General features: G+C 36.1%; 3 protein-coding genes across 3 annotated transcripts; all 3 read left to right on the top strand.

Moving 5' to 3' along the window:
• The first annotated feature begins 15,756 nt into the window (after positions 1-15,756).
• LOC132545193 (neuropeptide FF receptor 2-like) lies at positions 15,757-16,887 on the top strand. Its single transcript, XM_060208869.1, has one exon. The coding sequence runs from the start codon at positions 15,757-15,759 to the stop codon at positions 16,885-16,887; it is 1,131 nt and encodes a 376-aa protein (XP_060064852.1).
• Positions 16,888-30,330: 13,443 nt separating this feature from the next.
• On the top strand, positions 30,331-32,026 carry LOC132545170 (cholecystokinin receptor type A-like). Its single transcript, XM_060208846.1, has one exon. The coding sequence runs from the start codon at positions 30,447-30,449 to the stop codon at positions 31,566-31,568; it is 1,122 nt and encodes a 373-aa protein (XP_060064829.1). The 5' UTR covers positions 30,331-30,446; the 3' UTR covers positions 31,569-32,026.
• Positions 32,027-49,858: 17,832 nt separating this feature from the next.
• LOC132545160 (nucleoside diphosphate-linked moiety X motif 6-like) lies at positions 49,859-55,398 on the top strand. The gene is made up of 6 exons (XM_060208837.1): positions 49,859-50,042; positions 51,224-51,430; positions 52,240-52,298; positions 52,570-52,621; positions 53,108-53,155; positions 54,838-55,398. The coding sequence occupies exons 1-6, from the start codon at positions 49,859-49,861 to the stop codon at positions 55,161-55,163; spliced, it is 876 nt and encodes a 291-aa protein (XP_060064820.1). The 3' UTR covers positions 55,164-55,398.
• Positions 55,399-67,906: the final 12,508 nt, after the last annotated feature.

Here is a 67,906-nt window from a genome sequence, read left to right as displayed (position 1 = left end):
AAGAAGCAGGCTTACTTTCGTCTGCTTGTGTCGCCAAGAAGAAGAAATCACGTATTCACACCATTATTTCTCAACGTTTTCGTATTTGTAACCATTTTCTTACCATGCCGTGCCGAAAAGTTTGTGTGAAACTATAGACACGGAAACACATACACGTAAAACTTTACCGAGAAATATTGTACTTAAGTATTCGTATTAGATCTTACTCAATAAAAGAGAAATATGAGACACAAAAACCTGAACTGTCACCCGAGTTACATTGCAGGCGTTGTTTACGTAACATGTAGAAGTAATTTTGTCAACAAAGAAAATTAACTACATTGTACACATAATGTGCATGTAAAATGTGAATAACATTAACTGCCATCCCATGCTAAGGATTCTAACCATGTTTGAAATAAAAGTAATTTCATGACATTTTCCATATCAACTATAGTAAAATGTGTCCCTTGCCCGGGGAGAATGGGGGCTTCAATACAATGTGGTAAAGTGTCTTTACACTCTTCCATCCATACATATGATCCTACCAGAGACGTATATAACATACGATATATACGTCTCTGATCCTACCTAGGGTGCTTGTTGAGAAGATTTTTTTTTCTAGTTCTCATATGCGGCTATTGAGGACATACCGCGTCGCGCATGCGCAGATTTCTCGCTCGAGGTGAACGATTTTTTTTCTATAGATTGATTATATACTGGCATTTCATAAAAAGAATGATATATCGTTTTGTAGATAAAGATTCCAAAATGTTTGCCTCTGATAAGTAAATTTAACATTTCTTCGTTAAAAATGCGTATATATATTCTTAATTTTTAGATGGAAATTTGTTGCGTCATATTTTAGTTGAAAATTTTTAACAAAACGATTCTTTTGACAACTTCAATGTGAAATAATAGCAATATTATGTATAAATCTCCAAATGTATGTCTCTGACTGTCAGGTGTAATAAATTTCCAACACATTGATACAACTTTGACAAACTTGAATTAAAAATTAGTTGTGTAATTTATTTGATGAAAAGGCACATAAATTCAGCTCATGGAAATTTTCGAAGTCCCATCGCTGTACAGGTAAACAAACATGACATCATTTTACGTGTATCATGTTCAGTTCAAGTTTATTCCGGGGGCCTTACAGCCCATAGGTTTACATGAATATTATACATACATACATAAACTTGTTATAATTGACATATATGGAGAGTGGCCTCCCTTGACGAGTATGCTTAATAATGTATAATAACCATGTACAACTTCACATTAATAGATATCCAGAATGCACATTCATACACACACACCCTCACATAAACGTTCACATACATAGTAAGCACACATGCTTTAGTGAAAACACTCCAGTACTCACTCGCTTACGTGCGAATCCGCGCATACCCTTATCTTTCAGAATTATCAACTAAGTCAATCAATGAAAGAAAAAATGTTGTGTATGAAAAAGTTAACGTTCTACAAATCAAATCTAATTAATAATGTTTTGTTTACAATATGCCTATAATACTTCAGATCGCCGTTTAAACCAGGTTATTTAACTCCGTTACATTGTTTATACTTAAAAGCTGAATTAATTTGAACACACTAGGTCTGCGAAAATAATGTGATTTCAAATATTTAGATTGGAGATCAACATGAAAGGGACATTTTAAGATAAAATGAAATTCGTCTTCAATATCCCTATTATTACATAATGTGCAGCCCCTATTTTCTCTGGCTTCATCCCTATATCTACACCTTTCAATATTGAGCTGATGTGATGACAATCTTATTTTTGATATACATATCTTGTATCGATAATCAATAGGTTTCCATAAATAATACTGCAGCCCAATATTGTCTATCAAATGTTGATATAAATAACCTTTCGGAGAATTTCGAATATCGCTCAACAATTCTTGAATATGAATTTCTTGAAACTTACTCTCTATTAACTTGTATACTGGTTTTCTGTCAAGACTGCTGTTCCATAAGTACCCTTATCCTAATTTATCTAGTTCTAAATTGATATTTACAATCCATCCATCGTTATCTAATAATCTTTGCTCATAGCATGCTTTCAACACACAATTATCTGTATCTTTGATTTTAGTCCAGTATTTCATTATTTTCAATTTTCTGACAATATACATTGGTAATCTACCTAATTCAGAATAAACTAAATCATGATATGTACATTTCGCAGCGCCTAAAATCTTTTTACAAAAATGGGAATGTACTTTTTCAACATTAGTAACTTTATGGAATCTCCAAACTTCCCTTGCATATGTTAATACACTACTAACATAAGTATCAAAAACTGAGCATAACGTTTCAACATTAAAGTTATGATTTTTCATTTTGTTTATCAGTCTAAAATACGACGTTCTCCCCTTTTCCGCGGCATGTTGCTGCGTATTGTTAAATTTACCATCAAAATTGAAAAGCATACCCAGAAAGTTAAATTTGTTCACAACTTCAATTTCAACATCGTTGTTAAACTATTTTTCATCATCTTTAATGCGCCCACCATTTCGAAAAAATACTTGTTTTGTTTTAAGTACATTAAGTTTAAGTTTCCATTTATCATTATAACCAAGCAGTGTATCTAGCATTGATTGCAACCCGCTTGGGGATTCAGCTATGAGAACTGAGTCATCAGCGTACATCAATACAAATATAGATATCATACCTAACTCAACAGATGGACAACTTTGGTTAATGAAATTCATTTTACACTCGTTTACAAAAAGACTATACAAAATTGGTGATAAAATTTCCCCTTGAAAGAGGCCGGTTCTGTTAGGATGATAATCTGAAATATGACCTTTATATTTGACAAAAGATTTGACATTATCGTACAATGATTTTATGATATTTAATAACTTCCCTTGAATTCCTTATTTTATTAGCTTACTCCATAGACTACTTCTATCGATGAGGTCAAAGGCTTTTTTATAATCTACAAAACAGCAATATAATCTTCGTTTTTAAAAAAAAAGTTTTCTTGATCAATGACTGGAGCGCAAATATTGCATCTACAGTTGAACAACCCTCCTTAATACCAAATTGAGCGTCAGAAATAATGTTATTGTCTTTGTCCCACTTAAGAAGTCTTCTATTAAGAACAGATGTAAACAATTTGCCCATGTAACTAACCAAAATTATACCTCTATATTTACCAATGTCGTTAACGTTGCCATTTTTGTAGATTGGTACTATACAACCAGTGGCCACATTTCTGGGGAAAATCCAGAATCAAATAATTTTCCAAAGAGTCTTGCAATGCAAGGAAGCAAAACTTCCTCAAAGTCTAAGAAAAGTTCATTAAAAATCCAATCTTCGCTACAACTTTTATCTCGTTTCAGCTTAAGGCTGGCAATATGTACTTCGTCTTCTGTGAATGGCTTATCTAGTTCTTCGAATACAGCAGATTCAACGTTTTCCAATAACATACTTGGATTGTCAATATTATTAACATTACCATCTCCCAAGTTTTTGAAATGTTCTACAAAATCTTTCAAGTTTAGATTTGACTTCGGTACACTGCTTCGACCCTTTAAAAAAATATTTATGAAATTTTTTGGATTAGAAGTTCGCAGATATTCTATCATGTCACCTTCCCGATGCTTGTATTGCCTTTTTTTCTTATCTCGATTCTAGTTTCTTATACAAAGATTTTTTTTCTGATGAGAATAGTGTGATTTTCAACAGACTGATTTTATTAAAATCAGACAATTTTTTTGTTAGTCCATATATCTACGTTTACACTGTTCAGAGAACCATGGTTTGTCGTCTATTTTGTTTTTATTCTTAGATGTATTATAATCAAAATTATCTGTCACCTTTTTCACATAGCAATTTGGTAAAACTGCTTCATGTAGAATGTCACAAAAATACGTGATGCATTTATCAACATCTTCTCTAGTATTAAAAGGTACGTTACAGGCATCCTTAAGGTTTTCTAATACAGTATTCAGACCATTCAATATTTCATTCGTATTTTCCAGATTCCATCTTACATTTGTACACGGTGTCCCTATGCACGGCATATCAACACAGTTATCATTCAAGCAACTACATTCAAGAGTAAAAGATAATGGTGAATGATCAGACAACGTATTAAACACACCAGACGAAAAAGTTTGCACACATAAAAAATATTCACAATCTACCAGTAAATAATCAATAAGACTTGTACCGTTATTGCTATAAAAAGTAAACTTTCCTTCTTTGTCACCAAAATGACGCCCGTTAACAATGCGCATGCCGGTTGATTTACATAAAATAAAAAGCTTCCTTCCGTAAGTATTTACATTTTTGTCCATGTTCTCACGCTCAAGAATTTCTACATCATCATATTCAAAACTATTTCCCTTTCGGGACCTGTTTAGACCATCGTTAACTATGTAATCGGGCCTCGTGCCTGTGCGAGCATTGAGGTCGCCGGTGACGTACGTACTTCCGTTTCTTTTATATCGACTGATAGAATTTTCAAGATCCTGGAAAAGATCAATTTCACGATTATGATAAAACACACTGTTTTCTGGGGGGAAAGTAACAGAAGCATAGGAACATGGGCTCTAATGTAACATTTAGTTTTAACCAGAATATACAGTCGTGAATGTTTTCAACAAGATGAATGTTTGAGATTAATTCAGTTTTATAAAATATAACCACACCACCTCCTTTGCCTTTTGTTCTTGGGAAAACTTTAGCACGATAACCGGGTAAGTTAATCTCGTCGTCGCTCAATATCCAACATTCAGATGAGTCATTAAGACGAACTGTTATTTATATATAGTAAATAATTATATTGTTTTCTGATCAAAGTACGTTTGATAGATTCGAAATGAACGATTTCAGATGTAATTAACGAAATGAATAATAAAATATAAACGAAATTTCCATATAGCGGCAAAGCTATAATCAAAACATAGTACACAGTATGTGAATATCAGAGATCACGAATTTATTTTAATGTGTCGGTTATTTTTTCCTTTTTGTCTTCATTTAGTTATCTTTAAGCTGATCACTCTATACATTCCGTTCGTGTATATATATAATGCAATTTTAAAGGCATATGTACAGTTTACGACTGACATTTGTAACCATTGGTGTGAATACATAATGACCGATTCATTTAAAGTAAATAAAACAATAATGACGAAACGTGAGCATTGTTGAAGAAGTGTACTGTGTATATACTATATTGAAGTTTACACTTACATGTCCGATAAATTTAATGAGAAGTGTACGATACAATCACAATTATAACTAAGACATTCATTCTTGATTTCGTTTTATCTGGGTTCAGAATGCTTTCAGATACTTTCGGGAAAAGAGGTACGACGAGATGTCCATATAATAAAATAATAGATATAAGAGCTATTTCAGAAAAAGGTATACGGATGTGATTACGTACAAGTCACGTCTAATTGCTTTGCTGCCCGTTTGCTGTCTTGTTTTTAATTGTCTCAGTCAACATCCATGTTTCTATAACTAATTTGTATAACCATTTCCGTGTCAATAACTATCGGACGAAGTGATCCGTAGGTAATGGCCGTAATGACAATTGATGTACTGAGCAATGTTATACAGAACATCTTCCCATTCGAAATTTATTTCATATCTCACTTTAATGATCGTACAGTCAAGAGCGCACAGATTTGTATGTATACCTATCTAAATGTGTAGGGAGATACTGAGTAACTTCGTGCACAGCTCATATTTTAGACGTTTGTCTACGCCACCCCTAAATGGCCTATGTACCACTCGTCATCATTAAGCTTACCCGTGTCCTAGACATCGATACTAATTGCTATACTACCCCGACAGTTAACTTTCACACCCTGGCGTGTTACACGTGGTAATTTCCACATTTTATTATTGGTACATTGTTTCCTTTATGTAAGTAAACCACGAATTATCAAGTGCTTCCTTTTCCTTCCCAATTAAACCTGATCAAACAAAGATACAAAGACTTAGTTAAAAGATTTAATTTTGTTGGCGTGTTAGTACCACATTTAGTACAATGTATATCATTACACTGGACTTGCAAAAATCATCACCCCGGACTTGTTGCTTGAAAATTAAGAACATGGATAGAAGCATAGCAACAGTAGAGAAAAATGTCTTTTCAACAATGCTGTGGTTGATCAATTTCTAATCATTGTTCTCCTTTTCCTTGGTGTAATCGGTTGATTTAAGATATAGTTAACTGTAAATGTTGTAGATCCCTTCCGATCCGAATCCTTGAATACGAGTTTTCATTTGTTAATCTTCAAATTTTGATTTCTACAATAATAATCAATTGTTGTTTTCAAATGTATTTTCAAATTCTAGATCTTCTCGCAGTTTTCTTTGTTTTAACCAAACCCAGGGGTGATTTTATCATACGACCTTGACCAAATCAGATGATTTCTTCGTATATTGACTATAGTAATGTGTGAAATCATATGGGGCATAGAGTCGGACGATGAGAAATATGCTCATTCCCCGAACACCAACTCTGCCAACTTGAAAGGAAGGTGTTTATATAGGGAATCCTTTGAAGCTAAAGTTATAGTCGGTTTCAACTAAGAATATCAACTTATTTTGTAAATAGGATACTTACATAGCAATAATGAAATAGATAAAAAGTTTCTGTTTGTTTTATATAATTGTAACACAATTTTTAGAATATAAGAGTATTATAAAATATCTATTAAATATTAATATTTAATATCATTATTCATTAGTTAATGATTAAATAAGGAAAGATAATGTTAAATAAATAAAATTCATCAAGTCACATTGATATACTAATGTCAGCAATTAAATTGAATTTATATTTATACATGCAATAGTTAATCAATATGCACATTTTAGTACTAAATAATAAACAGTAATCCCCTAAATGAAGCTGAATTAGCATTGACTAGTTTACATATGACAATACATTATCCACTTAATCTATATTTCAAGTCCTTTTGCAACCTTTGATAGTCAATTACTACATAATTCTCTACTAGAAAACACAAAACACTCTATCCAAGATGGAGAAGCTCGGATGCTGAATCAGCATAGGTCATCAGGTCGATCGTCCCAGTCTGATAACGATCCTTCAAGGTGGCCAGGCGTCTATCAGTGTTCGCGTATTTCTTCTTCCGGGGTTGAATGGTGCCTCCTGCACCTCTCTGAACCCAGTTGATGTCATTCATGCTCTGTCCTTAAGTGTCTGGATGGTGGTGTAGATGTTGGGGTGGGAATGCAGCACCTTCTTCAGTTTCCCGTTCCAAGCTTCAAGATGGTTGGTAGTCCGGGGTCCCTCTGTTGAGAAGTTCCTCCAGGTGGTTCGATCTCGCTCTATCCATTGCTCTGTGACGTAATCTGTGAATGACAACAAGGGATGTGGGATGTCAGCATCATCAGCTTCCTCAAGGGTTTGTTACCAGATGTCCCCAATGAGGTTTAAAGGGATGAGTGGCAGAACAGCAGCTCGGCGTAATGTAGTTTGACGTCATCATTGTCACGGTACATGGATGCTGTAAATCTGGTGACAGGTGTAGAATGTGCCACCACAGAAGGATGTGTCAGATGCTGCAAGTTCGGCCAGGTTCTCTGATGCAGCGAATGCGATCATCCTGTTGTTCTGTTCACCGTCGTCAAAGATGAGAAATGGTTCGCCTGTAGATGTTTCTGTCCTTCTTCCATCCATGGTGATGTCGGCCAAAGTCTTTGGTAGTGGAGGAGTCTGCTTGCGGCGAGAACGGTAGAGAGATGATTTGGCTGTGTAGAATGTTGGCAGTCCTGGACCACGGGATGAAAGTGTCATCCCAGTCGTTGTCTCGGAGTTGGTTGAGCTCCTCCTCAAAGATGGACGGAATGGGTTGGACAGATTCTACGCATTTACTGGTAATATGGTTCATGATCTGTACTGGCTGGGTCTGAGGTGTTAGCTGGTATGTTGTCTACTGTCGAGAGGGATGCTGAACATCTCCAGAATGTCCTGTTGCCGTTCCTTCGAATCTGTCTGTAGATGAATCCATTATGCTAAAGGTTCTGTCCGCCTCTTCTGTTGGCGATGAACTTAACGTTGATCTGAGCGTTAGCCATCCTGTACTTGTATCAAACCACACAGATAATAATATCACTCAAATTAAGCACACTTTACACTACGCTGAAAAAGATAAACTAACGTGTGTGACAAAAGTCAAGTAATAAATCAAGCAATGAGATATTGATCCTTCAAAGTGCAGATTGAAATATGATAATTCTCCAAAATGTACTTAGCTTTTATACATTTTCCATTGAACAGCTTGGGATCGGAACAGTTTTATATTTGATTCCTTTATTTTACAGTTATTAACATTTTTCTGAACAGTTATCAATACCTGATTACATTATTTACGTGTTAAAGTTACCTGTACAACAATTCTGCACCAGACTATAACTCACTACCATTACAACTGACCTCCTATATAAACATGTTGTCGTAGGCAGAGTTGGTGTTCAAGGAAGTCCCCACAGCTGCACGTGTCTCCAAGTAAAACGGTGTCTACTAAGCCAGTATTAGTGACTTGCTAAAATCACTCATTCATGACTGGCACCATTCTTCATGTGGGCTCACGTGACTACGATTCCATAAACGCTTAGGGGACGTAACCCATCAGCCCCTTATGCTCAGCCAGTATCAATATGTGCATATCTCGTAAAGCCGTCATCTTATACCAATAATTCTTACCAACCAAGTTTTAAATATGCTCATATAGTAGTTTTCCTACATGAACTATAAAGTAAGCTTCACTTCCTCCTTAAGGGAAAATGCGAGACCTCAGAATTCAAGAAATTCACATTTTTTGTTTAGCACCTAAAAGCCCTTCCATCCATGCAGATCATTTGATTCTACCATATCTGGGTGCTGAAAAGACGATTTTTATTAAAATCATAATGGGTTGCATTGGCGAGTAACGGTGTAAGGGAGCTAACTCTCGGCGAACAACTTGGAAGGATTTGCATTTCATACATATTTTATATCTATGAAGATGTTTGATTTTCTTGTTGTTAATTGAAAAAAAAAAAAATTCAACATAACACCGTTAACTAGTGAATGTAGGATAGTTGTGTCCAGTTTGGACATCTGTCCGTCAAAATGTCAAACAACTGGTATAGGAGCCAGAGAAAACACAGTTAATGAAATTCAACAAATATATTATTTGTATTAAGTAAAAGTGTATGACGTAGCACCACTCGAGACAATTCAAGATTAATGTACATTCTAGCTCTGCTGTAACCATTTTAATACTAACAAACACAGGACAGACAACCTCTGGTCGCCTCACTGGTTAATGTGACAAAACATTTAAAATGCAAACTAAGATAAAAGCACGGAATTACATTATATATCCCTGATACAATTTAGAAACAGGAAGAACTTTGTGTGTGAGATTTCACGCCCTCTATTGTTTGAAAGTTTTTACTCGGAAAACGATGTCGGCGTTGCCAGTGTGCCAGGACACAACGTTTTACACGGAAAACGATGTCGGTGTTGTCAGTGTGCCAGGACACAACGTTTAACACGAAAAACGATGTCGGCGTTGTCAGTGTGCCAGGACACAACGTTTTACACGGGAAACGATGTCGGTGTTGTCAGTATCCCAGGACACAACGTTTTTACACGGAAAGCGATGTCGGCGTTGTCAGTGTGCCAGGACACAACGTTTAACACGAAAAACGATGTCGGCGTTGTCAGTGTGCCAGGACACAACGTTTTACACGGAAAACGATGTCGGCGTTGTCAGTGTGCCAGGACACAACGTTTTACACGGGAAACGATGTCGGTGTTGTCAGTGTGCCAGGACACAACGTTTTACACGGAAAACGATGTCGGTGTTGTCAGTGTGCCAGGACACAACGTTTTACACGGAAAACGATGTCGGTGTTGTCAGTGTGCCAGGACACAACGTTTTACACGGAAAACGATGTCGGTGTTGTCAGTGTGGCACAACATTTTACACGGAAAACGATGTCGGTGTTGTCAGTGTGCCAGGACACAACGTTTTACACGGAAAACGATGTCGGTGTTGTCAGTGTGCCAGGACACAACGTTTTACACGGAAAACGATGTCGGTGTTGTCAGAGTGCCAGGACACAACGTTTTACACGGAAAACGATGTCGGTGTTGTCAGTGTGCCAGGACACAACGTTTTACACGGAAAACGATGTCGGTGTTGTCAGTGTGCCAGGACACAACGTTTTACACGGAAAACGATGTCGGTGTTGTCAGTGTGCCAGGACACAACGTTTTACACGGAAAACGATGTCGGCGTTGTCAGTGTGCCAGGACACAAAATCATGGATGTGATCTTTATTCCAGTGGCTTGTGTCTAGGACATGATCCCTTAACAGAATAATATGACATGAACGAGATGAGTGTGATCATTTTTCAATGAGGTAAAATGAATAATATATTTCAATTTTATAAGAATTTAACGATACTCTGATATGATTCCTCCGCACTTTTACACATTTTCATTCAAACATATCAACGCATCTTCACTACCATCATTGCAATAAGATTCAGGTGTGTCACAGATACCTACACGGAACAAATCACTCTTCAGGCCACTGCAGTTATGTCTAATTCGCGCAAGGAGAACAGAGAGAAATCTATTGCCAACAGTCAATTATCTCGGTAAGACACGTGGTACAGGTGATATTTTCTTATTGAAAATAGCAGATGATGAGACACTCTTAACAGAATTGTCAAGTCTGTTCCATAAATCAATTGTAGATGGGATGCACGACTTTTTTTAAGATTATCTAGTCTACACCGTGGTGTTTGATAGTTATCGAGATTACGTAAATCACGATGGAGATCGTCTCTTCGTAAAGGAAGCAGATCACGAAGATAGTCTGGAACTAATCCGTTATGCATCTTATAAAATGTAGAAAGTTTAGCTTTCTCTCTTTTGGACTTTAAAGGTAACCATCCAGTTTCAAAGTACAGTGCTTCACAAGAGGCGACCGACGACAGACCAGACACAACCCTGGCTGCTTCTAATTGCACCCTCTCCAAGGCACCCGACAGTTCGACAGAACAACCATCCCAGACACAAGAAGAATATTCAAGAGTCGGTCTAATGAACGATATATATAAAGTATTCAATGTGTCCTTACTAACTTTGTATTCCAACTGTTTAAATGCTGAGACCTTATAAGAAGCTGTTTTAATAATTAGATGTATATGGTCATACCATTTGCAGTTCCCTCTCAGGGTAATCCCAAGATGACAATGAGAATGTGTGAAGGGAAGCGGTTCATTGCTATAAGTAAGGTTAGGTTTTATGTCAAGAGGATTAGATGAGAAAAGAATCACTTCCGTTTTGGCAGGATTAAACTGCATCAGCCACTTGTCAGAACAGTCCTGTAAACGTTGAATGTCGGGGTTTAGGTAAAGCTCAATTTCATTCAGGTCTGCAGAAGAATATTGAAGAGAAGAATCAACGGCAAATAGCCTAGTAAATGTTTTCATAGGATCAGCAAGATCATTAATATAGAACAAAAACAACAGCGGACCAAGAACCGATCCCTGTGGTACCCCAGCTGATGCATGTTTAAGAGAGGAAGTATTATTGCCATACATGACAGATTGTTGACGATAAGATAGATAGCTTGAGAACCAAGAGAGTAGGTTACCATCAATGCCATATTGACGAAGTTTAAATAGGAGTCCATCATGTCACACTTTATCGAATGCCTTGGAGAGGTCGCAAAATACAACAAAAGAATATTCTTTTCTGTCTATAGCAGAAACAATATTATGATATAACTCGATCAGTTGGTAAACTGTCGAATGACCTGGTATGAATCCAGATTGATATTTATAGAAAACATTGTTATCTCTTGCTAAATTGAAAACATGTTTAAAAACACACCTTTCCATTACTTTGGAAACACAACTTAATAAAGAAATAGGGCGATAATTAACCGGAAGGTGACGATCGCCTTTCTTAAAAAGGGGTAACACATGTGCTATTTTCCATTCTGTCGGAAAAGAATGCTCACGGATAGAGCGATTAAATAATAATGATAAAGGAATCGACAATGTTCTTTTTCAGTAACAATAATATCAGTTAAAGTATTGACACACTTGCTAAGAAAAGGGGGTAAATTTGCACCAGTAACATCAATGTTTGATATGGAAGAAAAGTGGTCATTAAGTACTTCGGCTTTTTCTTGGTCGTCGTATGCAACCTTATGATTACCATTCTCAAAATACTGAAGTGGAGGAAGCATTTTTTGCGGAGAAGACATAAAACTTTTAAGTATTTTCCAAAAGTAACGGGGATTAGCATTTCTTGATTCATCAACGTGTGACTCAAGATTACAGTAAAAACGTGCTTTGGCTTCCTTTTTCATATTATTTACGGTATTTCTGGCTTTCTGATAATTCTCCCAATCACTAGAATTAGTACTAGTAATTCTAACTAATTAATTGTATGCCAATTAACCCTGCTAAGCAAATTAATCATTTTATCAAAATCAGCTTTTTTATCATTCCAAACTTGCCTCTTATAGGCACACTTACAATTGTACGAAAAGGACATAGATAAATAGGTAGCTTTATGGTCGCTAATAGTGCTGTCAACCCCAAACACACCGCTAGTGAGACACTTAATATTATCAGAAACGAAAATAGGATCTAGTAGTGTCGCTGATGTAGTAGTAACACGGGTAGGTTCCAAAATAATATTTCTGAGGTCATACCTAAAGGCTATTGTTTAGAGTTTGGACGATTAAGGTAAACATTGAAATCACCAAGAAGAACTATATCATTAGTGTAGTCACACACTGATTCTATAGACCACTCTAAGTTACGATCAAAGTCATGTGAGGAATTAGGCGGTCTATAAAGTAGACCAAACAGAATACTTCTGCTATGAAAATGCATTTGAGTCCAGATACATTCGGCATTTGCAGGTTCAAAATCTGGCTTTCTGGTAGCTTTTATAGCATCAGAAAAATATATAAGTACACCACCACCACGGGCATTTCTATCTTTACGGAAGAATAGGGAGTAACCAGGAATAACTAAATGTTCGTCCAAAACTAGGTTATCGATGTGTGTTTCTGTAAAACACAAAATATCGAAGTCGGTAATGATATTGTCTAGATGACATAATTTGTTTCTAATACTTCTGATATTTAAGTGAAGAACACTGAGCAGGAACATGATAAGAATAAACTGTAAAAGTTAGATTCAATAAATACATTATTTATCGTTCTCCGTATTACTCTTATGGCAGGAAACAACTTGACATTTATCAAAATAGCAAGTAATATTAATATTGTAGTGATACCAAAAGAATTTTTTAATGAAGTAGTGGATAAATAACATCTACAGTGGAACAATCCGATCGAAGCCCTGTACAGTTCAACCCATAATCTATCAAATAACAAAGGTGTTCATGTACACGGCATCGACCGACGGGCAACCAGAACGGAACTGTAGATTGGTACGGGCAAGGGGGTCATTCAGGAAAAGAATGGGATTGAGGGAGGGGAAAATGTAAGGGGAGGAAAGAAATGGAAAGAAAGTATATAATACAAAATGTAGCAAAAAATGCATGATCATGTGATGTATGAAAATATACACTGATGAATAAGTGTGTTGGAATTGAACTGAAATATATACAAATATGCAGTGTCACCCGTCTTAACAGGTATATGATTAGAGACCATTGTGTAAAATGATAGTCAAATGATCAGATAATACAATAACGAATAGAAAGTAAAATAAAGGATTATCAATATATGTTTGGATCGTGTAGGTGATTTTCCGGACACAGACAGCTTCCATAATAAACTGATCCCTTTCCAGTACTTTCAACTTCCAAAATGTTCCTCACTTCTCGTGCCACGATTGCTTTCTCCTTATTCGTCCATCCGTACTTAGGTATACATTCCACATTACCGTTTGAATCCGGGAAGACCAGCGACACAAGCAATAATTAAGTATTTGAATATATTTCCTTATTATCTACATATATTTTAAAGACAGCTACTGATCACAGAGCTTACATAGAAATTGACAATATATGAGGCAGGTCACTGACAAGTCGGGTGACAATATAATTGAGCGAGACAAATTTGTATCAGAATGGCGTTTTGGGCAAAATTAATGAACTAAATGATGCATAGGTACAAATATGTGTGCATAAATGATATAATTATATCTTGTAAATAATGAAAGCAAAACAAGTCTATAGTCCCCTACCGGTGGTAGCAACCCCAGTCCTTCAGGCGATAATCAGAAACTAACCCAATCCCCCTCTACAAAACTCTAACCCCGGGGTGGGTTTTCCGGTAGGGGATTATTAGGATAAAAGATTGTCAATTAGGCGAACGGTACAAACATTTCATGAATGCTGCTAATGTAAATACAGACTGTTTCGAAGATAGGATTAACTTTTACCACTTTATAATTATGGAGTGGAATCAGACGCAGTGAAGTTTAATACCTAAGTGTCAGTATCGGAAGCTTTGTGTACTTTAGAAGCTTGGCAACACAATGTATAACTAAAACAAAAATTAGCGATATGACGTTCGATAAATAGATACATAGAACTATGTACTAATTATGGATATGTATGTCAGAGGAAAATCTTACTACAACAAATACATTATACTAGACGTAATAGAACGAAATGCCACATTTTACTTTTACACATATCCAGGGTAATGGTTTCTTTGTTACTGATCTACCATAAGATAAGTTTTAATAACCGGATATTAAATATTTATTCTCACTTCATTCTCCACACGCCTCTTCAATGTTTACTTATCACAAAGTCGCGTTTTAATATTTCATTCGTGATATCTAGCGACTTTTCAGTACGAAGGCCTTACCACGAGTTTTTAGTAGCCTGGGTTTCCGAATGTTTGATGTTGTTTTGAGGAGAAATCACGTGCTTTACTGAAAATTGTGACCTAAGTGTCACACAATTCTCGGAACAATAATTAAGCAATCTTTTCAAGATATTACAAATCACCAGAACGTGAAAAATAACGCAAGTCTGAATAAGTGCGTTCTCTAACTAACTGACCTCTTTACCGGTCATACTTCCGGTATAAACTAGCTTATATGACAGTCACTAAAACACGATCGATACATTTTGAAACAGATGATTTCCGGGCCTGTGTGACTTTCAGGAAATGACATCACGGTTGTAACTGACAATGTGTATATAGATATATATTTGTTGACGAAATGAATCAGTCCGGTTGTTTTTTTCTCAGAATTCGGCACTGTTATATGAGTGTAAATTTCAAAGTATGGAGGTGATATTCAATGGATATGCACATTGCAAAGTTTGAAAAGACGACTGTGAGTTCAGTACAATATAATTGGCAGACTCCAGACGTTCAGTTACAGGGATACCACAAGTAATTGTTGATAAACATTTTTGTTGACTGCCGATGATATCATTCCATCTTGTTTTGTTCTACTTCCGTCGAAGAATTCCAGACAGCGTCAGCGTTTCCGTCAGGGAAAATGAGATTGGTTTCAATCTTATAACAAAATATGTTGGATATTCTGACCTAATCAACATGTCTGTCGGTTTTTACACTTCTTTATAGCAACAGAATTTGTGAATACTATTCAAAAGAGCTTAGTGGAGTATCATCAACACTCAATGCGTATGAACTATATATTCAAGGTTTGCCTTGGCTGTATTCATTCAAAACCATTATCAGAAATCGTCCGGTATCAATCAAGTGACAATGTATGCTTCTGTGTTCAACAACAGTGCCAGCCACGAAGCAAAGCTGGAGAGACTAAACACCCAATTCGCTTTGTCTCTTATTGTGATTGATGTGGTTCTGGGATTTTACTTTTTATTTGGAGTTCTAGGAAACGCCATTGTTATATACATCTACAGTTTCCGTCTAAGAGTGAAACTAGACGACAAGTTTTTTATTCTTGTACTTGCTGTTATGGACGTCATTGTTTGTGTCACAGGTCCAACGTTCTGTCTTATGAGGAACATTTTCCCAGTCTACATGGATATGGACCTGGTCTGCAAGATGTCCTGGTTTTTCACACGTAACTTGAATGGAGCGTCTGGACTTTTAATCCTGGTGATTGGTCTTCAACGTTTCCTAAAAGTGTGTCGACCGTTTGGCCGACAGATGACGAAGAAGTACAAGATCATAGCTCTCATACTAACTATATGTGTCACCATCGTCATCCACACACCGTTGTTTATATTCTACGGAATAACGGAAGTTCCTTTTGTTGACAAAGGCATAACTGGGAGACGGTGTGGGCTTATTCACGGACATAGTGAAATGATTGATTTTTATGGGAAAGTATACTTGTATATTATGTTTGCAAGCGCACTATTGACAATGGTGGGGATATGCAGTTTATATACAGCAACTGGTAAAAAGATTTACGAGCATATAAAACGCCTAGAAGATATGCCTACAACACACCCTTCTTTTGATACTAATTCAACACACGACATAGCGATGAAGTCGGAAAATGATCCAGAATCTATACAAACGGCGCGGCGGAAATCGTCCAAGGACAACAACATCCGTGACCTAAATCGCCGAAGATCTACAACAGTTTCCGTTCGCTCCAAAAAGACGCCCTTTGCCGTACACAGATATTCCATCATGTTTCTGATCATATCTCTGTTGTGTGTACTGACCTATGTCCCTGCCCTGGCCATCAATTTGGCCGTGGATGTGGACTCCGTGGAATTCTGGACGGAATTTTCCGATACGGAGAGAAGAGTATACTTACTGGTGTTTCAGATGTATCTTTTAAACCATGTCGTTAACCCTATTGTTTACACTTGCTTTGATACAAAATTTCGGCTCAAGGTTAAGGAATTATTTTGTTAGCTATTAGTATCGGTGAGATATATTCACCCTAGACCACAAAACCTTTGCCATAAAAAACAATTGTAATATTATTACATAGCCAGTCAGGCATTTTTGTATAATAGCTATATTTGGCGCGTTTTTTTTCGATATATTTGGCTTTCCTTACAGTAAGTTCTTGTAGTACAAACAATGTATAATGTATGTTGTAATATTACAATCAGACTCGGTACCTTGTAGTACATACAATGTATAATGTATGTTGTAATATTACAATCAGACTCGGTACCTTGTAGTACATACAATGTATAATGTATGTTGTAATATTACAATCACACAGACTCGGTACCTTGTAGTACAAACAATGTATAATGTATGTTGTAATATTACAATCAGACTCGGTACCTTGTAGTACATACAATGTATAATGTATGTTGTAATATTACAATCAGACTCGGTACCTTGTAGTACAAACAATGTATAATGTATGTTGTAATATTACAATCAGACTCGCTACCTTGTAGAACAAACAATGTATAATGTATGTTGTAATATTGCAATCAGACTCGGTACCTTGTAGTACATACAATGTATAATGTATGTTGTAATATTACAATCAGACTCGGTACCTTGTAGTACAAACAATGTATAATGTATGTTGTAATATTACAATCAGACTCGGTACCTTGTAGTACAAACAATGTATAATGTATGTTGTAATATTACAATCAGACTCGGTACCTTGTAGAACAAACAATGTATAATGTATGTTGTAATATTACAATCAGACTCGGTACCTTGTAGTACATACAATGTATGATGTATGTTGTAATAGTACAATCAGACTCGGTACCTTGTAGTACATACAATGTATAATGTATGTTGTAATATTACAATCAGACTCGGTACCTTGTAGTACAAACAATGTATAATGTATGTTGTAATATTACAATCAGACTCGGTACCTTGTAGTACATACAATGTATAATGTATGTTGTAATATTACAATCAGACTCGGTACCTTGTAGTACAAACAATGTATAATGTATGTTGTAATATTACAATCAGACTCGGTACCTTGTAGTACATACAATGTATAATGTATGTTGTAATATTACAATCAGACTCGGTACCTTGTAGTACAAACAATGTATAATGTATGTTGTAATATTACAATCAGACTCGGTACCTTGTAGTACAAACAATGTATAATGTATGTTGTAATATTACAATCAGACTCGGTACCTTGTAGTACATACAATGTATAATGTATGTTGTAATATTACAATCACACAGACTCGGTACCTTGTAGTACATACAATGTATAATGTATGTTGTAATATTACAATCACACAGACTCGGTACCTTGTAGTACATACAATGTATAATGTATGTTGTAATATTACAATCAGACTCGGTACCTTGTAGTACATACAATGTATAATGTATGTTGTAATATTACAATCACACAGACTCGGTACCTTGTAGTACAAACAATGTATAATGTATGTTGTAATATTACAATCACACAGACTCGGTACCTTGTAGTACATACAATGTATAATGTATGTTGTAATATTACAATCACACAGACTCGGTACCTTGTAGTACAAACAATGTATAATGTATGTTGTAATATTACAATCAGACTCGGTACCTTGTAGTACAAACAATGTATAATGTATGTTGTAATATTACAATCAGACTCGGTACCTTGTAGTACAAACAATGTATAATGTATGTTGTAATATTACAATCAATGTATAATGTATGTTGTAATATTACAATCACACAGACTTGTAGTACAAACAATGTATAATGTATGTTGTAATATTACAATCAGACTCGGTAACTTGTAGTACAAACAATGTATAATGTATGTTGTAATATTACAATCAGACTCGGTACCTTGTAGTACAAACAATGTATAATGTATGTTGTAATATTACAATCAGACTCGGTACCTTGTAGTACATACAATGTATAATGTATGTTGTAATATTACAATCACACAGACTCGGTACCTTGTAGTACATAGAATGTATAATGTATGTTGTAATATTACAATCAGACTCGGTACCTTGTAGTACATACAATGTATAATGTATGTTGTAATATTACAATCAGACTCGGTACCTTGTAGTACAAACAATGTATAATGTATGTTGTAATATTACAATCAGACTCGGTACCTTGTAGTACAAACAATGTATAATGTATGTTGTAATATTACAATCAGACTCGGTACCTTGTAGTACATACAATGTATAATGTATGTTGTAATATTACAATCACACAGACTCGGTACCTTGTAGTACATACAATGTATAATGTATGTTGTAATATTACAATCAGACTCGGTACCTTGTAGTACATACAATGTATAATGTATGTTGTAATATTACAATCACACAGACTCGGTACCTTGTAGTACAAACAATGTATAATGTATGTTGTAATATTACAATAAGACTCGGTACCTTGTAGTACATACAATGTATAATATATGTTGTAATATTACAATCACACATACTCGGTACCTTGTAGTACATACAATGTATAATGTATGTTGTAATATTACAATCACACAGACTCGGTACCTTGTAGTACAAACAATGTATAATGTATGTTGTAATATTACAATCAGACTCGGTACCTTGTAGTACAAACAATGTATAATGTATGTTGTAATATTACAATCACACAGACTCGGTACCTTGTAGTACATACAATGTATAATGTATGTTGTAATATTACAATCACACAGACTCGGTACCTTGTAGTACAAACAATGTATAATGTATGTTGTAATATTACAATCACACAGACTCGGTACCTTGTAGTACATACAATGTATAATGTATGTTGTAATATTACAATCATGCCAAATTGCTATCATTCTATTCTTTTTTGTAGTATATAGATTACTTTGACTAGGGAAAAAATGCTACATGTTTTTTGATGATTTTTATTTTCCATATGAAAGTCATGATTTTTCTTCAATCTATCTTTTTTTCGCGACTTTATTCTAGTATCGAAAATAACTGCAAATAGAACCATAGATATAAAGATGTTTTTTTAAGACTACCTAAATATATCTTTCATATATCTGAGAAAGTTACCGTGGTTAGAGAAAAATAATCAAGGTGGGGATTTTGGCTATCGGGAAAAGGTAATAAGTTGCCAACACTGGGCAAGACTCGTGTTTGCGAACATAATCACCTTTCCCCTCGGGTTAATACCCTTCTATCTCACCTTCGACAAGGTTTATCAATCCACCGTGTCCCACTTTGTCAATTTCCAGGCCAACTGACAGAGAAGCCTTTCTATTTCTGATGATGATTGGGTTACTATGATAAACCTTGAACAAATTGTGTTTTATAAAACAACTGTTATCTAGCTGACACTATTGTATTAAAGTTCTAGTTTCTTAATGCAATCATGAAGTGTTTATTATATATCTGATAACTGTATCTACATGCCTTACTAAGAATTGATTCACATGCCGGTTTGTCCTGCTGTGTTTATGTCCTTGGGTAAGATATTCATGCAACGGGACTCCCTCATGTTGTTCAATGAGCCAGTAACCAGCAAACAAACTAGTGACTTATATGTTTTGATATTATCGACCTTTCAGTAAAGAATTAAGTATATAAAACTTTTCACGTGAGAATACGAATGGAAACCATTTTCACATCCACATCCCAAAATTTATAAGAATCGTATCTGCTGCTGACCATTGTCATTTCGTTACTATTGTTGTTAGATATAAAATCTTAGAATAAGTTTCCATTTTGTCATGCCGTTTTATAATCATGACGTAACGTCATTGTCCATATTCCGAAAATCGATATCTGACTATAACATAGGTGAATTCACTGGATAACAGGCAGATTATGTTGCAAATATAATTGTCATTATTTGTAACAATGAAATGACGGCGATTCTGAGCAATCTTCTCCCTACCATCATAAACCATTCTCATACCTTTGCATAGAATTTTACAATTCGAACACTACCTAATAGCAAAATTTCATCAGTGGAATAAAACATAGTATTTCAGGACCTGTGTGACCCCAGGTCATCAATTCCTAAACTTATCGGTTTCATCATTACGAAATTCTCACGAAATGTTATCAAAGCAGACGTCCAACATAACATTAAATGCTTCTTCAAGAAGATAAGTTATTGGATGTTTTGGATATTATTTGATGTTTTTGGACGTTTTCGATGTTTTCGATATTTGTGGATGTTTTGGATGTTTTTGTTGATGTTTTTGAATGTAATTGGATATTTTTGGATGTTATTGGATGTTTTTGGATGTAATTGGATGTTATTGAATATTTGGGGATATCTTTGATTTTATTGGGTTTTATTGGATGTTTTTGGATATTTTTGGGTGTTTTGGATGTTTTGGGATGTAACTTGATGATCTGGATGTTTGAACGTTTTTGGAGGTACCATAGCTCACATTGCTTCATGACTTCAACAGCACGGTAAGGTAACCTTGTGGTTATGTCTACCGGTTACTGTCTGTCTAATTTATTTTAACAAGATGCTGTTGCAAGAGCTAAACGTTAAAAATGTATAAAAGTATCATATTGTTATATGCTCCTATGGGACTTTTATCATCATCACCAACTGCCTTTAAATCAATTCTATCTATAGATATAATGAGACTGTACATGATTTGGACAAGTTCGAAGGAGTAAAATACACTCCTCATTTCGTAATACAGCATCTTAATACAGAAAAAAACTTGTTGTTGAAGGAACCCCCCCTTTTTGCATAATTGTTGTTTTCTTACTATATGACAGGGAATCCACAGGTTTAATTTGTAATAAAAAAAATCAAATAAGAAGATATTTATGACGTCATCGACTGTGTTATAGGTTACGAAATTTTACTTCGATTTTATTACAGTTATATGATTTTGACCTCTACAGATCTGGCGACCCTCTATGAAGTAGGAAAATTGATTTTTATTGATTATTTGTCCTTGAATATCATACGGTAGTAAGATTTAAAAAGAATCATTAAATTATATTCTTCCCCTGAAGTATTCCACATACAAAGATGTAATATACACTACAATAGATATACAATTTATACCAATATTATTGAACATGATAGACAATATGTTGTCCGAAATCTGGAAGCGGTACGCACCACGATGATGTCAACGGCCATATAACTTTCTATAGTGTCACATCACGGGCACTTGGCCAATCTCTGCCACAGTCACACGATATCGCAATGCACTCTGGGAGAGATTGACACTTTGCTTGCCGATAAATTAAATATATATATATATATATACATATATATATATATTAGATAAAGGTACGTATCACACCAATCGGCGTATGTCCTAACGTCCCTAACATGAAAACTTCTGTTTGTATATCGTAAACGTCACCCTAAAAATTCCGGGGGTTACAATCACTACTGAACTATCTGTGCTTCAGATCTGTAATGATTGTAACCCGTGAATTCGTCGATGCTGAAAGGAATTTATTACATTCTCACTAATGAAACGAAGAGAAATATCTCATCGATTTTTCACTAACACATTTTATTATTTTTCACGCGTTTTGTAGACTTGCACCAAAAAAAGAGAACATTATCATATACCGAACTGTGACCTTTTGTTAACTACTTTTAATACCAATAATATAAAGTTATGAGTGTTAATGATGAAATGACCTGCTTTTTGTTCACTGCCGACTCTGTTCACAACGACCCATATACATTGTGTAAAACAATTGCAGACGGAGGAATGGCTCTTGGAAGTTCGCAGGCGGGTACATCCACCACTATTGTAGCCAGGCGCTTGGGATGTCATGTTAGCACTATCACCAGGCTTGCTGGACGCTTCCAACATACGGGATCTGTATCTGATCGTCCCCGGACGGGGAGACCAAGGGTGACAACTCGGGCCCAAAATCGCTAAATCCGGGTAACTTACCTTCGTAACTGGACCCAGTCTGAGTTAGAAGATGCCCAGTGTCCGCTGAGACCGTTCGACGTCGCCTGCGTAAACATGGCATTAACTGCCAATGTCCTTAGGTAGGGCCTATTCTCACTCAGCGCAATCGACGTCTTCAATGGGTAAGACAGCATCAACGATGGCGTTTTGTTGACTGGCGACGAGTTCTCTTCTCAGACGAGTTTTGATTCCATCTTTCCCATGATGACGGTCGATAGTGTGTGTGGCGTCGACGTAACGAACGTTACGCCGATTGTTGTGTCCTGCAGGCTAACAGATGGGATGGCGGCAGCGTGATTGTGTAGGGAGCCTTTGGTTACTACAATCGGGCACTTCTACACGTCCTCCATCTACGTGTAAAAGGAGTGGTGTACAGGGATGACGTCCTTAGGCCTTACGTCGTTTTCTTGTCTGCTGCACAACCGCAACTACAGTTTTACCAGCAGGACAACGCCAGGGTTATCTTGCACAGAATAATGTGAATGTCCTTCCTTGACCGTCTCTTTCATCAGATATGGCACCAACAGAACATGTGTGGGATGAAATTGGGAAAAGAATCGCTGCTGATGGAGCTCCGTTGACATAGCTGGAGAAGATACTCCTCCAGGAATGGAACAATTTGCCCCGGGCTATCAACATGATGCAGACATAAGCGATAAATAGATGAGGATGAGAAGGTGGGTTGCTAAGGAAGTTCCTTCTTTTTAGATTCGTTGCTATCCGGAGCTAACGGTAACAGTGTCTGAAGGAAACACCCCCACCCCTCCTTTCCACGATGCGTTTCTTTTATTTTAACGGTAGTCTCTTGGGTTTACTAAGACCGAATTTAAAAAGTGACAAACGTTTCTTGTTTTGTTTCGTCAACGGCTCACAACTTTGTAATTTGTTTTGAATGCACTCACAAATACAATTAGACCTCTGTTGCAGGTTTACCTCAACACAAATACTGCAAGTCTCTAAAAGTCTTGAGAAACGACGACAATTTTCGAATGTTTGAAAAATGTTTCGACAGATGGCTACCTAACATTTGCGAAGCGTCTCTAGGATTTTTCATCAACACGATGTTTCTGTGCTCTTCGTTTTGGAAAATAAATTTTGTACGATGTACATCAGGCTGATGTCATTTTGTTGACTCTCGTTCGTAAATAACGACGTCACGCTTGCTTCCACTTCCGTCATCAGATCGTCAAACACTATCAAGTGCTTGAGGTAAGCGTTCAAACGATCTAGATTAGGTAAACCTTCATAGCTGTCGACGCCTTTTATGAACGCGAAGAAAGTCTGATATTCCTCGTAACACCACACGATGCGATTGGGCTTGGGAGTCATCATTTTCCGGCAACTAAAAGAATGTATCCAAGGTAAAAAAAAAAAGACTGACGGGTACGGGTGGCATTAAAAAAGATTATGTTTTTCTTCAATCGGTACACTTTTTCCCGGTGAAATGTCAGGGAGATGCGTATCGTCGTTTGGAAATTTTCTTTGAGGCTTATCACGTGATGCAAGCTTTCTTTACATGTGTACTGTCTTATAATATTTCCTCGTGAAAAATTGAAAACAAATCGAACAAACGTGATCGTTCGGCATGATGTAAATACGATGTAAATATATTTTCGATTCCCCTTATATATGTTTTTCTCGGGTAGAAATCGTTGGCATCGATCCAGGAATCGGTTTTTGGCCAGCCTAACCACCGAACTAATGCTTCTTTCTTTCCTTTAACTTTTTCGTTCTTCTATCTCCCAGACCGTGTCTTTATCTTTATTTACTTTCTGCAGTTCTTGACCGTAGAAAGAATCCTGTATTTGCTTGTTGTCGAAGTCTCTGACGTTATACACGGGGATATTTCCACGGTAATACCTGTGAGAAACTACGGATATTTCTTCGGTCCAATCTGTTACCGTCCACGACGCAACTGGTGTTTCTTATTACTCAGTTTCACTTGACCTTCTTTATTAAATTTTAACTGCCTTTTCTTGAAATGCTTCTCATCCTTTCTTTTGAGAGAAATGAGGTGTTCTTGGAGCCTCGTATGTTTTCTACTGTTGTAGTTTCGAATGAGATCCAGTAACACGTCGCTAAACCTGTATTACTGATTCGAGTGGAAGTACCTATACATGATATTTTCCACTTTATCTATGAAAGATTCGGCAAAAGCAGCTTGTGAGCACTGTAACTCGCTACATCTTTGACGCCAAGGGTTTACAAAAACGATGAAACGAGTTCTGGTTTTCTTTCAGCAAATATTTCTTTGCAAGTTTCCAAAATGGTGTTTGCATTCTTGTTTTTAAGAGGCTTTAATCAAACATACTGGGAAAAATGATCGATGACGACGAGTAAAAAGCACACATCGTCGTTATGCTCCTTGATGTTTGAAAAATAAAAACATCAATGACGTCATCAAATCCATCCCGTCAGTCGAATTACATAGGAAGGGCGTATCTGTAATATAGCAAACAGAGCAGGGGAGACAATTAGTGTCAGGGGCGATAACTCGGTGTGTAATGACATCACACCTAGCCGTGAGGAATAATTGTGGATGAGGAGCCGTAGATTTAGTGAAAGTTCCGCCATCTTGATTCGTCGAACTTTATAATATCTCCTTATGTCAAATATCATGTTTTGCTGTTTAAGCCAGTACGTCTACAGTAATAAATCTCCTTACCACTCAGTTGGCATATTATCAAAGGTTGTGTAGCGTTACAAAAGCTTAAAACAAAAACATTACTAGAACCTATTATGACTGGTACAGGGTGTGTAACAATATTGAATTACATATTGTAAATCGTATTCCGGATATGACACACTTATGTTTCCGGTTAATGGCCTCGTGGTGTGGTCATTTCAGCTCTGCTGGGCACATCTCTCTAAGATGTCTTAAGAATCAATCTAATGATTGAAACAGGGTGTGGTACAGAAATTAAATGGCAAGGGAGTACCCAAAACCAGAAAGTTCAAATAACACAAGAACGTGAACAGCTTCAATAATTACAGCACACTTAAAGCAGAGTAAGGACATCTCACGCATATTATCAACAGGGACAGGGAAAAGCATGGACTACATCCTAACCTATGTCGGAAACAGGCATTGATGAAATAACAATCATGTTCATACTATAGACGATGATATGTAAATAAGTATAAAAGATATATGTGAGGTTTGGACGATGTATTGATGGTCCCTCATCAATTCTTAGTTGACGTTTTCTGTCTAGGATAATTCGCTTTCAGTACTTATATATCTATACAAGATCAGAAAGTTACATACATTTTACTTCATCTTACTATTTTTACATGATAGACCTACTGTGATATCTTTGATAGGTGTTATTGTGGCACTAGATATACATTGATAACAGTGTAGGTGTTATTGTGACACTAGATATACCTTGATAACAGTGTAGGTGTTATTGTGATACTGGGTATACCTTGATAACAGTGTAAGTGTTATTATGACACTAGATATACCTTGATTAGAGTGTAGGTGTTATTGTGACACTAGGTATACCTTGATAACAGTGTAGGTGTTATTGTGACACTAGGTATACCTTGATAACAGTGTATGTGTTATTTTGACACTAGGTATACATTGATAACAGTGTAAGTGTTATTGTGACACTAGGTATACCTTGATAACAGTGTAGGTGTTATTGTGACACTAGGTATACCTTGATAACAATGTAGGTGTTATTGTGACACTAGGTATACCTTGATAACAGTGTAGGTGTTATTGTGACATTAGGTATACCTTGATAACAGTGTAGGTGTTATTATGACACTAGGTATACCTTGATAACAGTGTAGGTGTTATTGTGACACTAGGTATACCTTGATAACAGTGTAGGTGTAATTGTGACACTAGACATACCTTGATTAGAGTGTAGGTGTTTTTGGGACACTAGGTATACCTTGATAACAGTGTAGGTGTTATTGTGACACTAGGTATACCTTGATAACAGTGTAGGTGTTATTGTGACACTATGTATACCTTGATAACAGTGTAGGTGTTATTGTGACACTAGGTATACCTTGATAACAGTGTAGGTGTAATTGTGACACTAGACAAACCATGATAACAGTGTAGGTGTTATTGTGACACTAGGTATACCTTGATAACAGTGTAGGTGTTATTGTGATACTGGGACACTTTGATAACAGTGTATGTGTTATTGTGACACTAGACATACCTTGATAACAGTGCAGGTGTTATTGTGACACTAGGTATACCTTGATAACAGTGTAGGTGTTATTATGACACTATACATACCTTGATAACAGTGTAGGTGTTATTGTGACACTAGGTATACCTTGATAACAGTGTAGGTGTTATTGTGACACTAGACATACCTTGATAACAGTGCAGGTGTAATTGTGACACTAGACATACCTTGATAACAGTGTAGGTGTTATTATGACAATAGACATACCTTGATAACAGTGTAGGTGTTATTGTTACACTAGACATACCTTGATTAGAGTGTAGGTGTTTTTGGGACACTAGGTATACCTTGATAACAGTGTAGGTGTTATTGTGACACTAGGTATACCTTGATAACAGTGTAGGTGTTATTGTGACACTAGACATACCTTGATAAAAGTGTAAGTGTTATTGTGACACTAGACATACCTTGATAACAGTGTAGGTGTTATTGTGACACTAGACATACCTTGATAACAGTGTAGGTGTTATTGTGACACTAAACATATCTTGATAACAGTGTAGGTGTTCTTGTGACACTAGGTATACCTTGATAATAGTGTAGGTGTTATTGTGACACTAGACATATCTTGATAACAGCGTAGGTGTTATTATGACACTAGACATACCTTGATAACAGTGTAGGTGTTATTGTGACACTAGGTATACCTTGATAACAGTGTAGGTGTTATTGTGACACTAGGTATACCTTGATAACAGTGTAGGTGTTATTGTGACACTAGGTATACCTTGATAACAGTGTAGGTGTTATTATGACACTAGGTATACCTTGATAACAGTGTAGGTGTAATTGTGACACTAGACATACCTTGATAACAGTGTAGGTGTTATTGTGACACTATGTATACCTTGATAACAATGAATGTGTTATTGTTATTGTTTGGATGGTACAATATAAGTACTTCCTTGTTCCTCCTAACTTGAGGTATAAGTGTAGCTATGCCTATTGGGAATTTGTTATACAAATTTTATTAAGTGGAAAAGGAAAGTCATGATAGTGATAAATAACCGCCTTCGACTAAGTGTGTGTGAAGATATGTTGCTCTTCCTTAAGAAACGCAATTCTTTATTCATTGAAAGAGCGGATGACAGGTACCCGAGCTGTTCTGAAAACAAAAAAAACGACACGTAAATAAATAAAGAACTGGTGTGATCGATTTAAGTTTTCAAACCAGGAACTTAAAAAAATATCATGTTCTTTTCAAATCGATATGGTTTTAATATCTCTTTGTTAAAAGAGTCCATTGGATCGACTGAAAAACACTTATAAAGGAAGAGAAATATTAACATACACATCTACTGGTAGGTTTGTGGGCGTTTCCTGCTTGCATCCTACATACAGGCATTGTTTTCCCAGTGTTTACTTTATAAATATACACACAATGTGAAACAAACAACAACTAAACCAAACAAAAGAAAACGAGCGTTTGAAACAATTGATACGATTATAACAGAAATACCAAATCTTAACCATACAGTGATAACATAAGGGGAGAACCCCCTTGATGTCAGTCTGAATTTGCCTTTATTTGCTGTATATGTTATCATTGTTACTCTGCCGGGTATTATTTTACATCTACATGTAGCACATAAGTCTTCAAATGATTTAGCAAAAAGACAGTAGACAAAACACATGAAACACTCCAATGATGATAGACAGGGGTCGAAAACGACAATTTCAAAACTGGTTATTTTCACTGCAGTGAAAATATCACTTTTTATCGTAAAACCTTATATTTCACTGCGAAAAACATCCAATTAAAAAATGTTTATTTCTGTGTATTCTGACCCTCTTATCAATGTCGATTGATAACAAGGACCCGCATTATCCCCCGCACTCAGCTGTTGGTGTAAAACCTAAATATCATATTTATATACTGGTGTAACAGTTCGTGACATCACTTAATCATCATCGGTACCGGATTTAATACAGAGAAAACATAAGTGGTAGAGATCTCCTCAACTTCATCTACATGTATCTTATATATCAACCTTAGCGTAAGAGTTTATATCTTGATGTAGATCTGGTGTGTTTGACTGTTGATATTTGAATAGACCTTGGTATTGTCCAGGAACAAATTTATGCAATATTCTATAAACTTTAGAGTAATAAAAAATGTCACCAGAAATCGAACAATTTGATGGATACAGAAAAACGATGAAAAATAAGATGTCTTCAAAAAGGAAAAGGCTCTACTGAGGCACTAATACATACAGAAAGTTTTGTGGAGTTGAGTGGAATTATTTCTAAGTTGTAGCCCGGAAAGGAAAATTAATACGAATTTTGTGGGGTTTTTTCATGCTTCCATGTTAACAAAAAAGATAAAAAATGAGTGCTGCCAAAAGATTGATTTCATGGTTTTCGACGTCAAATGCATCTTCAAGTTTCTCGTCTCAGAGGGAATGATGTTACTACGGATTGCCATTTTTTGTCTTTGCCCCGGACCCATTAAATAAAACGCAGTTTATCATATAGCGAACTAAAAACAGTGTTTAGCAACATAACGACCATAAATAAACCATAAACGTTATGTAATACATTAAAATGATATAATTTCGAGGAATTGTTATCCGAATACATTGTACAATATTATTCAAACCCGAAATACACGATACACTGCCGTCTCCAATAGTTCCCTGTGTGGGTATAATTTGACTGTTTTTGTTATTCTGTTGTGGGCTATGACGCTAATGAACCAGTCAAACACCAACGTTACTATAACACTACAAAGTAATTTCCTCAGAGCATACCCGGACAGCATCATGTTCTTAGTAATTAGTGTATTTTGGCGCGTGAGCGCGAGGATTGCTTGGTTGGACCTTTTAACCAATTCATTTATATGAAACAATTCCCGATCTTATCACACATTTAACCATTGTATCATGTATAACATTAATATTGCATTACTACGACACAACGATGTGAAAATACTAACATACTTATCAAACGTTCATGATATTTCAGGGCAGATTTTAAGCATCCCGGCGGAGGCTGTTCAACGGTTTCCGCTATATTCCGGATGCGTGCAAAATACAAGTGCACTGTTAGCCGACTGGAAGCGGATGTCTGTTGGCTGGTATGAATATATGTATATCTTACTTAGGAGTATATATATCTACATCACTCGCTAGCTAGAATATCCGTTCGAATTCCGTTTTACGGCGATGTAGGTATGTAAGAGAGACAGAGGGATGTGACCCACTCCAGACAACACTTGTACATCTTCAATGTGTATCTACTAAACGCAACATAGCCGTCGTAATGACTCATTATAAACTAGGTGTCTGAACATTGTGCATCTGTTGTCTAAAACAGAATTTCAGACATTCTAAGAGCTGACTGTAGAGGGATACTTTAAAATTCCATCTATAATGAATGAGACACTGGCCGAAAGTGTCCTGCATTGGAACAGCGAACTTTCCAAATCTCTCATTTTCCTGGATGTGATATTATGCGTATACATATTGTTGGGTGTCGTTGGAAATGTTGTTGTAGTTTTTATTTACGGATTTCGACTTAAGATAGGTATGGACGATCGTTTCTTCATCTTAGTTTTGGGCATACTGGATACTGTTGTATGTTGTGCAAACCCAGCATTCTCTCTGTGGAGGAACTTGGCTCCGGTTAATTCAAGAGGAAATATCATATGCAAAGTAGCTTGGTTCTGCACAAGAACGATCAGTACAACTTCCGGTTTACTCATTTTGATAATTGCTCTGCAGCGTTTCCTCAAGGTGTGCAGACCGTTCGGTCATCAGATGACGTCAGTATGGAAGCGAATTCTAGTGGCTGGGGCTTTAGCGATGTCCTGTCTTATGCACACACCTTTGTTTATATTTTACGGGGAGATAACTCTTCATAACCCCTCAAGAAATGTCACCGGAAGGAGATGCGGATTGATTGATAGCGAGGACGATATGTTGACAAACGCTGAAATGGGTTATTTTTATTTCATGTTTGCTTCAGCAGGAGTGGTTCTTTTATCTATTATAATACTTTACTCTTTGATTGGACGACGGATTTACGAGAAAGTGAGACGGAGTAAAGGTAGGAAGGCGTCAATCCCATACTCACAGTCTTCTCAGTATTCAGAGAACGAAACTAATGATATAGGCACAACGGATGCTATGGTAACCGCTCCGGAATCAAATGTGGCTTCTCTGAAGAGACATAACAAAGATAAAAATACATCAAGTAAGAGAAGAAAGACACGAAAAAGTCCGCTTGAAAAACACAGATATACTCTGATGTTTATGCTGATAGCGGCGGTATGTGTTGCAACATATATCCCATCATTAACGGCAAATATCATTCAAAATATCGACTCTGAGGAATTCTGGACGGAGTTTACGGATGGTAAAAGGACTTTTTATATATTTCTATTTCAATTATACATACTGAACCATGCAGCAAATCCCTTTATATATGGACTTTTTGATGGTACATTTCGACTTGAAGTTCGTAAGTTGTTCTGCAAAGGCGTAGGGAAATGAAATTTCTATCTGTTGTGACAGTTAAGAATTACATTAAGTGACATTCAGTGTCAAGACTTTATCATAAAATATAGTTAGTATCTTAATGCTTTTAAATTATTTGATACTTTGATAGTTACATTTTGTAATTGTCATCGCGTTGTCACCACCAACCATGTACGTTGTCACACTGTTTTCGACCTTAGTGTACATAGGATTATAGTGCAGCCGATTGGTCGATTCAGTACCATCTTGTACGTCAGTGATCCACATTGGTCATTTCTCTGATGAAGGTGGCCGTGTCGTCATCAAAACATCACACTCAGATCTTTTACTGGTTGTGTTATTAGAACTTCTATACTACTGACATTACCGACCGGAAAATGTTGAAAAATTGTTGTAGGTTTTAGCGATTCTTGTGGCATATAATCAGACTAATGTTCCGTATACGTTAATTACAAATGAATTTCAGACTGGAAGAGCGTTGTTATTGTTCTCATTTCACTTACTTATTTAACTTTCTAAGTCAATTTTTATGATATTTCAGAACACAAGTTCCGTCCAACATAAAATGCAGAACTCAAAGAAGAAACAGTCTGCGGTATCTCTTGTTACCTCATTTCCGGAGTAAATTAAGACACTTTCTTTTAATGAATTTTCACAATAAGGCCATTTGCGAGCGCGATTTTGAACTAGTAATAATTTTGTCGTGAAATTTATAAATAATATATATTTATAATTTTCATTTTCTTTCAAAAATTCAAATATCGCGAAGAATTTGTCGTTAAATCGTCAATTCGCTATAAATGTTTGCTTAAAGGAAAATAGCTGCCGGAAGTAGAAATACTCTGTTAAAGTTTTACTCTTCTAGTTCCATGTCTGCCGGAAGTGCATATAATTCATCCGTTTTATTTAATTTGTATGATACACAGGGTACTAGAAGTAGACTTCATCGATATAGTTATTTAGATATGTATAAGTTTTTACATAAAGATATAAAATATGTGTCTACCCTCTCATATTATACTCTGGTCAACTCTCATCGCGAAGCTGAATCAAGTTGAAAGTCAAGAGGAGATAGAATTTTTCATTTCCGATAATAAGTGGTTGCCCACTATAAAAATGGATATGCTTGCCAGGATTGCAGTCGAATTCTACTGCTTGATACTTCGTTAGTCAGTGAAATAACCGTGCAATAATTTTGCGTATTGCACGTATGTTCACCTTGTGTGATGATAGACACTAACCATGAAACCTTCGACACTTAAAAGTGCCAAAGGTTCCAAATAGGATTGACACCCACACATACATTGTGACGTAACACTGGAGACTATAAATACAGAGCCGGAAATATTTGTCTGACTCGGATTTGTCTGTTTTCTACAATATTTCCTGAAGAAAACATGATTAAATAAATAAAATAACTGACTGTGTGATAAGGAGGGTCTTAAATTCGTTTCATTTTGATATGTGATTTATGAAACTCATCGCAAATTTTTCATTTTAGTTTGCCAGGCTTACAAAGTCTTTGTTTCATAAATCAAATGGAAACGCTCGTAAGATCCTATATATGTATATATATATACATACAACAGTGTTAAAACACATTGTAATATAACATAAGTAGAGAAGCAAAATAAAGACTTTAAGAAGAACACAATGTAAGAAATGGGAGAACTTTTTAATATGTATTATTTTTACAGAAATTCTTTCTCTCTCTATATATATACATAAACCTCAACTTTACATATTCCAGGTGTACTTCTCAAGTGAGGTCTTGGCCAGTTATCTCTTTACTTACAGATAACTTTATCCAAAGGGGTTGAAAATATAAACATACAATTACAAAATGGCATCTATCTTTTATATCAAGTGTACAAAGTTTACGTATTATCTGGTGTCCCGGTAAACTCATAAACAACATTATCTTAGCTCGTTCGTAATAGAGTAGCACAAGACGGTTCTTCAGATGTATTTTTAAACAAACAGACTTAACATGTGTAACATACCTGTCTATGTATTGATATACTTAATCACCATAGATTGATAAAGCACACTTAACTATCAATTAGCTCACATTATCACTATCTGATATACTAGTAGCAACATGGGGATGTGTGTTGATTTAAGATCAAACGTCATCAAGTCTTATAACGGCTTTTCAACATTGACCGCTGTAAATTCTAAGTACATGTATATGTGTTGATAAAGTGAAGCTATAACATTAAAGTGATTTCGAACAACACAGGGAAAATTGCAGGGGTAAAAGTTATGCAATGTTTTAATAAAAAAATCGAATAAAAATTAATTGGGGTTACTTTAAGTTTCAAAGTTTTCTTGTCCTTAACATCCCTGTTAACACGTATGTCGCTTTGTGTGTTTTAAGTTAAAAATGTATGTATTTTATAACAAAACAAGAAATGTGTTCTCCCCAAGAGCTTCATCATGCTCTCGTTTTACAAATGTTCACAAAACCCTGTCGACGCCCGTTTCCCTATGTACTCAGAATCAGACTCCTTGATAACATTCATAATGATGTAACCGACCGTTTTTGTCAAACTTTAGATTTTTTTAATTTAAAGGTCGTTGGACATGATTGGTATCTTGACGCGACAACGTTGTTGTTAACGTGGACGAGCGACGGTTGGTGATCCGGGAAAAGAAAGCTGGAAGAACCGATCACAGTATAACAATGATGTTTATTTACAATGAAACAAATAAACTATATATTTAAAGATGTCACACTCGCTAACTCACACACTCATAAACCAAATAATGATAAGTGTCCCTGTAGCTTCTAGCTCACGAAACAGAACAGTGTTCCTGTCAAACCCAATAGAGTTCCATACTCTGAATCACCGTGACTCAATCCAGAGTCACCGTCCTCAAGCAGTTCCACGCTTGTATCACCATAATAGGCAACGCACTTATGTCAATGACATGACAGCTGATTAAGTGCTGAATTCAAGTCGCCAACCCTGGTAGTGTAACTTCTAAGTATGCTCCCTCGCTGACCTTGACCCTGAATGAAAGTCGTTACTTCTGGTCGGTCCTGACGCTTGGGTCGCAATGTAAAGGAGAGGCCTGCCTGGTCCTGACTCAATCAATGTTCCAACCCGTCATGTGAAGCACAGCGAGTCCCCTGTGCCTGTCTCACATGACGCTAAATGCCGATAAATCCATATCGGGTGCACGGTAACAATAACACAATATCTGTCATGAGAATCTCACCCCGTGCACACCTACCCGTGACGCAATTCCGCCTAGCGGTACCCTACCATTAAGGTGACTTACCCCAAGTGTATACAAAATATACATGCTTACGTGACAGTTGTAAATGTAGAACAATAACTAGGATACGGAAACCGGACAAACCGCTGAGTACCGGAAGGAATGAAAAAGATCCCGGACACTGGGACACGTGTGATAAACTTGTATTTAGTATCACAGTGTCATTATATCATAAAATCAACGTGTCGTCATATCGACAGTTACAGCTGATGTGTTTCGATAACTGCCAGATTGTCTATGTAAGGTTCATACAGGTACACACACTAAAAAAAATTGGACACATTGAAAGAAAGTAACAGTGTAACATTTGTACAAAAGATTGTGTAAATGTGGGTTCAGAGCAGTTGTAAAGTTGAAGATGATCCCCATTGACAATAGGGATCACTGACATATACTAGGTTTCTACGAATATTTATGTATTACATTATGCGAAAGTCACAGGCTCCGCGCAATGAATAGACATACATTATCTGTATCATACAGCTAAGATACCGTTATATATACACGAATGCCGGAACCGAAACGTTTAGATTTCGAAGGTGTTGAACGTAACGCAGATGTTTCTGATGCATTTGGGAAGGAGGCTGACGAATGTTGGCATCGAAAAGGAGAAAATTATAAAAAAGTAAAAGGGTATTGTTGTGGTTTCAGTCAACAAGGTAGATGTTTGCGTCTCCCACAATGACTGCCAGCAGTGTCTAATTATGTAAATATCTTGGTGTAGTTAGTTTCCTTGTCACAAAGTTATTTGCACAAAATCCGGGTCAACGTACGTGTATCATACATAACTTATATATATATATATACTTATTACATATACAATATTACAATATATAACTTTCGCATTCCGCCTTTAGGTAAGAAAGTGAGTTGAATGTTTAAGAGTAACAAAACCTTTCAGTACACCTACATGTATTATAGCAATGCCACGGACTACATACTATGAAGAGTATGATAGTGCAAATTTAGCAATCAGGTTGTTTGGCCGGTCACTAAAAATAGGTAGCTTATTCTTAAGATTCAAATTAAGACATAAGACTACTTATATAAGTACATGAAAGTGAACTATATGTACAATTGACCGTATTTCTGGAATCATACGACCAGTAAAAGTAGAGAATAAAATGATTGGTTGACATTTCCGGGCAGATTTTGAAGGTTAGATATCCCAACAGTGCCCCTCTCTCTAACGACTTTGTGTGTTTCGATATTATTTTTCATATGAAGTTGAATTTATCAGAAAACGTACCATATTACATCACAAAGACCTTGCCAAGTCCTTCAATATCACTTTCAGATAAATTCATGACGTCTTGTCTCTAAAAAACAAGAAACTCATTGACTATGTCCGTCGTATATATCTACCAGAATTGGAAATCAAAGCTACGACAGACTGTTCTACATCAACTAAAGTACCTCGATCTTTTCCTACAACGAACCAACATGGCGAACTTTCATCAAACTAGATGACAAGAGTGATGATTTCAATTTGTCTATGGTACATTTAACCTTTCTGAATACAACTCTGCTAACAAATGATGTTTATATGTGGTGTTTGATTCAATATACAAGATGCTATTTCCGATATCACGATTTTCATGCAGTTGTCGACAACTGACAGAGTAACTTACAAAGCAAGTTTCTCAGGAACACAGGTTGACCAAGATCATGGGGAAGTGTTACGGTTGTTATAATGGTCTCTCTGGTACGTGATAGAAACTCGATTGATACTATACCTGATGATTCTAATGTTTATAATGATAAATACTTGATTGCTACTATGTCTGATGGTTCTGTTGCTTAAAATGATAAATACTTGATTGCTACTATACCTGATGGTTCTGATGTTGTTTATAATGATAGATACTCGGTTGATACTATGTCTGATGGTACTGTTGTTTATAATGATAAATACTCGGTTGATACTATGCCTGATGGCTCTGTTGTTTATAATGATAGATACCTGATTGATACTATGCCTGATGATTCTGTTGTTTATAATGATAGATACCTGATTGTTGCTATACCTGATGATTCTGTTGTTGTTTATAATGATAGAAACTCGATTGATACTATACCTGATGATTCTGTTGTTGTTTATAATGATAGAAACTCGATTGATACTATACCTGATGATTCTGTTGTTGTTTATAATGATAGATACTCGATTGATACTATGTCTGATGGATCTGTTGTTTGTAATGATAGATACTGGGTTGATACTATGTCTGATGGATCTGTTGTTGTTTGTAATGATAGATACTGGGTTGATACTATGTCTGATGGATCTGTTGTTGTTTTTAATGATAGAAACTCGATTGCTACTATGTCTGATGGATCTGTTGTTGTTTATAATGATAGATACTGGATTGATACTATGTCTGATGGATCTGTTGTTGTTTTTAATGATAGATGTTGTTGTTTATAATGATAGATACTGGGTTGATACTATGCCTGATGGTTCTGTTGTTGTTTATAAGTATATATACTTGACGACTACTATGCCTGATGGTTCTGTTGTTGTTTATAATGATAGATATTCCATTGCTACTATGCTTGATGGTTCTTTTGTTGTTTATAATGATAGAATCCGATTGTTGCTGTGCCTGATGGCTCTGTTGTTGTTTATAATGATAGAAACTCGAATGCTACTATGTCTGATGGATCTGTTGTTGTTTATAATGATAGATACTCGGTTGATACTATGCCTGATGGTTCTGTTGTTGTTTATAAGTATATATACCTGACGACTACTATGCCTGATGGTTCTGTTGTTGTTTATAATGATAGATACTTGACGACTACTCTGCCTGATGGTTCTGTTGTTGTTTATAATGATAGATATTCCATTGCTACTATGCCTGATGGTTCTGTTGTTGTTTATAATGATATGTACTTGATTGATACTATGCCTGATGGTTCTGTTGTTGTTTATAATGATAGAAACTCGATTGATACTATACCTGATGGTTCTGTTGTTGTTTATAATGATAGATACTCGGTTGATACTATGCCTGATGGTTCTGTTGTTGTTTATAATGATAGATACTTGACGACTACTCTGCCTGATGGTTCTGTTGTTGTTTATAATGATAGATATTCCATTGATACTATGCTTGATGGTTCTTTTGTTGTTTATAATGATAGAATCTCGATTGTTGCTATGCCTGATGGCTCTGTTGTTGTTTATAATGATAGAAACTCGAATGCTACTATGTCTGATGGATCTGTTGTTGTTTATAATGATAGATACTCGGTTGATACTATGCCTGATGGTTCTGTTGTTGTTTATAATGATAGATATTCCATTGCTACTATGCCTGATGGTTCTGTTGTTGTTTATAAGTATATATACCTGACGACTACTATGCCTGATGGTTCTGTTGTTGTTTATAATGATAGATACTTGACGACTACTCTGCCTGATGGTTCTGTTGTTGTTTATAATGATAGATATTCCATTGCTACTATGCCTGATGGTTCTGTTGTTGTTTATAATGATATGTACTTGATTGATACTATGCCTGATGGTTCTGTTGTTGTTTGTAATGATAGAAACTCGATTGATACTATACCTGATGGTTCTGTTGTTGTTTATAATGATAGATACTCGGTTGATACTATGCCTGATGGTTCTGTTGTTGTTTATAATGATATATACTTGATTGATACTCTGCCTGATGGTTCTGTTGTTGTTTATAATGATAGATATTCCATTACTACTATGCCTGATGGTTCTGTTGTTGTTTATAATGATAGAAACTCGATTGATACTATACCTGATGGTTCTGTTGTTGTTTATAATGATAGATACTCGGTTGATACTATGCCTGATGGCTCTGTTGTTGTTTATAATGATAGATACTTGATTGATACTATGCCTGATGGTTCTGTTGTTGTTTATAATGATAGATACTCGGTTGATACTATGCCTGATGGTTCTGTTGTTGTTTATAATGATAGATACTTGATTGATACTATGCCTGATGGTTCTGTTGTTGTTTATAATGATAGATATTCCATTGCTACTATACCTGATGGTTCTGTTGTTGTTTATAATGATATGTACTTGATTGATACTAAGCCTGATGGTTCTGTTGTTGTTTATATTGATAAATACTTGATTGATACTAAGCCTGATGGTTCTTTTGTTGTTTATAATGATAGATACTTGATTGATACTATGCCTGATGGTTCTGTTGTTTATAATGATAGATACTCGATTGATACTATGCCTGATGGTTCTGTTGTTGTTGATAATGATAGATACTTGATTCATACTATGCCTGGTGGTTCTGTTGTTGTTTTTAATTATAGAATCTCGATTGTTGCTATACCTGATGGTTCTGTTGTTGTTTATAATGATAGATATTCCATTGCTGCTATGCCTTATGGTTCTGTTGTTGTTCATAATGATAGATACTCGATACTTGGGAATGTGACATGTCTTTCTAGGATCAACCAAGATTTACATGACGAGTGTCATCGATGACGCAGAAGACGCTTACGATTTCCGAACACTTGGTCGTACTCTCTAAGGGTAAATTTTTCTTTTGTTCATATATTGTCTCAATTTTATTTAATGTGAATATGAATTAAAAATATGTTGTCTTTTCGCTATTTTTTCTTGAGACTGCCCCTGACTGTGTTAAAACAATTTTTAATTTTTGCAGATGAAAAATGTCTTAACAATGGTTTTCGTTATGTTACTGCACATCGGTAATTAATAATATTTCAAAGCAGTTATTTAAAACATTTTAAACATGAAATGGTAAAATACAACGCAATGTAGCCTCCTTAAAATATTGTCAAGCGGAGAGTCAGACTCTCTGATACCAAACAACGCACGAGTATTTCCAGAACTTTTGAACATAATTCTTCTGTATGTATCACTCGTACTTCGCATTTAGATTTTCTGCTCAATTTGTGAAATATGGCATACTTACTGGGCAATCTTTAAATAACCGCAATTTGTCTCACCTTAATTGAAACTTTTAAAATTGGGACGGATAATCTTTAACTATCAATAAAGCGATTTGGAATTTTTAATAAAAACCGTATTTATATAGATTCCAAAATTAAATAATATCGTTACTAAGAAACTATAGTTTTTACTATTCTGTTTGTACAAGCCATGTGCTTATGATTCACTGGTGTGTTCGTGCAATGAACCAGTGTTAACTGTTCGTTAGTTATGCGCATACTTTTTAGTGTATTTTTCCTCACACAGTTTCACCGTTATCATAATTATGTATCATTACTGTTATGTGCGGTAATCACAATAATGAAAGAAAAACCGTTTAATATTTGGCAGCAAATACACATGTTTATGTTAATTGGACACTTATAGTGGTTGGCCTAATTGATTCATTTTATGGTTTACTCTATGTACTATTTCATATGACGATGTAGTGATATAATGAACGGACTTTGTGCTTAATTATTTGTATAATTACTTTTACATCAATATTGCATGACAATAACAAATTTAAAAAAAAGGAAATTAGGAATTAGACAGGAATTTTGATACAAGTCGGTTTTGTTGAAAGTACCATTTTCAGTCTTTTTCACGCACCAAAACGTGTTATGATTAAAATAAGTAAGTTGAAACATGTTCAGATACACTAAAGAGACCGAGTTGGATTTGTTTTAGACAATACGTACAAAAGTATATTAAAACTGAAAACGAATATTATGGAAATTTAATCTATCATGTTCCAATGATATATATACAAAATTAGTTCGATGTGAAATTAGTGAAATTATCATCAATATAAGGATCATGAGTTATACAATTCGTGCTTTGTCCGTAGTCTGTCTGAAAAAGCAATTGTTTTGTTAAGCTTTTCCTAGAAAAGTATTGAATGCATCTCACATATCTGTCGGTTTCACTAGAAAACACAAAATGGTAGAATCGATTTCACGCTTTCGTTCCCATTCCTGCACTTCCTTTCCCTTTCTCTCTTGTCTCTTCCTTTCGCAAAGGGAAAAAGCACACTTTTGTTTGCAAGAAATATCCGAACTTGTCTATCGATGTTGGAACCTTGATGTTAGACTATAACTACCACAGCAGGAGCATCCAATCATCCTTGCCCCGGGAAAGCTAATTAGGACTAATTATGGGACTTTTGATTTCACACCTATATTTGACTTTGAGTCATTTTCAAAACGTTTCATTACATATACCTGAAGCAAAATTGTCTCGAAGATGTTCGCAAGCTAGATATAATATACTCCGCAATGTCAAAATATTTTGGAATACAGGTCAAGTTCCTGTCTTGGACAAATATAGCTCATATCTTAAGACATTGACATCCTCTATTAATCCTGCAACTAGTGCTGCCATGGTCGAGATACACCTGTCACATTTAGTTTTGCTGTATTCGGCTGCGACGGAAAACAGCTGTATTTCATCACGTGCGGTAATTCGAAAAAAATACTCCGAGTTTACTTAAATATTACGTTTTGAAATAGAAATAGTTGGCTCGCAACTTTTGTCTTCCTTCACCCTCACCAAAATACAGCTTATGATTTAAGACACTGACAGAATCAATTTCTAAATTTACTTAAAGATTGCGTTAAGCAATATAAAAAACTGTTGAAATAAGTGATTGTATATGTTGTAATGAACAAGCTTATTTATGAAAATTCATTAAGTTGCTGCCATATCCGTTGAAGTTTGGAACTATATTTCTGCGCGGAACAATTATTTTGACTAAATCAATCAATGCTTTGATTGTATAATTCATTATAATGTGATGGATAATAATTGTGACAGAATCTCTTATTTAGGCCAATAAATGGATTGGCTGGTGACGAGTGGAGTAAATGGATCGAAACGACGTCATTGGAGTTAACCTAAGCAAGAGGCCCATCGATGCACTGAATGTTTGTGAACGTTTTGTATGTAGACATAAACTTTCCGATGTGTATTACTCAAACAGTTATATTTCTCATTCTACCACCAGTTCCCGATTAGTTCTAAAACAGATAGGAGTATATCAGGCTATGAACACCCATCTGGTCAAGCTTATGCGTACGCATTCGGTGGTCAAGTTGAGACGTTCACCAAAACGTAACCCTGGTAGATGTAGATGTAATATTTACATTCTGTGTTGTATTTGCCTAATACCGTTAATACGTCAAATTATAGTACAAGAGACTGTATATTAAATGTCACATCTAAATGTCTCCTTGGTAAACAAAACTGGCCACAGGTCACTTTCTCCCTTCGGTATTGACATGTCCAAAGTTGTTGGACTTCAGTAAGACCTTCACAAAAAATAAGTAACTATACAAACCTATCCAATTACAGCAGAATAAATATTTGTTGTCAAACACGTAATATTGACACAAAATCATTATTTTACTAGAATACCAAGTTTTTTCACCTTCGCTTGCAACAGTGGACCTCGATCTGACAGTCCAAATTACAAATGTAGAATCCGTTACAAACAAGATGTCGCCTCCAGGATCGATTTTCATTGATAATTTCGCGGTTATTCTATTCTAGAAATCACATCAATCTACTCGAAGACACGAAAACGTGAATAATTCCCGAAGAAACACTAGACACATTGTTTCGTGAAATCTGACTGAGAGACGCGTCGCTTTTTAATAAAATATCAATGCACAATTTTATTTCAAATGCACGAAAAGGTACACTGTAAAATAGTTTACATTTTTAAATATCAATCGTCAAGTTAAATTTGTAACTATACTATTTCATACTATTGCTATTTTTGATGACACAGGGAAATATATATTATTAGGGCTGTTATCGGAATTGGACTTGCTGACGTCAGTATTTGGTTAAGCGGGAAATTCAAATAGAGAATTCAAGCCTTTTATTTTTGTTTTTAATGGATATTTGGGGACGTTAATATAGATAAAACACTGTTAAAAACAGAGCATCATTTGTTATCTTACATAACATATCCAAAGACGAATTCAATACATTACGTTATTTATGAGATATGGCAATTAAAGTCAAAATCGGATAAGATGTCCTGACGACCATTTTGTTTTTATGACGATTTTTCTTTTGACCTAACAGCAAGCTTTCTTTATTTGATATATCTTTATCAACATGTAATCCGAAAAGTTAGGTATGGAAATAATCTACATATAATAAAACTGCACGAACTCTGTACAATCTACGATTGTCGAGATATTGCTGATTTAAAGTTTTTAACATATGAGGTCATGATAGTTGTTAAAGGGATACAATTGGTTAATTTCTATTTAGATTAAATAGTAAAAATCTACAACATTTAATTAAACATCATAGAGAGTAGGTGTCTATGTGTAGCGAATGATGGGGAGACAGTATCTGTACATTAGCAGATAACGGGGATAGTTGACAAGTAATTATTGTCTAGTGGGGAAGCTGGTGGCCTTATCAAACTCAGGTGGTGTGTGCTATGGATTGAATGGACACCTTTTTGATAACGGCTATGTACACTCATCTCAGGGGTGACATTCCCAGGACCCCTGGTTTTCTGATTATAATTATTTTGATAGGGAACAGTTAAAACAAAGTGATTGACGGTGTTCGGGGCAGTCATAGAGGAAGGGTTGGCTCGGTACACACCTCCTATAAGCTAGTATTAAAAGGACAACTTTGGATACTATATTGAAAGTGTTGGTTGTCGTGGAGAGTGTGTAACAATAGCCATATTGGATCTCTTAACTAACTTAGGTTACACGTACACATTCAGGTAGGTTGTGTTTCGTAAGTAATGAAAAAATGTATTTTTAGATATGTATACAATTTTGTGAGAGATAATGATATATTTTATGAATATCACTCCGGATTGCTAGGTCATTCGACAATTTATCAATTAATCGAGTTATTTCATAACATCGTTTCTGCTGTGGACAGGAAATAATATTCTTGTGTTGTGCTTATGATCTTCCAGTGACATGTGATAAAGTTTGGCATAAAGTAGCGTTATTCACACTTCGTCAGTATAGTATTGGGGATATTTATTTTCATGGTTCACTAGCTACTTAACCAACCTTACTATTTCTATTTTACCTTAATTACCTTGCCGATCCTAAGTAGCAGAAAACAGTTAATTTGCATTTTTTCCTGAAACTATTTGTCATGTTTGAGATATACATGTATAGCAGTTTGGTTGTGCAAAATGCATTATTACATGTAAATTTATAAACTGCGTAACAATTACATTGATAGCAGAGATATAAAACTTGTGTTAACAAAAAAACTCTGATTTCTGACTTGTGATTGCCATGGGTACAAACTCATAAAATGCCACTAAATATACTACTAATTCTAACCTAACACTACAACTTTATAGAAGAAATTGATTACTGAACACATGTCCTGGTAACCAACTACTTACATTTCAGCAAATTCCAACTCGGAATGTCTTCACAACATGATCATGTGTAAATATTATGAAAATTTCACTTCCTGTGAAGCTAGTTTTTGGTGTGTAGACATAGAATAGCAAGGATTTTTTTTTTCAAATTTTAACTAAAACCTTTATATGACCACTCCGAGAAACTGTACATCTACACTATGAAAACGTTCACTAGACTCTTAGCCGATGACTCCCCTCTTGAAGAATCTTCATCTGACTAACATGATATTGAACAAACCCTTAATCATGATAAATCTTACTTGTAACAACGAAACCTCTTCCTTTCACTGATTTTCACTGCCATCTTGGTGTATTTTTTTAGTGAGATGGTTGTTATGATGAACTGTCAAATGCTTTGGAAAGCTGCTCGAGTAGTGTCCGGTCTTTCATCTGTAGCCTTTTGTGATGCTCTTTATCTCGAAACAGGGTGGGTAACTCTAAAACATAGTAGAGAAAAATATGAACTTTCCACTTTCTATAAGATTGATATCTCCAACTTACCTTTAAGATTTGCTGCCTCCAAGAAGAGTCAGTAACCCAGACAACAATCACATGCCTAGAAGTAGATTAGACGTGTTAAACAGTAATGCATTCCTTTTCAATATGAAAGTATCGCCTATGTCACGCACCATATATGAATATCGGAAATCAATAGTTTTCAGTTCTTTTAGCGAGAATATGGCATAACTGCAGTGGTCTGAAAAACGATATATTCGTATTTGTTTACCGCCGGTCTGCCATTGTAGTGACGGAAATGAAGATACGCACCACTACTATTTTGTGTCAATTTTCAAATGTACGAACAGAACTATTACATTCCCTTTCAAATATTGATAACCAGCTTATTTCTGATCTTGATACTCTTCTTTGGGCAAATGCTGATCTTTCGTATCAATCAAATATTGATATAATTTTTCCTGTTTTTGTCCTTCATGAAATCTACAGAGATATTTGAAACCACTTAGCAGACAACCATTGCAATCGGGACATCTCTTTCTTATCCTCCTTTTCACCATTTGTCTCACTCCATTTTCTTCTTCCTTTCTGTCCCTACTGTCCAATAATCTATTGAGTGCTCGTTATATTTTTGTCATCACGTGAAAATTGTATTTATTGTATACAACTTTGTCGGAAGAGGGCCTAGTATGTAGCTAGAACTTGTGTCCAATACCTTCTAATTTACGTCAATAAAATATACTTGAATCATATTAGCAAAAGTATCAATCGACATGACATCGGACACAATGGTCCTTTAAAAAATGCAATTTTCTCAAGAAAGGCTCCCAATATATTATTCATGCTTTGCGGCGATTACTCTCTCCGCACCGTCTTGTTCCTGATATGGGACCGCTCCTAGGCCAACGCCACTGGCGTCTGTGTGCAAGATGAACGTTTTAGTATAATCGGCATAGGCAACAAGGCTCAACAGCTTCTCATTTTGGGTATCGGAAACTGTCTGCATGGGTTCTTCCCACAACTATTCAGCTTTATCTCTTGATCATAGATCTAGTTTCAGACGTTGCAGTCTTACTTTTCTTGGTAAGGTAATGACCTTACTTAATGAAACGCCTACAGTAACTACTAAAACCATGTAATTGATGAAGCTTCTTTATGTTCCTTGGACGTGGCCAATCTTTCACTATGGAAATTTTTCTGGGTCTGTCGCAATGCCTTTTTCAGACACGACATGCCATAAGTACTCACAGAACTTTTAAACAGCTCGCATTTTAATGCTTTCTTCTATTCAGTAAGAAAAAACATAAAGGCTTATACGAGTTCAACGTTATACTGTTTGGCTTATGTAACGTTCTCAAATGGTCTTAGGAGGTATTACATAAACAAAATGCTTATGATATCTGGACGACATAATCGTCTTTGGCAGCACATTTTCTGTGGCATTTTGTAACCTCAGAGCAGTCCTCCAGTGTTTCCATGTATCAAGTTGAAACCAAAGAAATGCAATTTATACCAACATGAAGTTACGTACTTGGGTCATGTGGTATCCATAGGGGGTGTGAAATACGATCCTCAGAAAGTTCAGACTGTATGAATGTGGCCTACCCCCTGCCAGTCTAACAGATGTTCGTTTGTTCTTAGGTTTAGCCAGCTACGATAGGAAATTCATTCATGCTCAATTGACACGGAAAGGGATGGAAAATGAGAGTCAGCCTTCAGGCAGCTTAAAGACCTTCTCTGCAGAGCTCCAGCCTTGTCATACACCACAGAGAAGAATACGGAACTACTTCACTACATACCGAGTTACTGGCAATTGTCCTTTCCTGAAAATTCCTCATACGGAACGTCCACGCTTCGCTATTATGGTTGAATAATTTCAAAGGTCCTGAGGAAATGTAGACCAGATGGCTTAGCGTTATTTCTCAGGAATTTCAGGACATCCTAGCCGATGCCTTCCTCCTGTTCCTTGAGAAAACCAGGCCCCACTTGTATAAAACATCTCAACTTGAGATTTCCTCAAGTCGAGATTTTCCTCTGCTGATATCTCCTAAAAAACGGCTTGTATAAAATTTTCTCAAGGAACAGGAGGAGGTCATCGGCTAGGATGTCCTGAAATTCCTTGAGGAATTTTCATACAAGATATTTTCAAGGAGACATTAGCTGAGGAAAATCTCGACTTGAGGAAATCTCAAGTTGAGATGTTTTATACAAATGGGGCCTGGTATTATTGAAAATGGACATCCTCGACATTCATGTAGACGAGGAAGAATGTACAACATTGGTACGCAGCTCTCCAGTCACATTGGTGGAGAAGCCACCAACCCACATTTAGGAGGCATGTGTAAAACCAAGAGGGATGCACAGCTTCCTATGTGTTGTGCCAAGTTGCGGTAGCACCTGTTATGGGCGCATGGAACGCGTGACACTGCACCGGACCTAACCACTAGGACAAGAAAGCTGGAGCTACCAAATGAAAATTATATTGATCCGGTCGGGGCAAGAAGAGGAAGGCAGAGGAAATTCGTGAGAGACGCGAGGCAGAGGAAAGTGCAACTCGGATTACTATACTAGTGAAGGATATTTTTCAGTGTGGGGATGTTTACATTTTGACAAATCTGGACGCGCCTCCGAGGTGACGAAACTCACTTCCGGCACCAAGAGAAGGCCAGAGTGCCGTCGGATTTTTCTGCAGTATGAGGATTTTTTTACAAAATTTCTGTAAATTACATGTACCAGTAACAATCACCTATGCAAATTGTTAGTGTTTATTCTATTAATTTGTTCCTGTTGTTGTCATTTATAAACATATATTTAACAATGTTGTTTTCTTGTTACAAGTTATAATTCGCGTTAAGTTTATGAATATTTGTTCAAGTTTCTGAATATATTCTTTGAAATCCTTGATAAACTGATATTAAAATGTTTTACTTTTTACTAAATCATCACATTGTAATTATTATTGCACGCCTAGCTGTGATGTTATAATAATATATTATTGTTGTTAAAAACCAAATACCTAGAACCTATTTTTTCTGAGGAGGGGAGGGGTGTGGCAGATGTAAATACATTTTGTTATTTCGGTTACTAACATTTTATACTGGTTATAGGCGGTACATATGCATATATACATACAGTGGGCTACATTGTGATTGACTAGAACAAACTACCAGACAAGGTTGTCCATGCAAAAATAATGATGTCCTTTAGAAATCTCTACATATACATTTATGGGACTAGTGTAGCGGTGTTCTCCCTAAATCTCCGGCGATCCGCTGTTCTGTGTATATCCAAGAGTTATCTTTCTTCCGCAGAAATCTTCAACAAACACCAGACGACGACTGGAAGAGGGGACGTGAAACAGGTAGGAGGACACAATCAGAACGTGTTACAAAAAATATTGTCAATGTTGCACGATAATGTTTTAAGCTTTGTAAAGTTATAATCATACCAGCTCAAGTTACTTCTACATGCTTAAAAAGTACAACACTGGATCTACCTGTCTGCAGAGTTCGCACTATGATTAATTAGAACTTTTGACAGTTTCACCGACATAATAACACGTTTTCATACTAAAAATAACCCATCCATTCAGATTTTATGGGATAAAATCGATTATATGACTTTTATTTTAATGCTAGATATACTTGCACCATAATAAACACATAAAACACATGTGACCACATAACTTTTACTACAACGGTCAGGTAGACATACAAACTTACCTACTTATCCAGGTTTTGACGATTTTTTAAGAAATTAAACATAAGTAAAATTGAATTTCATAATATAATGCATAACTGTTCCCAATTTTGTTATGTTTTGGTAATTTTAAAATAATTGTCAATTTTACTATCAAATATGGTATCTTTTTGTGGCAAAATTGTCTTCAAAACCATGTTTTTTCCTTTATTTCTCTGCTTTTATTGGATGTTTATCGATTTTTTTCAGTTTATTTAAGACTTTGATATAAGTACATTAAATTAAAAAATGAAAAGCACACCTCACCTTACTTGTTTTCAAATTATGATTGATTGTATACTGCTTGTAGTGTTGTGAAATGACACTGTAGTTTAAGTACAGTTACAAGGATTCTGAGTAGCTTCACCCGGAAGGCCTCATACCTCTCCACTACCTATGATCAGCTCTTGGTTTCAACGGTAGTGCAGTTCCAGAGCAAAATGGACGTTTCCATCCTTAGATGTGTCTGTCTGACAGTATTGTAATAATGATGACTTGTCACTCATCTACACCACTCAATTTTACAACAGTACACCTTATTTTCGCTTCAAAATGCACATACATGAATTAATCTCTGCCTGTTTTTCTTTCAATCTTCCCCTGAGTGTTATAGAACGAAAACTTTGGGAGAGATTTGTTTTTCAACATTTTGTTACCATTACTTCAATCCATTTCACAAGTTTTTTATAGAATAAATATGTTATTAAAATTAATTATAAAGAATGCTGTTCTGTAGTTTTTTTTTCAATTATGACTGTTTACGCTTTGCATAATTGCTGATAATCATGATCGTATGAAAAGTGGCTTGAAGTCAATAATACAGATATCTGTGTTTATACCTCTGCTGAGAGATCATCATGTTTTTCTACCCTTAGTTTTTATACCGATGTCATTAGATTTACTTTGTTTACAAAATCTCCCATCTTATCCCTAGACTTTGTCATGTGTCCATCAAACAAACTTGAAAATGCCAAGATGCAATGTAAACTTCAAAACCATATACAAACAATGTGTTACATATAAAGAAACAGAAGACCAGTGACATAACAGAAGGGTCTGTCTAAGTTAATGTGTGCAAATTTAATTAAAATCAGATTTCTCATTTCACTTCGTACTTTATACCTGGTTATTTACAATGGGATATGCCGTGAAATGAAAGGTTCGGTTATAAAATTTTTCATATCAGTCCCAAATGGCAGAGTTACATTTACATTTACGGCATTAGCAACTAGCGAAACCTCTGCTAAACTTATTATAGATGTGTACACTGTATTAAGCAGTTATCACAACACTCCAGAAAATATTTTTATAGTTATGCACTCAACAAGTTTTGTTTGAAACTTTCAGTAGAGGTATCATTGCCCTCATAACATACATGTAGAGTTGATAAGATTCATTTAATCAACTATTCTTTGTTATGTCACTTGGAGGTCTGATATGTCTGGGCTAGCTGCGCTGTGGAGACGAGCAATCTGCCAGAGATGCTGGAAGTTAAGACATCCTCCTTTACGCCCCTTGTCCTCGTTGATGGGTGAAACAGACCGCTTCAATGGAATCACAGTGGATGTAAAGCAGGTGCCTGAATCTTTACCAGACAAAGATTTTCTTGATTTGTTACACAGTATGTTTAACCCAGACATATTCTTTTAAAGTTTATGGTAGCAGAATTGGAAAATATGGTGATGTTTTCATAAAAACTGGAACTTAAGATAGTCCTGATTTTTCACACAGTGACTGGTAGCAAAACATTATTAGTCCTCCCACTGGTTGTGATGACTGATAGAGACCTATGAAAAGACAGGCACTATACCACTGGCTTCTGTGATGTTTTCGTTAATTTTGATAAAATGTCTCACTCTTAGAGAACAGGAAATACAAAAAACTTACTTATCGCTGATATCTTCATCAGATAGCAAATTGCTTCAGTACCTTTAACACTAATCCATTTGCATTGTAAAAGCATAAAATATTTTTCTAGATGCAATCTCAAAGTTATAACAAAACAATTGTTTTTGGAAATCTTCATTTAATCAAAATTCCAATGACAGAGTAGGATTTATAAATTCATACTCAATATCAAAAATAATATGTAGACAATATACTTGTAGGTGAAACAAGTAGATAATATTGGTAACAACTTCATTACTGTAAAACAGTGTATATATTTCTCTGGTGAGTCCAGAGCACCATTTCTAAATTTTGATGTGTCAAGTTACAAAGAGATATAGTTGGTTCTCATCTCAAAATTTGAAGGAGTCCAACATGAAAAGCATGAGTCCAGGACTGAGATATTTGTGCCTTAGAAATCACTGTATAATCTGTGTGATCTTCTTTTTTGTTTTAATTTTCCTCTTCATCTCGCATACATATTTTAAGAATGTTCTGTTATGTATTGACATGAACATTGTATATCTTTCAGTGAATGAACTCTTCAACAATTTTGAAATGACTTTTGCTGTTCTTAGGAAAAAGTGTAGTATACTGAATTTCAAAAAAGGAAAAATTTATAATGGTCCATTTTGGATTTTTTTTCTAATCAGATTTTGGTTTAAGGTGACAAAAGTTTTGTCGAATGAAAAATTGAAAAAAAAATAGCTAGGGGAGCATAGTTATAAGAATATTGTAAGATTTATTTTGATTTGTTTTTTTGCTCAGAATCTCTTCAGATAGGGAAAACAGAAAATCAGTAGGGCATGGTTAAAGGTGACAAAAGTTTTGTCTAACGAAAAATTGAAAAAAATAGCTAGGTGAGCATAGTTATAACAATATTGTTAAGATTTATTTTTTTTTTTTTTAATTCAGATTCCCTTCAGATATGGAAAACAGAGAAAATCACTGCGGCATGGTTAAAAGTTCCCATTCAGTACGGAAGATTTATACCTATTGCTGCTAGACTTGGCTTCCAATTCCATCATGCTGAGGGAAACAGCTGCCATCTGAAGCTATGGATGAAGGAAAGTAGTGAAGATAAAACTCCACGCTTTGCCACACATCAGGTTGGAGTAGCAGGTACACTATTGGTCTTTCATACTACTCAGCTGAAACTTACCAAAATATATCAGATTTAAAAACATTTTTGTAACACAAAAAAGTAACACATATGTACCAGAGTAAGAATACAAAATACTTGATATGCCAATGAAATGTCTTTGTTTTTCAAAGGTGGGTTGAACAAAATTCATAAGGAGTAAACTCAACTATGATGACAGTGAAAAGAAGTGTTCAATGTCTATGGATGTGAACAGATCAGCAAAAATAGTTTTGCCTTATTGTGAGATTTCATAGGATTTTTTTTATGATTTGTGTAATTTGCAGATATTGTTTACTGGAAACAGTTCTACTTAATGACCATGTAATATCACAGTGTACCAAATTTATTCTTCTAGCATGCTTGTAACTGTATTGTGTTCTTGATTAAAAGTACAAAATCAAACATTCTCAGTGAACTGTTCAGTGCACTACTTTGCTTTTTGGCTAATGAAATTTAAAACATGGTAAGAAATCTTTTTTTCAAAATTGACTTCCAGTTGTTTAAATCTGGTGAGATATTTCCAGCATTGTCATCTTATTGAAAGGATTCTGTTACATTCTCAGTTCTACATGTAGATGGGTGCACAGATGGGTACACATGAATTTTTTCTTGGTCAATTACTTTCAAATATTCAATACTTGCTGTCTTATATTTGCATTCTGTTCAACATTTTCCATGGGGAGAAAAATAAATCAGCAGTATTTTTAAGAACAATTTGCTGTTAGCTTCCTCACATTTAACCTTGATCATATTGGTAAATTTATTCAAATTTTCCATTTTATTTCAGGATTTGTGTTCCGCGAAGATACCCAGTCAGTTTTGGTAGTGAAGGATAGAGACAGAAAAGTGAGTTTAAAGCAAGTTATGGACAAATTTACTTTGAATTAGTTAGTTTGTACTTATACTACAGTGCCACATTGCTCAACCAAATGGAAATTCAACTTTCTAAAAACTATACTCTATAACCTTCTGTAAAGTGTCAGCTGAAAGATAGGTTAAGTGCATAGACTAAGGTGATCATTAAATTGACAGGTCATTTTGACTACATTTTAATGTTATATGCACTTTCAATACAACATAGCATTATACACAATAAATCCTGTTCTTTTTATTATAGTTTTCCTTCTGGAAGTTTGCTGGTGGATTGTCCGAGTTAGGTGAAGATATAGGTAAATCAGTTACATGTGTACCTTTACTATTTCATGCTTTGATGGATTTTGATCAGAGTGTATGCTTTACAGTTTATAGAAATTACCTCAAGGTTTGTTTGAAAAAATCAAATTTATGTCACTTTCCTTTTTTCATCTCGAATAGTTTTTGCATATAAGATATCATAAACAGTCTTCAAGGCAAACTATTAAGCTGTAATGCTTGAATTGCCTCCCTTTAACCCTAAAAATTCTGCAGTATCTGAATTTATTGCTATGATCCATGTGAAGAATATAGAATTCAAAGAATAAAAGAGACGAGGACCTCTAGGCGTTTGATAAATGTTTACATCTCTTCAGGAGAACAATTTTCTTTCTAACATATCAATGCGACAATATTTAGTAAAAACACACATTTGTTGGTGTTATACAATATAGCAATGCAAACAACAGTAATTTTACTTTGTGTGTGCAGACTTATCAATCTCTGATGTGTTTTTTTTCCAGGTGATACAGCTGTGAGAGAGGTATTTGAAGAGACCGGGGTAAAAACAGGTAAGATATTGATAGTTGGAGATTAACAGGTTAAAGTAGTTCATGAACCATTTAATATTGCATCATATTTTTTCATTGAAATTGAAGGATTTATGTGGAAAAGCATAAGTGATGTTTTTACTTCAGTGATAATATCAAGATTTGATATTAGCCTTTGACCAATTAGACAACAACATTTGCAATGAAAATATTAATTTTCAAAAAAAGTGCAATGTGGACTTCAGGAATGACAACTCTGGTGTAAAAAAATTGAGGAAACTCACGCTACTGACATCAATGAAAGATGTGAAATACTGTAATAAATAAATAGAATATTCCATTTTTACGTCATCTGACTCGAAGGGTCATGATGACATGTAGTCATTGTGCTTTGTCCGTTTTCATCCGCCGTCTGCCGTGTGTAAAGTTTTGACATTTCGAACTTCTTCTCGAGTTTGACCTGTGAGATTTAGCTCAAACTTACATGAAATGATCCTGAGATGGTCCTGACCAAATGCTGTTATATTTCAGATATGTCTGAAATGCAAGATGGCCATTATCTTGGAAAAAATATTTAAAGCTTCTTCACCATCCCACTGGTGCCATTGAGCTAAAAATTGTTGGAAATGTAGCCAACATCCTGATCAGAAAAATGAACTGGCGGACAGATGGCTATCATAGATTTTGACTTCAAAAGTTTGTTATCACTATTTCTTGAAAACTGCATTATAGATCTTTCTCATATTTCATGTTTAGATTCTTTTTGGTCCATTTTTGGGCCTGTTAGAGTTTGGGAATGATCAGAAAATTAAGATAGCAGACAGACAGCCATACTTGATTTAGACATGGAAAGTATGTTTCCTTTGATCTCTTCTTGTGCCCGTTTGATTTAGGGACTGATCAGAAGAAACCAAATGGCTTCCAGGTGGCCATTTTGTATTTGGCAGGTAAAGATTATCATTGCTAATTCTGCAAAGGAATGTTCAAATGTCTTATAATTGAGAGCAAAAACAGAGAAAAGAAGGTAAAAGATCCAACTTTTAAAGAACAAATAAAGATGAAACAATGGTGAGCCCCAAGATCCATCTGGGATCTCTTGTTGTTATTTATTTATTTTTTTTTTTATTTTAATGTCAGTCTTATTTGGAAAATGATCGATTTGCTCAGAAAATTGACTTGACTAAAGTCAAGTGTACAAGTTTGAATTGGCTTGTGTCTGAGAAAATATTCCATATATGTATAAATATATTTCGACATTGTTTGACTTCTTGGATAAAGGATTAATACCATGGTTTCAGTGTGAAAAAAATTCATGGAATACTTTTGAATGTTTGGATGCCTTTACTGTCAGGTTTATCTGATAAATGACCTGTTAATTACTGGGGTATATGTTTACACTGACGTGTACAGTATAGAGAACATTACCAGTCTGACTTTTTTTATTAGAACTATATCTCAATAGTCTGCATTATTTTCTACCTTTGTGGCCATAACATTATAGTACTGCCAAAATGTGCTGTTAATTTGATAGCCATATGACAGGCACTGTAATTCACTTCATTTCACAAGCACTTCTTTTGTGCAGTTGTCTAATGAAGATCAACTGGAAGGTGATTGTGTAGTCATGGAGATGACAAATGAAAATTTCCCGAATGATTAAGATGTACGAACACCAATAGCTGTTTTGGTTTTCATTTTTACAGAGTTCCAGTCAGTGTTGTCAGTCCGACAACAACACACCCAGCCAGGGGCCTTTGGGCGCTCAGATTTTTTCTTCATCTGTCGTTTGACACCCTTGTCATATGATATCAAACCTTGTAGTGAAGAAATAAGTGCATGTCAGTGGATGAATATTCATGAGCTGCATGAGGGCTGTAAATCGGTGGCCCCTATCACAAGACGAATCCTGGACCTGGCTATGTATGGTCTGAAGGAAGGCTTTCATAATGTGGATTTATATGCTGTAGACATGCAGTCTGTTTATAAAGGCCTTCGGTACAAGTTATATCATAGGCCTTACCCAAGTTAGCTAAATACCAAAGTTTCAGTCAAATTTGAGAAAAGATTCTACATTCTGTCTATACCATGCAGTTATTATATGTGGTGATATATTTATTTATACGGCAACTGGCACCGCCATCGCTGGAATACACAACTATTTTGCTGTATTCAGCAGTGACAGAAAACAGTTGTATTTTAGCATTTGCGGTAATTTGTCAGAGTTAATTTCAGAGTGTACATTAAAATTACATTTAATAATATTTAATAACTGTTGAAATAAGTGATTTTATATGTTGTAATGAATAAGTTTATTCAGGAAAATTCATAAAATCACTGTTATATCCATTGAAGTCTGGAACTACATTTCTATGTGGAGCAATTATTTTTGCGTACATCATCGGGCAAAATTCAGTGTAACATCAACGACACAAAAAAAAAAATTTAACAACAAAACTGCTGAAGTTTTGATTGTCTGATTTTCGATCATCAGGATGAAAAACCTCACCAAAATATGGCGTATATTTGAAGCCACTTACCATGTATTCTCTATGTATTAGTGTGTTACCAGATTGTTGCTAGGCGATTTATCATATTTTCAAGGGGAAAACCCCTTTTTAGGGAGCCAGGGTATAGAGATGTTGTGGAATTACAATTAGGTCTCTTCAAAAGAAGTTAAAGATATTTCCTGAATATCTTTAAAGCTTTCCTGTGCAAATTGTGGGATATAGATTCACTTAGTCTGTCTGCAGTCAATCCAGCACAATACATGCACCTGATTGCTTTCGTATCTGAGATGTTACCATCTGCTCTGGTAAGATTCACCAATAAATCCTAGGATTTTCTTCTGCCCATTTGGCCATTTTCTACTTTATGACCAACACTGTAACATTTTTTCAATCATGACCGATTCAGGAGGGAAGCCATTCTTGTTCACAAATGTGTGGTGTGTTGTGCGCAGGTGTTACCATATAATGAAAAAATTTACAAAAATAGGTTGTTGATGAACAGGGAGAGATTTCCATTGGTCATTAATTGAATCTGTATATACATATTTCAGCAGAAATAGACCATCATTGTACATCAGTTGATTCACGTGATATGTATATACAGTAATAAAGAAAGTAACAGTATAAAGATATATTGTTTTACAACAATGTGACTTTAAATTACTCATTAGATGTACACCAGGAAGTCTCAAAATCTCATAATGTACCTTAGTAGTTCATATGATAACTCAATGACTTATTCTATGTTCGGAATTAACTGTAAGTTCACACACCAGGAAACAGCATTTAAAAATTTGTTTCTGAAACTTTATAACCAGATTGTCATATTTTTTTATGTTTTATGCTCGTGATATCTAAATCGTTTGATGTGTCCGTCATTTAGATGATGTTTGGAACAGAACATGTTATTCCATTACCAGTACAACCTGGTCATTCTGAGTGGATATAAATTGTATGCTAGGTGCCTGGACAAGACATTTAGTTAATTGATTTTTCATTATTACCATTATCTTGTGACATTTTTATAACTTTACATTGTTACTTGGCATTATACAATGTGATAAACAGGTACATTGTTATTTGGCATTATACAATGTGATACACAGGTACAATGTTACTTGGCATTATACAATATGATAAACAGCTACATTGTTACTTGGCATTATACAATAAGATACACAGCTACATTGTTACTTGGCATTATACAATATGATAAACAGGTACATTGTTACTTGGCATTATACAATGTGATACACAGGTACAATGTTACTTGGCATTATACAATATGATAAACAGGTACATTGTTACTTGGCATTATACAATATGATACACAGGTACATTGTTACTTGGCATTATACAATAAGATACACAGCTACATTGTTACTTGGCATTATACAATATGATAAACAGGTACATTGTTACTTGGCATTATGCAATATGATACACAGGTACATTGTTACTTGGCATTATACAATATGATACACAGGTAATTGTTACTTGGCATTATACAATATGATAAACAGGTACATTGTTACTTGGCATTATACAATATGATAAACAGGTACATTGTTACTTGGCATTATACAATAAGATACACAGCTACATTGTTACTTGGCATTATACAATATGATACACAGGTAATTGTTACTTGGCATTATACAATATGATAAACAGGTACATTGTTACTTGGCATTATACAATATGATAAACAGGTACATTGTTACTTGGCATTATACAATAAGATACACAGGTAATTGTTACTTGGCATTATACGATATGATAAACAGGTACATTGTTGACAAGTGTTTTTATTACATTTTGAAAAAAGAAAATTGTTTCAGCAAAGTATATATTGTTATATTGTTATTTGATGGAAAACATATTTATATATAGAAGTTTATGATTTAAATGTGGGGAACATATAGTGTTACACCAGTGGGAATCCTAAAACATATTGTAGTATCTGATGTCTTGAAGCCTACCACTGATAATCTGACATCAAATCCTTTCTCCTCTGCAGCATGGCTATTGTTAAAAGCATTCCTGTGAATTCAGATTAATGTAATCTGTTGATGATGTATCAAAATATCTAGATTCTGACAGACAAACTGATGTTCTTATTATAAATTTCAGTCAAGCCTTTGATAAGGTTGGTCACTCGCCTCAGGTCAGCAAGCTAAGTCGTCACAACACTACAGGTGCAACTAACAGATGGATTAATCCCAAACAGTTGTCTTAGATGGTAAATGGTCTAATACCGACCTATTTTATCTTTATGAGTATGTAACTCACTTCCACTAATGGTCTCATCCCTCTACAGAAAATGTCACTTGAATAGACAATGGAGTATGGCGGTCCATCCAGGAAAGTGACAAGTTCTCTCCGTACATAAACTCTGAAAAATCTATACTGTACTATACCAAACGGCCAGTATTATGTACGATCATCTCTTGTCTGGAAAAGTAGTACATAGGGGTAATATTACAAACGGTGCTAATGTTTCCATTGGTTTTCCGAGACATAACTTTGATATATTCTCTACCAAAAAATAAGGGACAACTCAGTATTGAAGATCTTCATCTCTGAAAAAACATGAACCACATCGAGACGCAGCATCACCAGGACGCAGCATCACCAGGCTGCTAGATTCGTAATCAGAAATATATCTAGTATTGGTGACATGCTAGACCATTGATAGTGTTGTATCATGGCAGGAAGGCGTTACTATTGTCAGATTGTGATGTACATGTTTATCAACGAACAAAATGTTACCCGTATATCAGACGTAAAGTCACTCAGTGGGCTATATATATACCCTCATCCTCTCTTTCCAGACGTTCTTTTACAAAACCTCTGACTATAAAAGAATCTTCTCCCCTCTCACTTTCCCAAAACAGACACCAGGGTCCACTGTCACGGCCGGGCTGGACACCGGGGTCCACTGTTACGGCCGGACACCGGGGTCCACTGTTACGGCCGGCCGGACACCGGGGTCCAATGTTACGGCCGGACACCGTGGTCCACTGTTACGGCCGGGCTGGACACCGGGGTCTACTGTTACGGCCGGCCGGACATCGGGGTCCACTGTTACGGCCGGACACCGGGTCCACTGCTACGGCCGGACACCGGGGTCCACTGTTACGGCCGGACACCGGGGTCCACTGTTACGGCCGGACATCGGGTCCACTGTTACGGCCGGACAGCGTGGTCCACTGAAACGGCCGGACACCGGGGTCTACTGTTACGGCCGGCCGGACACCGGGGTCCACTGTTACGGCCGGACACCGGGGTCCACTGCTACGGCCGGACACCGGGGTCCACTGTTACGGCCGGACATCGGGTCCACTGTTACGACCGGACAGCGGGGTCCACTGAAACGGCCGGACACCGAGGTCCACTGTTAAGGCCGAACACCGAGCTGCTCCACTGTTACGGCCGGACACCGAGGTCCACTGTTACGGCCGTACACGGAGTTGTTGCACGCTCGGACCCAATGAAGTTCTGTCATTTCCGCGTTAAGAGAGACCGACACGCATACATTGGAGTGATATAACGTCCTTCCTGAATGCACTCATAACGTCAACCTTGATATTGAACTGTAACACCTTATTGTTTAAAACACTGCCAATACTTATACAATTTTTATCGTTATTTTGTGCGAAATATGGTCAAATCAGAACTGTTTCGCAGGTAATAGCATGTGTTCCATGGAAAACTTAATTTCTAGCTGCTGATTAAAGAAATCTTAAGCATTGGTCTGCTTAATGCCGAAAAGACTCAAATTCACGACTTCCGGTCTCGTACATGTTTACAGCGGAACCGGTGCAATTGAATAAGTTGGGTAAGCTCTCATTTCTGGTAATCCACAGTGACGTTTGTCGATGTTACAACGCCTATCATAGAACGAGTCACGGAGACGGAAAATCTTAGACTACTTAAGTCCCAATCATCCGGGAACTTTGTCTCAAAATGACCTTTGGTATGGGCTAATGGTGAGGTCGATTTGGTTTGGCTACTGAATATGTCCTTTTGTTTTTATCAAAGGTATCGAAATCGGGAACTCTTGGGTTTCAAATATAGTATGTTAAAAACGCTCCCAGTAAATTCCAGTAAGTAAACTATTCCATGGTTACCGTCAAAGGAACAAACCGATATGTAGGTATTTATCTCTTTGTGTGGGGACGGGTATAAGGGGGGTGGGGGTTATGTGCATTGTAATTGTTACGAATGTCTCCGTCGTTATTTCTTGTCATAATGTTATTACAGGGCACAAGAAGGATACAGGATTTCAATACATTAAAAAAGAAAACAAAAAGTTAAGGACACTTGGTCACGTATAGGACAGGTGAATACAGGATATGGGCTGTTCATACCAACATAATATATCTATAGGATTGTACAAATTCTGCTATGTTAAGTATATGTCGTTTTAGTTATATTCTCGTTTATCTAATCTCTTGTCAAATAAGATATTACGGGTAAATTACGCTATTGGTCTACGTTATATAATTGAAATATTTTTTATGTATATAACCAAAGAATGTAAGCTGAAAAACTGTAGCATATCTCTTTTATGAATGAATATGGGAAAGTTTCCTAAAATATCACCTTATGACCCAACGGTATCAAGCTGACATTCACGTTTAATCTCCTGTAATCGATTTATTGGCGATTGAATATCTTTCAAGTGCCTTCACACGTACTAAGATATGTATGATAAAAAGTATAACACACCTCTTGAGCAGATCACGTGACAATAAGGGCAGACCTTTGCTGTAGGTATATAGGGTACACTCTGATCAAGGCAAACCGGTGTGTTCCAGTTTTCGTCGGAAACATTTTAAAGCAATTTCAGCTCTGAAAAATATATGTAATCTGTTACAATTTATTATGAATTTTCGAGAGAAATTAACAAAAGGACTATTGAGCATTGAGTATTCCGACATTCTGTCATATTTCACATATACAACTTCCCAAGAAAAACAGCAAATATAAACACACTGTGTAAGATGGATCATGTTCTGATGATACTAATGAAGAATTGCAATCTCTATCACCTTGATGAATTTGTATAGCTTGTACACGAAAGCATGAACAATCATAATGTGTTACACGGACAACTCAAAACACGCAAATTTAAAAGGAAACCTGAAAATCATGAGAAGACAGAAAAAGAAAGAAAAAGACGAAAGATGTATTGTGACAGACAAATTAATAGTGAAACAAATGTCCTTTTAGAAGAAGGCACTATGAAACCGTGTTTCACATTAGTCGCCTCGCGTGAGCGTGCGTTGAGAAGCACGAGATCATTTCTTTCCGCGAACTGGCACATGATCCTGGAAACTGACGTGATCTGAAAATCTTTCATTCTAATCAAGAAGTTTTTTTTCAATCAGATTAATATTGATTTAATCGTGTCGCTTTAATTGAATGTTTTGAAGGTGAACATTTGCAACATCAGCATGTTTTGTATGAATGGAGATTTGAATATTTGTATGAGTGATAACGTTGAGTGGTAGATTTATACACTGTCAACCTAAATAACTTTGTCAATATAAATATGTACCTATCAATTCATTTCACAGCTCTTAGCCTGGGCTTCCACCACGTACCAAATTACTGAGATAAATTACCATCAATTATCTCATAGTTCATAAAGAGCACCGACTTCAAAGGCGGAGAACTTTAGGAAGGTGAAGGCTGCTAGATCTCACTTCCATAACTTATGACTAATTAGCAAAAATAAATGTATACCCTATTGTGTATGGTCAATACAATAAGATTCGGGGAGCTTTGATCTTTGTGTCAACGCTGGAACGCAGGCAAGGGGAAAGTATTACATATCTCTTCTGTGGGGCTTCTGTGTTGAATATTACAACTGGTTGTTGGAGTGGTGCGAGGGAAAAGTGGGGGTAGGATGGTTGGAACAAGACGCGGTAAAGCCGTGGAAAAGTGGACAGGTGGATGAGAGCTGGAGCGAAGGTGAGCACGAGAAGTCGGACTAGAACGAAAGGGAGGGTTAGATGAGGAGGAGTGGGAGAGGAACGCAAGTGATGGCGAGAAAAAGGCGAGCTGGAACGAAAGTAAGGGTTAGATAAAGGGGAGGGTGAGGTTAGGTAGAGAAAAGTAGAAGAGAGGAGAAATGGAGCGGGTGAGGGATGGGTAGAGGTTGGTTATGTAGCTGATTGGAGCTTTGTTGGTTTAGCACTTGCGGACACAGCACGTTATATTGTTGATTGAGTCGGTGTGGACACAATACGTCCTATATATGTTGATAGGGTCTGTACCGACACAGCACGACCTAATGTATATTATCTGAAAGGGTTAGTATACACACGACACGTCCCAACATATATACATGGAAGTAGTTGATAGGGTGAGTGTAGTCACAGGTCTTTATGCATAGTGGCTGATATGGTCAGCTTGCATAGAAAGTACTAATGTACATGCAGATAATAGGGTCGGTATGGGCGCATATCACGTCCTTCGTATAGATAATAGGGTCGGTGTGGACACAACGGTTCCTAATGCAGTAAATAGGGTGGGTGGGAACAAAACACGTCCTAATGCAGTAAATATGGTAGCTGGGAACACAACATGTCCTATTGCAGTAAATAGGGTAGCTGGGAAAACAATATGTCCTATTGCAGTAAAAAGGGTAGATGGGAACACAACAGGTCCTAATGCAGTAAATATGGTCGGTGTGAACACAACAAGTCCTATTGCAGTAAATAGTGTAGCTGGGAACACAACACGTCATAATGCAGTAAATAGGTTCGGTGTGAACACAACACGTCCTAATGCAGTAAATAGGGTCGGTGTGAACACAACATGTCCTAATGCAGTAAATAGGGTCGGTGGGAACACAACACGTCCTAATGCAGTAAATAGGGTCGGTGGGAACACAACATGTGCTAATGCAGTAAATAGGGTCGGTAGGAACACAACACGTCCTAATGCAGTAAATAGGGTCGGTGGGAACACAACACATCCTAATGCAGTAAATAGGGTCGGTAGGAACAAAACACGTCCTAATGCAGTAAATAGGGTCGGTGTGAACTTAACACGTCCTCATGCAGTAATTAAGGTCGGTGTGAACTTAACACGTCCTATTGCAGTAAAAAGTTTAGCTGGGAACACAACACGTCCTTATGCAGTAAATAGGGTCAGTTTGGACACAACACGTCCTAATGCAGTAAATAGTTTCGGTAGAAACACAACATGTCCTAATGCAGTAAATAGGGTAGCTGGGAACACAACACGTCCTAATGCAGTAAATAGGGTAGATGGGAACACAACATGTCCTAATGCAGTAAATAGGGTCGGTGGGAACACAACACGTCCTAATGCAGTAAATAGGGTCGGTGGGAACACAACACGTCCCAATGCAGTAAATAGGTTCGGTGTGGACACAACATGTCCTAATGCAGTAAATAGGGTCGGTGTGAACACATCACGCCCTAATGCAGTAAATAGGGTCGGTGGGAAAACAACATGTCCTAATGCAGTAAATAGGGTCGGTGTGAACACAACAGGCCCTAATGCAGTAAATGGGGTCGGTGTGGACACAACACGTCCTAACGCAGTAAATAGTTTCGGTAGAAACACAACATGTCCTAATGCAGTAAATAGGGTAGATGGGAACACAACATGTCCTAATGCAGTAAATAGGATAGCTGGGAACACAGCATGTCCTAATGCAGTAAATAGCGTCGGTGTGAACACAACATGTCCTAATGCAGTAAATAGGGTCGGTGTGAACTTAACACGTCCTAATGCAGTAAATATGGTAGCTGGGAACACAACACGTCCTAATGCAGTAAATAGGGTAGATGGGAACACAACATGTCCTAATGCAGTAAATAGGGTCGGTGGGAACACAACACGTCCTAATGCAGTAAATAGGGTCGGTGGGAACACAACACGTCCCAATGCAGTAAATAGGTTCGGTGTGGACACAACATGTCCTAATGCAGTAAATAGGGTCGGTGTGAACACATCACGCCCTAATGCAGTAAATAGGGTCGGTGGGATAACAACATGTCCTAATGCAGTAAATAGGGTCGGTGTGAACACAACAGGCCCTAATGCAGTAAATGGGGTCGGTGTGGACACAACATGTCCTAACGCAGTAAATAGGGTTTGTGTGGACGTGCAGTACGTCCTCAGTAGGTGTGGACACAAAACGTCCGTAACTGGGAGCATAGATAACACGATGATAATCACAAGCCCCACGCCATTCTGTGTTGATGTTTGTAAGTGTAACGTAAGTCCTTAAGCGGGACGGTGTGAACATTTACTTTTATTGTGGACAACAAGGTCAAATCGGTCGAACATGAAAGAGTTACCTGTCGGGCCATTATCAGATGAAGGGTCAGAACGTAATGTCCACTCAATATGCCGAGACATTACAGGTCACAGTATACTTGACATATACAGATACGTACAATGAAAGGGTCAAGATTACTTTGACCTAGTCAAGTACATAAATACACGGGGTGGTCAGTTGTCCGTGTTGTATGTATTATTGCCTCATTTACAGGTATACACCTTTCTTCCGGTCAGTTGATGGTCAGTGCGAGTTGTAGTGATTGGTCGATAATTTAATTGAATTTCGGACAAGACGTCAGACGAACAAGTGAAATATATCTGTCACACATGGATCTGGTATTATATAAGGTTTTACTCAAAACGGTGGCGGTCGGATAAGGTCAGTTTGTTGTGTACTACAGTAAGACCTGGTGGGGCGGGGATGTTTACTTATGATCTGTTGTACGTGGCGGCAATGTGAGCGGACCCACCGACACGTAGTAAATATATGTGTTGTGCAAGACTACAGTGCTTTATCATCATGCTTGGGATTATTAGGATTAAAAATAGGTTTCGCAAGATTTATTTTTTGGGGGGGGGGGGGGGGGGGGGGGGCGGGAGGAGGGGCGTGGGATGTATTGAGGGTGGGGATTGGGTGGGATGGGTTAGAGATTGAGACTTAGCAGCCGTTGGATGTGATGGGTGGACAGGATGTGTGTTGGAGATGTATGGGATGAGGGAATATGGGTCACATGGGATGTAGAATGATATACTTGGGGTTTACAAGGTGAAGGGAAGAAAACTGGGTTTCCAATTTATATTTGCTTTTTTTAATCAAAATCAAATCTGTCATCTTTCTGTTTTCACTTGTTTGTCACAACAAAACATCGTGCTTTCATCAATCATTAAATATTTATAAAATATTTATTTTTGGATAGAAAAACATTTCTGCTATAAAAACATTTGATTTTTCCACTCTGTACACTACTATACCCCATTCCAAACCGAAGGAACGCCTTCATTCTCTTGTTATGAGAGCTTTCTGCTCCTGTGGTAATTACATGTCACATTTCATTCGATATTCAAGGGTCTATTCCCATTATCACATTGTGTAACATTAAGGTGGGCGTATTTGACGCTCGTTAGTTCTTTGTTCTCACTTGAGAACGTGACATTACTTATTTTGATTGGCCCACCAAGGTCTAAACATAGCGGGGTCGTCGATGAAGCAGATGACGCTAACTTTCCTGAAACACTTTGTCTTATTATCCTTTTACCTTTTTCAGGAGTAAATCTTTCTTTTGTTCATACCTTTCCCTCGTTTTATGGAATATGAGTTTAAATTATGATTATATTTTCATGTTGGTATTTTCTTGATGTTTTTTTTTCTGCAATCACGATGAAGTAGGAGTTGCCTCCCTTCCATTGTTGACTATAGCAGCGATAGTACACCAATCTTTTTTTTATGTGTTTGCTACTTAAAAAGTGCACTGGTCCAAATAAATTTCTTAAAAATCGCAGAGCCCTATATGCTACACAAATAGAAAAGCTTAAAAAAAACAAACACAGTCAGGGTAAAAATTGATTAAATTTTCAATCGTAATACGACTTGAATGACGTCTACATGGTGATCGTCTTCGTGAATATGGTTTCATTCCGCCGTCAAATTGCTACCAACTTTTAAAGCAGGCACAATCTAAATATATCTTATTTTGCGAATGATAAAACATGTGACGGTTAACTAATAAGGGTAAAGGAATAGATTTGGAGAACGTCGGACTATCACATGTTTACTTCCCAAATTAGACCGATGGCAATGTACACAAATGTATACCTCTACGTTAAGTGGATTTGATAGTAAATGTCATTAAATTTTAGGTCTTTTTTAATTGCTAAGTCAATTAATAAGTTTTCATTTCAACACAGTTATCATAATGCACCATTTTCTAATTTATGTATCGGTGCATATATATAACTGCTTTGCGAAGTACGAACCCGAAAATATGGGAAGTATGAAGAAGTTGGACTTGTTATGTCTTTGTGTTCTGTCTGTTCTGCCGACACAGACACTATAAGTCAGTAATTTGAAAGCGCGGAGATGTCGCAATTCTAATTAATTGTGAAATGCCTACTAGACCTTCAGAGATTTAAATTGTAAAATTTGCTGACTTTGTTGTATGTGTACAAACCTGTCTGTCGTACTCGTCATATCTCACTACGGTGATGAAGTAGACTGTTCATGTCTGTTTTTATGAATGAACGTAATTGTATTTACATTTTCTTCATATATTTACATAAAATGTACGTCATTATTGTAAAAAAAATGTATTATAACAAACAGTAAAACAAAAAGATTCTCCAATTTTTCCAATGTACATATTTATCATTTCATTGCGATACTTCTTTATATGCTATCTGTTAACGGGGTTTTAAATCAGGGATCGAAAGGAATGGGGAAAGACCTGTGTTTGACTACTTACCTTTATATATGTACATGTACATACACTTGAATTTAGACATTCAGATCGATAGCTCGATCGCCACCCAGAGAGAACGTGTATTGTCCCTTAGTCATTACCGTCTTCCGTTTTTTATTTTTTAATTTATCATTCTATTAAATTGGATTTTATCTTCACATAAATAAGATTTCCCACCGTCCGATGTTTTTTTCCAAGTTTCCACGATGTATAAGATAATGTTTCAGTTATTGGGATTACAAACCGATTTCAGTGCGATGTTCGAAACTTAGTCATCATCAGCATACAAATCCTTTTTTCAATGTTGAAACACAAAAGGATTAGATCGACCATTTTTACAATGAGAAAGGGCATGCGTTCCCATACTTCAATATACATGCAAATGTAGATCATTTTGCATTTCCACACCACTTCATGAACGCATTCGGTTCTCATACTACCTCAACCAAGATTTTCTGCTCGTGCTCGGTTCTGACCGAATGTTAGGAACTCCAGAGGATGTTGAAATGAAGGGAATGAAATCGAGGTTTTCTAAGAAGTCATGTGATTTTTGTGGCTGAAAGCAGTACCTATAAAATGATTTAATCTTGATACCGATACGGCCAACCTTCAATGTAAAATCATGGTCACGTGTACCTTCTTTATTGATAAAACTATGCGATATTTCAAAGCGTTCATCAAACAAAGGTCAAATTTTCATTTAGTCGCACGGTGTAAGTTGCGATATTACCGACGCAAGGACTGAACAGCGGAGCTCAGGAAGCTAGAATCAGAGTCTGCTTTGTACTGGCGGTTTTGTCCTTAAAGCGGTCCTCGCGCATGATGTTCAGTTATGTAGCTTTGTAACTACCTGATGGCCCTGTCTCTCCACGGATCTGAAAGTTTATCTATACAACTATTTCTTACATGAAAGTTTCCAAATCTTGTCCAAGATCGTCATTAACAATGAGTTCAAGATTTTTTTTTATAAAATAAAATTAGCTTTTATTTTTTTTATAAAATAAAAAAAAAAAAAAAAATAGACAGGCTTATTAAAATGCGATTGTTAATGATTTCATGTTCTTTATTCATGTACGTCCATTCATTCTGAAAAGCACAATGATAAAATTTAACTGAAATGTTTTCTACTACAGTATCCAGTCAATAGCGATTGTACATACATGTATATATAACCTACAAAGTTGCTTTAGGTCTTGAGGTCCTCGTGACTATAACTACATGAGTTAGGTAGACCTGATTGGAAGTGAAGTTTGTGAACTTAACTATAGTTGTACCTTCAAAAATGTTCAGTGGGAGGTAACGAAATGTGAAATTACAGGTAATTTTCAAATTCCGTGTTTGAGAACAACTTATTTGATTAAATCTTTGTAATGAAAAAGAAGATTTTTTCTCAATGCTTGAAGTCGTTTTGACCTTTGAGATACTCAGTATTCAATATTGACTTAGTCTGGGGTATATAGGTTTAGACTGGTATCACG

Source organism: Ylistrum balloti, unplaced genomic scaffold (assembly GCF_031769215.1).
Source record: "Ylistrum balloti isolate Yb309-2 unplaced genomic scaffold, AGI_CSIRO_Ybal_v1 Utg369830, whole genome shotgun sequence".
Classification (NCBI taxonomy): Eukaryota; Metazoa; Mollusca; class Bivalvia; order Pectinida; family Pectinidae; genus Ylistrum; species Ylistrum balloti.
The sequence above is the reverse complement of the archived record's forward strand: the minus strand, read 5'-3'. Positions and strand labels throughout refer to the sequence as shown.

Bases quoted from the DNA above. Each gene is read 5' to 3' on its own strand.
- LOC132545170 (XM_060208846.1), top strand. From the start codon at position 30,447: ATGAATGAGACACTGGCCGAAAGTGTCCTGCATTGGAACAGCGAACTT.
- LOC132545160 (XM_060208837.1), top strand. From the start codon at position 49,859: ATGTCTGGGCTAGCTGCGCTGTGGAGACGAGCAATCTGCCAGAGATGC. The intron at 51,431-52,239 runs GTACACTATTGG...ATTTTATTTCAG, and splicing joins ACATCAGGTTGGAGTAGCAG to GATTTGTGTTCCGCGAAGAT. The intron at 52,299-52,569 runs GTGAGTTTAAAG...TTTTTATTATAG, and splicing joins TGAAGGATAGAGACAGAAAA to TTTTCCTTCTGGAAGTTTGC.
- LOC132545193 (XM_060208869.1), top strand. From the start codon at position 15,757: ATGTATGCTTCTGTGTTCAACAACAGTGCCAGCCACGAAGCAAAGCTG.